Source organism: Halichoeres trimaculatus, unplaced genomic scaffold, assembly GCF_033239565.1.
Source record: "Halichoeres trimaculatus isolate MK-OKI-2021-1 unplaced genomic scaffold, fHalTri1.1 fHalTri1_scaffold_16, whole genome shotgun sequence".
In the NCBI taxonomy this organism is placed as follows: Eukaryota; Metazoa; Chordata; class Actinopteri; order Labriformes; family Labridae; genus Halichoeres; species Halichoeres trimaculatus.
The window spans coordinates 26880280-26950815 of record NW_027437194.1 but is presented as its reverse complement, the minus strand read 5'-3'; the positions used below and the strand labels follow the sequence as shown (position 1 = coordinate 26950815).

The 70536-nt window shown below is 40.3% G+C and overlaps 6 protein-coding genes across 6 annotated transcripts in view; 1 reads left to right on the top strand and 5 right to left on the bottom strand.

Annotated features, from left to right (window-relative positions):
* The window catches only part of LOC141805535 (protein AMBP-like), a 7041-nt gene extending 4539 nt beyond the window's left edge, over positions 1-2502 (bottom strand). Inside the window, exons 1-2 of the mRNA XM_074690637.1 lie at positions 2347-2502; positions 625-767 (exon numbers count right to left, since the gene is read on the bottom strand). Of these exons, the coding sequence (XP_074546738.1) occupies positions 625-767; positions 2347-2466 (263 nt within the window). The 5' untranslated portion in view covers positions 2467-2502. The remainder of the gene's footprint in view (positions 1-624; positions 768-2346) is intronic.
* A 3547-nt stretch (positions 2503-6049) lies between these two features.
* Positions 6050-7543, bottom strand: LOC141805536 (protein AMBP-like). The gene is made up of 6 exons (XM_074690638.1): positions 7094-7543; positions 6837-6982; positions 6687-6763; positions 6468-6587; positions 6261-6362; positions 6050-6169 (listed from the first exon to the last, which is right to left on the bottom strand). The coding sequence occupies exons 1-6, from the start codon at positions 7211-7213 to the stop codon at positions 6096-6098; spliced, it is 639 nt and encodes a 212-aa protein (XP_074546739.1). The 5' UTR covers positions 7214-7543; the 3' UTR covers positions 6050-6095.
* A 188-nt stretch (positions 7544-7731) lies between these two features.
* On the bottom strand, positions 7732-16394 carry ptgdsa (prostaglandin D2 synthase a). Its single transcript, XM_074690812.1, has 7 exons — positions 16349-16394; positions 16089-16221; positions 11234-11373; positions 11079-11155; positions 8409-8519; positions 8190-8291; positions 7732-8056 (listed from the first exon to the last, which is right to left on the bottom strand). Exons 2-7 carry the CDS (start codon positions 16179-16181, stop codon positions 8028-8030), a joined length of 552 nt encoding a protein of 183 aa, XP_074546913.1. The 5' UTR covers positions 16182-16221; positions 16349-16394; the 3' UTR covers positions 7732-8027.
* Positions 16395-25387: 8993 nt separating this feature from the next.
* Positions 25388-47595, bottom strand: slc27a4 (solute carrier family 27 member 4). The gene is made up of 14 exons (XM_074689719.1): positions 47130-47595; positions 45586-45747; positions 40307-40517; positions 40027-40210; positions 37007-37165; positions 35574-35643; positions 35300-35391; positions 34098-34207; positions 33722-33931; positions 33397-33523; positions 31907-32044; positions 30675-30839; positions 25810-25956; positions 25388-25675 (listed from the first exon to the last, which is right to left on the bottom strand). The coding sequence occupies exons 2-14, from the start codon at positions 45744-45746 to the stop codon at positions 25518-25520; spliced, it is 1932 nt and encodes a 643-aa protein (XP_074545820.1). The 5' UTR covers position 45747; positions 47130-47595; the 3' UTR covers positions 25388-25517.
* Positions 47596-52428: 4833 nt separating this feature from the next.
* Positions 52429-59428, bottom strand: swi5 (SWI5 homologous recombination repair protein). Its single transcript, XM_074690840.1, has 5 exons — positions 59192-59428; positions 58153-58201; positions 57964-58067; positions 57662-57756; positions 52429-52701 (listed from the first exon to the last, which is right to left on the bottom strand). The coding sequence occupies exons 1-5, from the start codon at positions 59287-59289 to the stop codon at positions 52637-52639; spliced, it is 411 nt and encodes a 136-aa protein (XP_074546941.1). The 5' UTR covers positions 59290-59428; the 3' UTR covers positions 52429-52636.
* Positions 59429-64381: 4953 nt separating this feature from the next.
* LOC141805794 (uncharacterized) lies at positions 64382-69784 on the top strand. The gene is made up of 5 exons (XM_074690984.1): positions 64382-64482; positions 64691-65466; positions 69128-69289; positions 69414-69591; positions 69681-69784. Exons 2-5 carry the CDS (start codon positions 64933-64935, stop codon positions 69782-69784), a joined length of 978 nt encoding a protein of 325 aa, XP_074547085.1. The 5' UTR covers positions 64382-64482; positions 64691-64932.
* Positions 69785-70536: the final 752 nt, after the last annotated feature.

Here is a 70536-nt window from a genome sequence, read left to right as displayed (position 1 = left end):
GCTTTATGTATAAAAAGTAACATTTTAAAAGGGGTAAAAAGTTTTTAACTCACTGGCTATCTGTAATAGCTGAGATAACAAAGGTTGTCATATGTTCTGCTGAATGATTTAGTGTAAAAACTATAGCTCCAAACTAACAGAGACACACTCTTGGTAAAGATGGTTAAAGGGATGTTATATTTTTGTCATGACCAATGCTGATCCTCCATTGTGTTGTCTAAGATGCTGATGATGTTTGTCCAAGTGATTGAAGGGGGCGTGGCTTAGCCATAGTTCCATTGTTGCCAATAGCCTGTGTCAGGACAACATAAACTGTAAATAAATTTTAAACGTGATTCTTTTTATGTCATTATAAAACCTGCCAACACTTATCAATGTTTGTCATTTTTCTCACTTTGGTAGAGTTGATATGAAAGTCTGATATCTGTTTGATGATAAACATATCTAAAATGTGTTTGTTGTGTCAGCTATTTATTTACCCCAACAAGTATTAAGCTGTATGCATTCTAATGTATTCAACTACTTCTTTATAATGGTATCTGGCTAAAAAGTGTCACAATAAAAAGAGATGCTGTGTTTGCGTACATCCTGTGTTTATCTGAGATGCTTGTCCTTCTAACAAACCTGAGAGCGGTGCGAGTGGCCTTTATTTTGCCCTCAGTGGTGCCACTCTCCAAAACCATTTTACCAATCGCTGCGTCTCCCCTGTGCTGCCTCATGTGGGGACATGTACTCGCTACAGCAACATCATGCCAGGTTCCCAAGAACTGCGAGAAAGACACAACATGAGATGGTTTATACAGCCAGCACAACAGGTGGACAGTGCATCCAGAAAGTTCTTACACCACTTCACTTTCTCCACATTTTGTTTTGTTTCAACCTCATTCTAAAATTGAATAAATTCATTGTTTCTCAAAATTCTGCACACAACGCCCCAACAACAGTTCATCTTTCAGCAGGACAACAGCCCTAAGACCACAGCTAGGATAGCAAAGGAGAGGCTTCAGGACGACTCTGTAAGGTCTTTGATACCCCTTTTCCACCAAGCTGGTGCTAGTTCAAGTGTGACCCGGTTAAGAACCGTTTGCTTTTCCACAAACTGGTGCCAGCTTATTAACCTATCTTCTTCTTCTGTTGTTTTGCTTACCCCAAACTCGTCTTTTTAAAAATGGCGCTCTTCCGTGTTTTTACTCTGCTTTGGTTGGTCAATAATCCCGCCCCCACCCCCTGAAGTAAGCCCATAGTCCCTGATGTAACGTGGTTCTTTCTGCTGGCCCAGCAAAGAGTTGGTGCTTGCCAAGCACCAATTTGAGAGCCAGCAACCGGTGCTTAGTCTGTGGAAAACCAAAGAACTGGTGCTAAGTCTGGCTCTAGCTCCAAACTAGCCCTGGAACCAGCTTGGTGGAAAAGGGGTCTGAGGGGCCCAGCCAGAGCCCAGACTTGAATCTGATCCAACATCTCTGGAGAGATTTGTAAATGGCTGTGCACCAACACTGTCCATCCAACCTGATGGAGCTGAGAGGCGCTGCAAAGGGGAATGGGCCAAACTGCCCAAAGAGAGGTGAGCCAAGCCTGAGGCATCATATTCAAACAAACTTGAGGCTGTAAATTCTGCTGACGGTGCATCAAGAAAGGATTGAGAAATGGCTGTGATTACTTATATACATGTGATGTTTTTCACATTGTCTTTATGGAGTGTTGTGTGTAGAATTCTCTCGGAAAAAAAAATCCATTTTGGAATAAGTCTTGCTAGAGCCCTTCTCATGAAACAACGACCCAAAATATAACAACTTGTTAGTTGTCACATTTTGGGTCATTGTTACAAATCTGGCTCCAACAAGACTGTAACATAACACAATGTGGAAAAAGTAAAGCACTGTGAGAACTTTCCGGATGCATTTTAAATCTGAAGTTTGACATTATAAGGTGTATTAAAGTAAGAAGCGTCAATCTTGCTGTAGAAAACCCTTTGGTATGGATTTTTAGAAAGAATAACAGCTTTACTGTACTTGTTAAAATATACTTGGAATCACTATCTTGAAAGGTTTGAATTATGTTTGTCATCACAGAGATGGAGATTAAAAACACACATCAGCTCTCATTCATTACATTAAGACATAAAGCTCACCACACAGTATAAAGTATATAATAATGTATATAATTATGTTGAAATGCCCAGCGTTTCAGCAAAAGAGCATGACGTGAAACAAAAGGTTGAAAACAACATTTTTTAAAGTACATTTTTTATGTCTCGACCTATTTGTTTTGTCCAGTCTCAAGTGTTACACAAAGTATTGAATGCAATGAAAGAAGAAATAATGCGTAGGACTGCAGTAATCCACCCACCTGGGTCAGATCAAAGTTCTCCTGCGAGGGGAAAAGGGGTTCTGGGAGTACAGGAAGCCCCTGAATGGTCCAAGTGACCCCCAGGACCAGCAGGACTACCAGAGCCACAGGTTTCTGCATCCTTTCAGCCCGTCCACTCGTCTGTGAGGAGGCTCGAGTCTGAGACACTGTAAATGAGGACAGGGTCATCTCTATGACTAATTTTTTTGACCATTCCTCTGGGCGGAGCATTGACCTGTTTTGTGAGCAGCAGCCCCCGCATTCATTTCATCTGCCAAGCTAAAAACAAACATGTGAGAGAGCAAAGTTCCTCCTCTCAGTGTCTCACTCTGAGCTCTCACAGGCCTGGGACACTGGACTTCAGACAAATCAATGAAAGTGATCATCTGAGAGGGGGCGAGCAAAAACTGTGAAGCATTGGTTGTGTTTAAAGTTGGCTTCATGTCCTTAAGGACCTTTTTTTGGAGTCAGATTTACATATACAGTATATCTAAATTAAGATGTCACCAAGACTCACGGCTTGGGGCTGTTTGATATACTGCCATGGAAAAATTATTAGACCACCTTTTTATCTTGAATTCCTTGTCCATTTTAATGTCTGGTACCACTTAAGGCATTTTACCTGAAGAAGACAATGAACTTGACAAAAATTCAGCTGATTAATATTTTATTCCCTATTTGACATGAATAAGCTTTATTGTATTCCCAGGGTATATAAGAGGTCATTTCATGTCAGTAGCTCTGTGACCTCTCACATAATGCCTAAAACAGAATGAAAAAAAAAAAATCCACATTTTGCAACTGTTGCTGGCCCATGACTCAAGATTCGAGAAGCTTTATTGTCATACTAGCACACTCTTGGACATGGCACAAAATTTCACTCTCAAGGTCCATATTTTGAGTCTGATAAATATCAAAGAAAAACAGTATAAAAGAAAGGGATAAAGAATTCATCTTAAGCGTAAGTAAACAAAAATATATAAACATCGACTTAGCACAAAATATGCAACACACACACACACACACACACACACACACACACATATATATATATATATATATATATATATATATATATATATATATATATATATATATATATATATAAGAAATATGAAATATATTTACAGAATACATTTGTTATATTTCATAGTGCAGATATTTTATCAAATTTTACACTATCATTTTTTCAATATTACACTAGATTTTAGAAAATCATGAGATAAAGTATCGCCTCACCCAGGAATCTCTTTGTTGCTGTGTTTAAAACAAGCAAATAATCCCACTCTCAGACATCTGAGGTCACACTTCGTCCCAGCATCCATGATTGGTCTTGCATTTTGGCAAATTACCAACTTTATCCACCACTTGTGGCTCATAAACAACTTATTGATCACTTACAGAGGACAAACAAACAGCAGTGACGCAGTGCTACCTCGTAGATGGCAGTAATGTAATTAGGCCTATTGCTATTTCAGGAAGTGTAATCCTTAATGCTACTAATTTCTGTGGACGATAAATATATTATGATTCGCAGACTGGCCTAGAAAGAAACTCTGGTTAGTGAGTTAATCCATTCACACAATTACTGAGTCTGAGCTCAGTAGAGCAGACAGGTGTCCTTATCACTAATCTTGTTTAGTTCACCTTTTGGTTGGGTCGATTGACTCAACCAAATCGTTCTTCTGAAACATTAGAATTGTTCAGTTGGACTCAGAGAGTACAGAGAGTCACTAAAGTAGGGTTTGTTTTTTAAATTCTGTTTACAATAGAAACAGGAGTGGCTGGCTGAGGCTGAGGTTTAGTTTCACAAACTAAAAAAGGAGCCGTTCATTCTGAGAGAATCGTCCACAAAACCAACACAACGGAGTGAGTCACAGGCAGACAGTCAGGACAGCTCATCAGACTAAACTTTTATCAGATGATGGTGGTTAGAAATTGGCCTGTGTTTGCCGTATACATAATAAGAATAATTAATTTTCAAAATCTAAATTAATGGGTTTTGGTTAAAAGCTAACCAGAAAACAACATGCGAAATCTCACTCTGCACCTGTGGGTTTGAGTTTTATAATTGTATTATTTTTATTTCGGTTAAGACAGATCTTATCCGTTCACTTAAAGAAAAATTCAACGTAATCTGAAGTAATTTCCTTATACTCAGTCTCAATAATCATCCATCCCGTGCTTTTTATCCTGTTCAGGGTCACCTGTCTTCGGGTGAGGGGCGGGGTACACTCTGGACTGGTCTCCACACAGGGACAGACAACCTTTCACGCGCACACTCACACCTGAGGGCAACCTGCTGAGCCTGTTTTTGGACCGTGGAACGGGAAGAACGAGCAACAATCAACTCGTCACCTTCATGTTATGTAGCGTCAGCGCTAACTACCACAGTGCAGCTCTATTATTACTTTCTTTAACCCAAATCTTCATCCCAGCCTGCTGTTCGCTCTGTAGACAATTAAAATCACAATAACTCCCAAAAAGTGTACAGTTCGTTCAGCTTCTAGTTCTCAAAAGGATTCACTCACCTGCTTCAGAGAGAAGAGAGGAAAGGAGAAGTGAACTGATCGATGAACTGCGTCACTTTGATAATCGGACAACACAGGTGAGGCTACAGCCAAGGAGCCAATAATTCCGTGAACAAATCTTTTAAATGGATCTTTTATTGAACGAATCCGAGTCATTAAGCACATTCTAGCATCAGCAACAGTTCATCTTACATATGAATGATGAACCGGGGTAGAGTTAATCAATTAACATCACAGAAAATACCGTTTGAGGTGTTTTGTGTGTGTGTGTGTGTGTGTGTGTGTGTGTGTGTGTGTGTGTGTGTGTGTGTGTGTGAGTGTGTGTGTGTGTGTGTGTGTGTGTGTTTTTAAATGGTGTGTTTGATAAAAAGTGAAATATTAAAAAGGTAAAAGCAGCATAAAAAAAAACATGAAAAAATATTTTACTGGCCCTTAAACTGTAATATAGTTTTACAATTTTGCTTCTTTGTTTCTCAAATAATAGTTGTAAAACTTAGAGGATTCTGGCACCAACCTCAAAGATAAAATTATATATATATATATATATATATATATATATATATATATATATATATATATATATATCTTTGAGGTTGGTGCCACAATCCTCTAAGTTTTACAACTATTATTTGAGAAACAAAGAAGCAAAATTGTAAAACTATATTACAGTTTAAGGGCCAGTAAAATATTTTTTCATGTTTTTTTTTATGCTGCTTTTACCTTTTTAATATTTCACTTTTATATATATTATTTCACATACAAACATTTCTGTAATGCATAAAAATAATTAAATAAAAATTTTCAGCATTGACTTAACAGTGTTATTTTATACTTTAAAAAAGTTTTATTCATTTATTTATTTTACAATACACAATTATTTGGATGACACAGTAATATTAAGATTTTTATAATGCTGTCCTCTTTTGTTGTTCCAAATTATCTCCAACCTGAAAAAGTAAAGAAGTCTTTATTATTGAGTCAATTTCTTAGAGTTTTTTTTCCCCCATGTTGATATTTACCTACACTTAACACCATGACTTAAAGCCTGTAAGAGCATCTGAAAAAAATGTGGCAGAAATGCCAAACTGCCAATATAGTGTGTCTTAAACAGGAGAAAAGGAAACACAAGAATGCAAAAGAGAATCATAATTCTACAACACTGTTATCATATACTCACTTTAACCACCATAATGTGAAAAAATCCCAGCATCCTCTTCTTCAACAGGAACCACAGGTGGTCTGAGGCTGAGTCATGATGGGTTTTGTCACCTTCTCAACTTGAACACACTCACCTTACGAGACATTTATATATTATTATTATTATTATTATTATTATTATTATTATTATTATTATACCAGCTTTACACCTGTAAGCGTTTGTACCTTTGCTTTGGTTCATGATGATATCCTCATCTCTCATCCCATATTGTCTGACCAGTGATTTGAAATTGTCCAACACAGCAGAACCAACCATCATGGCTCGACCTGGAGGCCAAAATACCAAATAATGGACGTGATTTCTTTATTGAAAGAAGAAAAAAAAGGGAGAGGTGAAATCAGGAATTATATAGAAGAATAACTGTCACTCACCATAAAGCTTGGCAATGATGGTTTTATTTCCTGATGGTTTCTCTATGCTCAGCTGAAGGATCATTGCAAAATCATCATAGTTGGTATGAACTACAAATGAATCCACATCTGCACCAAACCCTGTAGATAAGAAAGAGTTTACAATAAACTGCACATACCAGGCTAACAAATTTTTCATTCAACATTATATAAAAAAATAATAAATGTATATAGGCCTACTTGCAACATGGTGGAAGAATCGTCCGGGGGTGTCTGTCAGACTATAATCAGTGGCTGTCTGCTGACATGAACCGTTCCTACAGACACACATGAAAACCCATGTTACACTGAATACTAAAATCTGTGTGTTTACAAGAATGTAAGTCTGACCTGAAGCTGGTAGACTTCATTGTGAAGTTTCCCTCTGAGGAATTGTGCTGCAGCTCCACTGTGACCACAGCAGAGCTTCCCCTCTTGCGCTGCATGTAGTGAGGGCAGGAAGAGACCACAGCTACCTCATACCACCTCCCCATGAACTGAAAGGACAACAAAGAGTTAATGTACAGTACAGCAAGGTGTTTGGATCCTTTAAGGGTTTCTTACCCTTTAATGTTACAGTGAAGGTTTTACAGAGTCATATTTCTTACCTGGCCTACATCAAAGCTCTCTTGTGTTGCTACAAGAGGTTCTGACCGCACAGGGTCAGCCTCCAGAGTCCAGATTGACCCCAGAGTCAGTAAAGCCAACAAACTTAGTACTCTCTGCATCCTGTAAGCCACACTCAGGGTCAAACTGACACTTCTTCTTTCACAACACTACAGGAAAAAATCCCCACCAAACTCACAGAGCAAAGTTCTCAATGTCTTTTCCAGTGTGGTGTCCATGTGATTGCGTGTTTGTTTACAGTGTTTAGCAATGAATCATTGGACTTCAGAATCTGGAGCTAAAACAAACAAGAGGTCAAGTCATGTTAGAGCTGATAAATAAAGAGAGGAAGGTTGAGACTGTCTGAAACATTAAATTAGATCAGTGAAAATCTAAACCTGACGTAAAATCACATGCATATATAAAGGTAGTTTGCTTTAGCATTAGTTAGCACTAGCTGGACGTGAAGGCATCACTTTGTCAGAAATCACAGGTGAGTAGGCCCTGCCCTCTGCTGGTCAGATTGAGAAAAAACAATGATATGACAGCACAAGCTGGAAAAAGCTTTTTATCCAACTTTATTTCAATGACTTTGTAAACTGGAAACAAAACACAAGCCACCACAGTGAAAAGTGTTTATTGTTTGGTGATTGGGTAAAATAAGTGAAGATAATGTAAAGCACCACAGAAGACATGATAATTTGCAGATTATGATTGTTTTTAGCCACATGATGAAGTGTTCACAGTAACAGCTTAACAGCAAACACCCAGAGAACAGTTAAGAGGAGAGTACACAGCTGCAGCAGAACATCACAGTTCATTTCCACCTTTCTCCAGCTACACCAGATAGCCTATACCATGTAAAAATACAGATTTAAATCACCCCAAAGTAATCCATTTAATGTCACAATTTCAGCATGAAAAGAAGCTCACTGCTCATCCAGATCCTGAGGGTGGGCAATTCTCTGTTGGTCAGAAAATATAACAAGGATTGAGGGTCATTATGCACTCGCCATTATCAGCATGAACACAACACTTTAATACCACAAAGCAGAGACAGAGTGAAGGACTGATAAACATGCAGTACTGCTTCTTTACCTGCAGGAGGCGGAGTCAGAATAGACTCTGCCGGGAATCCTCTGCCCAAGGCGAAGGCTTTAAACTTCTGAATGATGTTATTTCTCACAGTCTGAGAACGACCTGCACACACACACATACACACACACACACACACACACACACTGCTGCAGCTCACATGCTTATTTGGTCATGCAAGAAAAAAAAAAAAAAGTAGGTAATCATGTTTCTGTGTCTTACCGTAAAGCGCCACCTGTGTGTACTCCCTGTTAAAGACTTTGTGTTTGAGAACCAGAGCGTAGTCGGTGTAGTTTGTGCCCACCACTGTGATGTCTTTCACCATGTTGTGGCCTGAAACAAAACACAACACCGTGGAAAGAAAAAATCTTTGGTGTCAACTCAACCAGAGTGAAAACTAACAGAACGAGTGAGAAGTCATGTACAGAACGCTTAAATTCTCAAATCTTAGAAAAAAAGTTTCTGCTTTGTTTTAAAACCAACTTTACTGAAGGTGAAATTGTAAAACAAAAAACATTTTACATAAAGGGATCAATACCAGATGGACATAGTTGTAAAAGGAGACAGTCATTTTTACAGTTAACCAAAATTAAAATTTATTGCATGTAATTGAAATGTATCACATTTTTAAAGCATAAATAAAACATGTTACATCATGACTACACCTGCCTGCAACTTTAAGCCCAATACAATACACTGAGACTTGATTCTCTAAGCTCACATCCCCTTCTCTCCATCGTTTCGGTGCAGTCCTCTTAGTGTCGATGCAAGAGCCCAAGTGAGGCCTGCGTGCACCCCTCAGTGTCTGTGCCCTTCCCAACACCCTTCCCTACATGTGCAAGTCTTTGAGTTTTGTTGTAATGGTTTATTATATGCTTAGGTTTTTTTTTCCCCTAAACCTACACTGTGCCCCACCCCACTCCCCAAACAGAAGCATAGTCTGGTATTAGCTTCTTCCTCCCTCTTGTACTCTTTGGGTTTGTTTCCACCAAGCAGTCCAGTTTAGATCAGTATGGGTTGGATCGGTTAAGCCTGGCCCTGTTCGCGTTTCCACAGCCAACTGTGCCCCCTTGTGGTAGGTGGCATGTAAGCTGGATGCCAGCAGTCGCATCAGTTAAATAATAGCGCAACGCTATAGCAGTGCGACACAGTGTCCCCTGCCAATAAATCCAACGAAGAAGAAAAAACAACACAGTAAACAAAAAGCAACAATGGGAGACATCAAGCATTTTGTCTTCTATGTGATTGGCATGTGGCTCAAAGGATAATCAAACTTTGTTTCAGAGAAGGCTGTGTGCTGCCAGGGGAAATACAGCAGCCACTGTCTCACAGGAAGTGACCATTCTTTCAACCAATCAGTGGTCTGCAGTGTTGTAGCTCCACCCCCCCTACCTACGGTAGGGTCCCAAAAAGTGGGACGGCTCATCTTGTTTATCTGAGGATCTGTCCCAGGATCAGTCAGTCATAAACAGTCTTGCTGTTTCTTAGGAGGGATGAAACTAAAAGGTAATTTTTCCTCAAGGATCAATAAAGTATTTGTGACTCGGATAGCATTTTCAATCAAAGCTGCAAGCAGCGATGAACGGGCCCTCGCCCTGTGCGCGCCAGTCGGAGCGTGTGCTAGCCGCCACATGCGTTCGCCCAAGGCTTGCCAACTGGAGCATGTCCTTCTGGGGCATTTATGTTAGTTCAAGCAGTAATAGAAATGCACTCAGGCTGTAACACTGACCCTTTGTGTGCATTTTGGCCCTGATCCAACACTGTACTAGAGAGCTATTAAGGGTTTCATGAACCAGTTAAAATGGTCAACTTTGGCAGTCATTAGTGGCCACGCCCACTGACGTAGCAAAAATCAGTTTGGAATATATAATTATCAGTGTGTGCAGTGTACACAAGGCAAGGTGGAAGTTGATCTGATAAAAAACCCAGGAATTGCTCCATTTAGTCTGAGGCTAAAAATCGTCAAAATCTGATGTTTGCATCCAAATAGCGAACTTCCTGTTCTGAATTGACTATGGTCACAATAGACTTTTTGGTAGGTCTAGGCATGCTTGTTATGCCTACCAAATTTCAGACCTGTAGCTCAAAGTAGTGGGGGTTGAAACATTTTTGAGCCCCTTGGTGGCGCTATGGAGCATTTATGTTAACGCAAATAATGATAGAAATGGAATCAGAATGTGACAGTGAACTTTGGGTCCTGAGCCAACTTTGTACAGTAGAGTTATTAAGATGTGAAAAAAACGGCAAAATGGTCAACTTTGGGGGTCATTTGTGGCCACACCCCCAAAAAATATAACAATCCAGTTATTATTATTAATCTTCAATGTCTGTAGTAAACACATGGAAAGTTTGGAGTTGATCTGAGAAAAAAACCTAGGACTAGTTCGTTCAAATACATACCCTATGAAGGCAATTTTTGGTAATAAAGTATTTGTGATTCGGACAGCATTTTCAATGAGCTAATGGAGAAGAAAAAAAAAATCCTCACCATGAATATAGGGGAGAACAGGGTTAGTTGGTTGCCTCACTTACTATATTTTGCCACCAGAGGGTACTGTCTCTCAAATTAGGGTATGGTAATCTGGAGAACAGGGATCAGAGCTCTGGAGTCTTGAATTTATTTCCACACACTTATTCATGGCCACTCAGAAACTGAGCAAGGCAGTAGTCGGGGGGTGTTCACAGTGCTTCTGTCTTACTTGGATGACTCAAGTAAGACCTGACTGCTAAACTTTATCACCTGGTGAAGTGTCACCTAAGAAACTTCAGGTCTAAAGGATATCTATGGATTCATGTTCTCCCAGGAAAATCTGACCTGGCCACAGAAACTGAGGACAGCATTCATTGTATGTGTGTTGTCACATGATCCAGGTCAAATATTTGTAGACTTACGTGTACTAAAGTAGGTGAACTGTCCAGGTGTGTTGGTCTTCTCATATTGATACAGCCGACTGATGCAGCCTACAGGTCTGAAGCACACAGAGGAAACACAGGCTGTATTCATCACGTCTGAACTTGCTTATTCTGCAGGATAGAAAAATACTCACGTGGCATCCCACATTGTGAGGTTGACATTGCCGTTGGGCAGAGGTGTGATCATGCCCATGGAGGCCTTCACTTGTGATCTGAAGGGGGCAAATTTGGGAGAATCGTAGGCCAGTCCCACCCGGTACCACCTCCCTGCAAACTGGATACACAAACAGGCAGTTAAAATGACAGAATGAGCCTTTATTTATCTACTAAACATTCTTTATGAAAGTGTTTCACCTGTTCTTTTAATCTGAAAATATCTCTCACACATTAAAATGCCATAAAAAAGTACAGCAAGCCAGTTTTTGTCCTTTACATGAGCATCAACCAGGGAAATACTTCGCCCAACCAGAGCCCAGTGGTTTATATTACACAAACACAAACAAAAAACAACAAACAAAAAAAAAACCTTTAGATGAATGCACAGGTGTACTTTCATGATCAATTACTTATTGATTATTTTTCTAAGAAATTTGGCAATGTTAACATAACATAGATAGTAGATCCCAACCATTAACCCCCCCACCACTACCCAGTCCCACCCACTACAGATGGTAGTGTGCATGGAGCGCAAAATATTAGCAGACAAGGGCACCGAGAAAAAAAGAACTTTCTTCTTTAATACTGTGAGATCCCAAGACGGGGGGGAATTGAGTTCATTGGTTTCCTTAAAAGTAGTGGTCAGATGTTACTTAGATTGCTCAAACTGAAACAGAAATTGGGAACTGTTCTCGGCTGCAGGTTTTGTGAGGACAGTTTTTAAAGACCTTTGTAAGGAGGATCTGTTTTTATCAGACTTTGGCACCACCTTTTGGCACAGAGTCTCCTGCACACTGTCGTGAAGATGTCACCTAACAAGGTGTGTGTTTGTTTTGGAAATGAATGAAGATTATATCTTGTTTTTCAGTCAAATTGTCTTCGTTTAAGACAACTTTTTTACCAGATACAACACAATAAGGTAAGGTATTTACAAGGGGCAACATCAGTAAAAATGAAGCCTATCAATCAATCAATCAATCAATCAATCTTTATTTGTATAGCGCCAAATCACAACAAACATTATCTCGAGACACTTTACAAAAACATTTACAGGTCTAGACCCGTAAATGTTAATAAAATTTCTTAGCAGAAACCCAACGTCAAGACAAGATAAAGAGTCTTATCTCATCTTAATCCACCATGAGTACAGGACTTTGCAGCATTTAGCAAGTTACAATGGCAAGGAACAACTTCCCTTTAATGGGCAGAAACCTCGGACAGAACCAGACTCATGTTAGACAGACCTCTGCTTCGACTGTGTTGAGGTTAGCCTATGCAGGAAGTTCTAAAAGTAGCTGTTCGTTGAGAATCCGCTTGAGGCTGGTTGCAAAACGACCTGAAGTCACATACACACCCAGCCATAAAAACAGACTTTACAGCAATAAAAAAAAAAACATATTTACAGCCTGGTTCAAAAAACAGCTTGGGTCTGAAATGCTGATTTCACTATTGGCACACACTATACAGGGAGTGATCTTTCTTTTCTATCTCTGCGGTTTAGAAGTTATAAGGGTTGTTTGACTTCCAATCAGAGGCACAGCTCAGTTCATGTGACCGCTGGGTGCCCTGTTGCTGCTCGAAGAAAAACTCACAGCTGGCGTCATATGGAATGTGGCTGTGTCCACAGATTGGCTTCATTTTCTGTTTCAGGAACATATGGGTGACGCTGCGGCTGCTTCGCCCAAGTTTTATACAGTCTATGGGGATTTATCAGTATAGTTACAGAGCGCTACAGTTTGAAATATGACAACGAGCAAACGTTATAAGTTTGTACCGTAGTTTAGTAGCCGGCTTTATTCAGTGCTGCTTACAGTCGTCTGGTGCTCTAAAATGTGTCCGTAACGTACGATTGTAAACAGCAAATCCTGGTTATGTCCTGCCAGTCATCTACCAATCAGAGCTATCGTAACCTCACTCTTCTTTTTATTGATAGACTCTCAAGTTTGAACAGACCACTGCAGAATAACTGCTGACTGTGGGTTGGAATCAACATTAGCACTAACAGTTTATGTCTTTTAGCCTTTAGCTTGTGCTCTATCTCTCTCCTGTTCATTTTTCTTCTGCTCTTCTGTCCTTTTTCTGTCTGACAGTTAGGCTCCAGTGTCCACCATCACTACAAAATTAATCACAGAAATAGTTTTCAGCAAAGAAAAACACAGATCTCTCTTCTCACTACTGAACTTCATCAGCTGGCGTGGTGTTGTCATAGAGACTTAGACGTGACGTAAATCAATCTGGTCCTGCTCGACCCTATCAGGAAGCTAAGACATAGCATTTTGAAATAACCTGTAACCTGAAATGTTAGCGCTGATAATCTCATTTTAAAGTGTGGATTACGGTCAGGCATATATCTAGAGGTGAAACTTGTTCAAAATCACTTTCAAACTCCTCACGGCCCCTTCAAGGTGGCGTTGAGGGTTACGTTGTTTTAAAATGTGCAGCTGAGTAATGGTTTGTAGCACTTAATAAAATAATAGTAGAGCTCAATGACACAACAGAATGATATTTTGTCCTTATGCCAGTGAATCTATTCCTAAACACTAATAAAATCGAGCCGGTTGTGGCTGTTGTGTGTGCTCAAATGTATTTTTGGCATCTACATTTTTAGCCTAAATGTCCAAAGTAGGGAAAACAAACATGCTGTATTTAAGCTATGATGTAAACATCTGGGTTGACCGCAGCACTCCCTCCTGTGTGTAATAAATATAAAGACTGTAAACAAGCTGACTTTATAAAAATGAGAGCATTTTCTTCATGTAAGCTTTAAACTGTTTTTTTCCTTTGAGCTGCTCCAGGATCTGTGGGTAAATGCAGAGAAAGAAGTGGAAATCTATGGTGGCCCACAGTGGACATACATCCATACATTTGATTACTCTGTAGTTTGAGTTCTCAATTTATCTTGGAACAACAAAACAGATTTACTACAAGAGATAAACTAATTGCATTATCTTGATAAAATGAGGCTGTTTTTTCATAATAACAGGATCATTTGTACGGTGGCTTAGAAGTGCAAACTGTAATGATAAAGCTTGAAATACATTTTACAAAACACTTTTGCAATTAAAATGAAATAATTTACAAGATGCAAAACACTTTTACAAAGGACAAAACAAATTTAGAAAGTCAGAATTTTGACATAAAGGGAATGTACTAATGAGCAATGAGTGATTACTTGAGGGGTCAGGTAGTTGGTGTTGATGGAAGGTGCTGAGGAAAGACAGGGCTGCGTCAGATTAACAGAGTTTATGAGAGTTTATCAAAAGTTTACTGTGACTGCATTATTTTTTGTTCATTCTATGAAACCCACCTCAGCCCAAAAAAACGATTTTGCTTTTTTTGTGTGGACGTTCTATGGAATGTTCCCTGGGCGCTTCGTCCCTCTGTTTCTTTCATGTCATTTAAAAATTCCAGAATGGAGCAAACATGATGCACTCACCATTAACTTTTTTCAACTCTTATAAACTTCATAAATCTCACACCTCCATGTCTTTCCTCAACACTCTCTGTCAACACAAACTAAGTGACCCCTCAAGGAATCACTTCGAGGTCACATCTGGCGCATAGCACATTGCCTTCTCTTCAAAACTCTGACCTCGTAGATTTTTTTCAGGACTTGTAAAAGTGTTTTGTATCTTGTAAATTTGTTTAGTCCTTTAGTAAAAATGTTTCGTAAAGTTTACATTTGTTTTAAAGTTTGTGAAGGTATCTCAGAGTTTGTAGTTTTGGTTTGCACTTCTTGGCCACCGTACATTTGTGACAATTTTGAAAAGAGAACATCAGACTGGCTTTTGTGACTCTGTGAATTTGAAGTAAGACTGTCTGATGTTGAGTTAAGGCTGATTTATGCTTGACGCATCTGCAGGGTCTGTGCGGCTTCGTGCGTGACTTGATTTTTGCACCTACGCCCCCCTTTCACGCTGAAAATTTCTGACCTGCAGGACAGAGACGTACGGACAAGATGGCGGTAGAACAGGATCTCCCAGTGGTTGAAGTGCAGAATACAGGCATCTGTATGACTCTTCACACAGAGATCACTGTGATAACCGAGTGGTAAGTGATTCATAATGTGAAATTACGGCCACTTTCGGCAGAAAGGAGGAATCAATTAAAAGAATCTGGAAAAACCTCTGGGACAGATATGTTATGATGTAGGCAAATGCAAACTTCTTCGACTCTCATTTAGTACTCTGGTAGACGTATGTTTGTGATACACTGCCCCCTGAAGTTCAGGAATGGAAACCAACGGACACCTCACGTATTCTCTCATGCCGATCTCATACGTCACATTCTGTACGTCACATTCTGTACGTCACATTCTGTACGTCACATTTGCACAGAAAACATTACACAGCCTTTAAGAGCTCAAGAAAAAAAATAAAATTCAATAGTAATCTCAGAAAAACACAACATTTAAAATATATTTATGTATGACTGCTTGAGGCTTCCATAGATGCCTGGAGGCTCTTGTTGAAGCTTTGCCTCTACAACCAAAAACAGGTGAGGACCATCCTCATTTTGGAGAGTTGTATTCAATCTGGGAATGTCAGAATGACCTCTCTTAACCCCTCGGGATGACTCAAGATTTGTTTGTTTCAAGTCACAAACTTGAAGCTGTCCTTGAACAGTGATAACACTCAGAAAATTTGGCCCCTGCACTGAGTCTCATTCATGATGACACACTCTCAAACACACAGTTTTTATCACATATCAAACACAGGGCTTCCCAAAATCTGACATCACCAGATGAACAATACAAAAATCTGAATGTGTGTGTGTGTGTGTGTGTGTGTGTGTGTGTGTGTGTGTGTGTGTGTGTGTGTGTGTGTGTGTTACCCTCTGCAAGTTGAAGTCTTTCTGCGGCTTCACGTCAGCGTGCACCATCATCCCGCACATCACCATGACAACAGTAACCACAGTGGTCCTCATGTCTGCCGTGGTCCTCAAAAAGGAAAAACCTGGTTGGACTCTAAAAAGCAAAGACAGAGAGACAGAGGGTATCCAACCTGCGCCTGAAGTGAACTGAAGGCTGCACACACACAGGTACAGAGTGGCAAAGCCTGTGGCAATGTTTGCTTTTCTGCTGACCCACCCACCTGGTCGTCAGCCAATCACTGCCAGGGAGCAGGGGAACAGTGGCCAAGTGTTGGAGATGTGTGGCTCCAAAACAAGCCCAACTCAGACTTCACCTTCCTCTACGTGCAGGATTATATACGTATCATGGGGCTTGTGGTTGCTCTGCATCAACTCAATCATGTGCAGAAGACACAAGCATGCACATTTTCACAACAGGTTATCACATGTCAGGAGAAAAATAAAGAAGCATTTTTTTTCTTCTTCTTTTCAAAGCTTCTCAGGCCTCCTCATGGGTAAAAACAAAATAAATCTATTTAAGTTACTGCATCAAAATCTAATGTAAACAATATTATGGTAAAATATTTCATATAGATATATTTAGCCAACACTCTAATCATACATGATAACTTTGAGTGAAATTTGGAACAGATTTATCAATCGGTTGCTGTTTTTGGTGAATTGTGCAAATTTAAGTGCCTACAACTTCAAAACCCTTTAACCTATGAACAAAAATGTTGATGAATTTCTCTCTTCTAGCTGTATTTCACATTTGACATGGTTTCAATAAATTATCTATAGATCATTAACTGATTGTTGAATTGATTAAATAAACTAATTTACTCAAATTAACAGAATTTTCTTTTTAGTTAGCCTAAAACTCAAAGAGAGCCCAATTTATTGACAAAAGAGGCACAGGCTGCAGAGATGTTTTGCCCGACTCGGCAAACTGGGTGGCTCCATATTAGACGTAAACTCCCACCAGGCCTCACAGACCCCCACAAATCAATTCAACAAGGAAAAATTAAGATGGACTTAAAACAGTAGGGTAATTGGTGCCACAGCCCTAAAAATTGCGTACTTCCATGTCCAAGTTCTGCATCCAGCTGATTTATGAGAGTCTCACTGTGAAAATGTTTTAAAAGTACGAGCATACTGGTAAATTGTAAGGTTTGCTAGGCGCTTCCCTGTTGGCTATAGCTGCCTTTTGCAGCAGCTCTCTCTTCTTTTTCCCTTTCTTGTAATTTTTTCCTCTCTTTTTCGTCATCTTTGTATTTGGAGTGGATCATTACTTTTTATGGCTCATTTGTTGGTCATGGACACCAAACTTTTTGTGTCTTCAGTGATATTTTTACTTCTTTTGCTCCTGTGTTTGTCTGGAGATCCTACATGTAACTATGGCTGCATAGTTTACATGTGAAATCAGCTTGTAGCATGTCAATGCTAACTGGTGCAAGGCCTGATGTCTTCCCACAAGGTGAGGAGAAGAAGGTGAGGACGAGTTGCTGGTTCTCAGGTGTGAGCTAAGAAGTGACGACATGGACCTGTCCTTCCATTCATCATTATTGGGAACGTAAGATCTATTTCCAATAAGATGGACGAGCTAGCTGTGCTAACCCAGCCACAGAGGGAATACCAGAGGGCAGAGTAGCATCATGCTATTCACAGACATGGCTAACAGAGCTAACATCAGACACCAACACCACATTGGAAGAGCTTTACCTGCTGTGAGCAGGCAGGATCAGGGAGACAGAGACTGAACAGACTGCTGAAGAAGCTCAGTCCTGGACCCTGTGGAGGTGGAGGCTGGCTGAACTGGACAATGATGGACAAGCTGTCATCATCTATTTTCTTATGGACCTTTTTGCACTTTCTATACACTTTCTTACTTTTGTTTTCTTGATTGCTGCTGTGTCTTCAATTTTGTTGTACTTGCTACAATGACAATTAAGTTCTATTCTATTCTATTCTATTCTATTCTATTCTATTCTATTCTATTCTATTCTATACTAAATTATAAATGAAATATACTCTCAACTGCTGTACATCATACTTTCAAAGGTAATTGCAGACTGTTTTTTTTTAACTGATATAAAAAGAAATAGGGGTCTTACACATTTAAAGTACAGTGATGTTGAAGAATGAACAAATAAAGGTTCAGATTAAAAAAAAAAACAAAACAAGGAAACCAACAAACAAACAAAAAACTTTGTATTGTTCTTCAGGGTTTTTCCACAACTTCTGGGAAGAGTAACATCATAAATCCTGGCTTGTATTAAGGTTTGAGAGGCATGTTTGTACAACTACTGCATGAAATGCTAATCACAATAATCTCAAGTTGGGACAGGATACATGAGTCATTCCTGTGGAAGAGGAGCCAAACAGAAACTTCTGAAAGTGAGAGGGAAACTCTTTACTCTGGGTTTCTGGGTCTAGAGATCCCATCATGGATTATTGTCCTTAAGCAAATGAATGGACTAATAAAAATCACACAAGTTTGATGGTTTAAGAAGCTAACTAAAAAATAAATCAGACAAAGAAAAATGATGCATTTAATGCTGTGTGAAGAGGAAAAAAAATCAGATTTAAAGTGTGATTTGGAAAATAAAAGTTTTTGTTAAACCTCTAAGAAGTGTAGTCCTTCTAATTCAGCTACGTTAAGTTGGCAACTGGCTACATTTAGAGTCAACGTCAATGATTAAATGCAGCTGTATTGACAAAGTTTAATGTACTTACCCTTCTTTTAGCCTGATTTGTAGTTGATCATTAACGTGTATTTGTAAATTTTGGAAACAAGTTGAAACAAGTTCAGACCTGCCTCCATGTGAATTTAAGTTAGTTTTTGTCATGACACTTCCACAAAAAGACCTTTCTCCTTTTATTTATTTATTTTTTTACAATGGGAGTTCAAAATGTATGAGTCCATTTTGATCAAAATCTAGCTATCATATGTGTAAAGCAATAGATTTCACCTAGTGACAGGGCAAACAGCACAGAGTGACCCAAATTGAACAGCTTGACCCATATATTTTGAGAAACGTTAAAAATACATGGAAACCAAGCGCAAACCTCTGGTCCTGCAACAAGAAGCCTATTCTGAAGTGTTAAAAATTGCAGTTCATCCAGCCTGAGGCCGGCTACAGGAGAGCCAGAAACTATATACACCTATTTAAAAAAGACCATATTTACATCAATACTATTGTTTTTACAGCCTGGGTTAAAACAGTTTTGTTTCTTCATTGGCACACACTGTGCAGAGATTAATGTTTCTCATAACTCCTTTTTTTAAGTTATTAAACTTCAAGTTTTGCCTACAGACTGTACATAGAGTGGAAAGCGTGCCCCAATCTTTTACCAGTCTATGGTTTATGAAGCCAAAACACGCCTAACAGAGGCACCGCCATCGTGCTGCCAGAGTCTGCGCAGTAGAGAATCTGAGCAGAGCCAAACAAAAGTTTTTTTTTCTTTTTTTTCTTTTGAGTTTAATCCCTTCTGCCACTCCCTCCTGACATACCTTGCTATTCCCGAACAGAATCTGGAAGAACAGCAGCTGTCAATCATCATTAAACTTAGTGGCCATTTACACGACAACGGTTTTAGGGTGAAACGCAAAAGATTTGTTGTGTTTCAGCCGACCTAAAACCCAAACTTTTGAAAACAGCCTCCAGAGTGAGATTTTTCTGAAACGCTCCCGGCACCGTTGCCGTGTAAAAAGTGAGCCGGCGTTTTCAGTGGAAACACTGATGTCACACTCCGCCTCACGCGCTGGCATACGACAGGACAACAGTACTGTTGTTACAGTCATCGTGAACTACCATGATGTGCTTGTGCTGCTCAATCTGCTGTATCTGCTGACTGTCTTTATACAAAATGTGCATCTGTTGCTCCACTTTTTAACTTAGTGTTCACCAATACACCAGATGACTGGCTCAACTCTAGTTCAGTAGAGATCTCCCAAAAGCGGCTTCTGGACAAGATAGTTATAGCACCACCTACAGGCCTGGCATGCTTACTACAGCATTTTCAGTCCATCAGCGTTTCCGTGTAAACGCAGATTTTTTTCACAGCGTTTTAACGTTTTCAGATGAAATGTTGTCGTGTAAACGGGGCCTTATATGTGATGTAAAACTCTGCTTTTAACTTCTACTAACTTATAAAGAAAAAACTTTTCAGGGAAAAGAGGACTTGAGCACAATACAGCCTTAGTATCACCATAGCATACGGGTGTGAGGAACATTTATACCAGGTGTATTTATTTTTTTGTTTCACCACAGTCTGTCTGAAATGGCTGGGGAGACTGAGTTTTTGACGTATATTGCAACCAGCCACCAGGGGGAGCAGTTTTTGTAGTGACCTTATTTTGAGCTTTTTTTTTTTATTTTCTTTTGATGGCCTATGGTGTTTAACCTTGCAGAGCAGATGGACCTTCGTGATTCAGTTTCTGAAATCTGTCATGACGTCTGGCATGTCAGGTTATATGGTGTTGCCCATATAAGGGCATGGCTGACTTGACCAACAGGCAGGTACCCTGTAGCAATCTGTATGAGGCTGAAGGCCTGCCTCTTTCCCTCATCCCAACTCCAACAAAGCAAGATCAAGTCAGACTTTTTCAACGTGATACTCATCAACGATGGGCTTCAGAACTCTGAGTTAGAAACAAACTGGTGAGGTTATGGTGGCCACTACCACTATTATACAGATTATGGTTCAAACTTATTTTGCCAGAGTATTTTAGATTTCTGAAGCTCCTGCGATGAGTTTTATCGGGCTATGAAATCAACTGGAATCATACTAGTTCCCTTTTGTAACTTAAAAAAGCAAACCTGACCTTTGGTAACAGGATTATCTGTTTCTTATGCTTCTTATTTTTATGCTCAAAGCTGCTGATACAGTGTAGGTGCCAGGCAGTGAGTGACTGCAATCTGCCAAAACTGCCTCCTTTGACAGCAGAGTGTCAATGAGTGACACGTCTGACTTTTAGAAATTAGCAGGGCCTTTTTGTGTAAATAATGATAACAAAGAATATAAAAGTAAAAAAATCATTACAATGACGAGACAAGCAATATGGCTTTGTCCAAAAGGGATCGCTGAAATTGACACAAACTCAACATTCTGCACCACAGTCAGGCTATTTCATCAGATCAATCCAAACTGAAGTCATACAACAATCAGAGCCCGAGTGAACAATTTAAATAGTTTTTATTAATAATGATTTTTCCATTTGCAGCACTGCTTTTTTCTCATTCATTTGAAATGCATGATGTATACAGCTAGCCTTTAGTGGACAAGAGGACATCAGTGTTTGTGTCACACGCACAGCACACCTCACAGACCTCCCCTAAACACTCTGCACAAGCCGAGAGCTGCCACCTGTGCAATTAAATAAAACAATAGTTTAAAAAAGACAAAACAACAACCTTTCACTCACATTGGTGGACTTGTACAAACTTGTTTCCTTCTCTAAGCACTGCTGGATGTTCCTGAGGAGCACGGCAGGGACAAACAGAAAAACAGAAGTATGAAAAAACAGAAATGATGATCTGAGGCATGACTCACATGCTGTTGTTTAACCAGGGTTTCTGATGTACACTGTGGCCTGCCTAGTGTGTGATGATCTCCACATTCTCTCATGCTCAGTGGTCCTTTAAGAAAACAGTTTTTGCAGAGCAAGCTGTGAAACATGTCAGAAAAGATCCCATTTCAATAACAAGTTTGTATCTACAGTTGATAAAATGTACAAGTTGATGTGTGTCTGATTGTTTGACTCCCTTCCTTCTGAGGGAGAATTGTTAGTGAGGACAAAGCGCCCTCTGGTGGTCAAAAACTAACAGCCCAACACCTTGACATGGCTTCAGCTGGTTTGGGTTGTCATTGGTGTACTGTCTACTTTGGGAAACTTTTTTTTTAAAGCAAAGATAAATTAAAAAACTGGCTCAATTTGATGTTATTCATGAAAAGTTGCAACCTGGTCTGTTCCTAGTGCCTGGTTTATCAGAGAGGAAATAAAACCCACTGCTATGAGATTGTCTTACACCCATTCATGCATCCCCTTTTTAAACCCAAATCAAAAAGCTATGATTTCATACAAAACAAAACAAACACCTTTTTTTATCAGTGACACAATCAAAGTGTAATTAACAGTTCTTTCAAAAATAATAATTTAAACTCATTAAAAAAGGGTAAAATGGAAACATCTTATTCAGAGTGCTCAGCTGTGAGGCTGTTCAGTCAGGAGTCGACAAAGTGCAACCCTCGGGCTCAAGCATCATAACAGCCAAACTATTCCCTTAGATAAACACACACGTTACTTCACGTCATCGTTGGTCACTCATTTCACGTTCACAGTCAGAACATTTCACACTCATCATTAAAGAATAAATACAGGTGGGAGAGATTCAGAGCTAAGACCACAGAGGAAGCAGCAACAAGCTTGATCTCTATCCAAAGCAAATGTTCTACCATCTGCAGTCGTCAGTGCAAAATATGAATCAAGTCAAGCTGTTTTTGAGCAACGTTCTGACGAAAACAAAGCAGCCTAAGCACTGCTGCAACAAAACTAAAGAAGAAGAGGAATCAGTCCTCCACGCGACAGCCGGTCTTCATGACTCGTTACGCTAACAGCGTTAGCAACAGTCAGACTGGCTGTGCTGAGGCGGTTTTCAAAGACAGAAGACGATGTCAGACTATATGAGACAACAAAGTGCATAAAAGATGGACGATACCCCAGCTCAACAATAGCGAAGCCAAAACATTTGGACCTCTAACCAGTTCAGGGTCTAAACCCCGCCTCCTTTATGTTAACGGATGGGACTTCAAAATCAAAAATCAGGTCCAAGATTTTCTTCTCTGAAAATGTGAGCTGTTTTTAATTTCATTTATCTCCAAGTTTATCTTCTTTTTTGGAAACTTTCCCTCTTTCTAAAAGTTAAACGTAAGGAGGAAGTTAGCATTACAACTCTGCACAGACTGGTCCCAAAAACGCCACCAGCAAACCTGTCAGCATTCGTGGCAGAGGATATTTTGTCTTCACTGTTGTACAGTGCAGGAGGAGGTGGAAACACATCGTCCATTTCTATGCACAGTCAATGCACAAAACACACACTGAAATAAAGACTTCTGGAGGACAGTGTTGGAGATCTGTGTCATTAAATGCACCATCCATCTATGACAGAAGAAACTCCAGGAGGGAAACGTCTAAAATATATTCAACTACTGTTTGTACCATGAGCGCAGTGGAATGAAGCAGACACAGAGACAGAGAGGACCAAACAGAGGTACCATTTTTGCGAGCAGAGAGAGCCACAGAATGGGAAAAGGGGCGAGAGATTATTAATAATTCATCAGGGAGGCATTTGCAGAACAATAAAGGCTTTGGGTAAAAGGTGCAGGGAAAACGGGAACCTGGGCAGCAAACACGTGACGAGAAAGATGGTGAAAGACAAATCAGGGTCATAGTGAGGAGCCAGTAAAGGGTCTGAACCAGGGACAGAGAGGACGATAGGACAAACAGCTCCCACTGCTTTGATTCTACGTCAGAGACATCAGCTCCAACTCCTCCTGCACCTGGCAGGATAAGGAGCTGGTTGCTGGAGTGCTGTGGATTCTTCAGAGGGTTTTTAGGATAAAACATGATTTTTAAGCAACAAGGCTTTGACTGGGAACTTGGGAATAAGATTTGATTACAGTAAAAAGAAAACGTCATACATAAGGGACGCATCAAGATACTGTGTGTGGACCAGGGCCGTGGATCTGGGAGGTGAACTCATAGTAAGGCACAGTGCTCTGCTTGTGGTTGTTGATGCTCATTCATGCTGCTACAATAACAGACTAACAACAATAACAAAGCACATTTTCTCTTCATACTCTGCTCTAATTCTTCACACACCTCTCCTTAATCAATGCCCCTACTCCCACATTTACATCTTTGGATCTTTCCGGCTCACTTAAAACCCCCTATAGCACCTGAAGACCGCTGAAAACACAGGTCCGTGAAGATCAGGCCATGCGGTGCATCTCTGTCTTCAGTCAGGTCTTCTTCACGTGTTTCAGAAGAAATCACAAGAATTGTGGGACGAAACCTGCACAACAAACGGATTGTAAACACATCCTGTCTGAGAAGAAAGCCTGATGTATTCAGACCAGGGTTGAAGCAGACGGATCACTCGTCTTTGTGTCCCAGCAGCTGATAAAAAAAAAGCCTACTGCAGCTTCACTTTGAAGACTTCCTGCTGGATCGATTTGGATCAACATAAAGCAAAGACAACCTGATATAGAACAAAAGAGAAAGCTTTCACAACATCAACCACTAAGAGTCACATATTTACTTAAATATGTAAACAGACACTACAACTTAAATATATTTGGTGTGGTGCAGACTTACTTAAATAAAAAGCTTGACTTTTATATCAGTGCTGCTGATTATTGCACTTCAGTGAATCTTGAAGCTTCAACCACTGGTCTAACACACCTCCTGTGAGTGTGGGCTACAGGTCAGAGGCTTTTTCAGAAATCCCTCACATCCTTATGTTGTTCCCTTTTGAAAAATGGACACAAAATAATCAAAACAACAAAACTTCAAATAGAGACAGGAGCGCCCCCCGCTGGCTAACTGTGCAGGTGAAGTCATCAGTGGTGGAGGCTGCAGTCTTTTCTGAAACAATCCTTCTGATGAACCAAAGCGAAAGTTTAGGTCCTCTGTTGTCCCAAATGTGCTGAATCCATGCTCGCTCTCAGCATCCTCGGAGTCCGTAGTTTTCTGTAAGTTCGAGTTTTTGCATTCTGGATCCGCTTTCCAGCTGTGCGCTCCAGCTGCAAGTCCGGTTTGGATGGTCCAGGGTGGACAGCTGTGGAATTTGAAGCCAAAGTGGGCGGGGATTGTGTGGCTATGTGAAGGGTGTGTTCAAGTTATCGAATAGACCTGGATGCGGTGTGTGAGTGTGTGTGTGTGTGAGACTCTCTCTATGTTTGCTGAGGTAGCGAGAGGAGTTACTGAGGGGGATGTCAGGAGGGATGGTCAGAGTGGTGTGCCGTGTGCGAGTGTGTGTAGCGTGCGCAAGTTTGATTTAGAGATTTTAAAGAGCAAAGTGGTTCAGGGAATATAATTTTTGTGTGTGTGTGTGTGTGTGTGTGTGTGTGTATATGTCAATGTGTTGGCATTTGAATGTGGGTACATGGAGTGGGTGTATGGCTATTATTTCAGATGCATTAATGTAGATGGAGGTCCTTTTCTGCTTTCCCAGTCAAACAAAACTGTCTTCGTTTTATGCATTTGTTTGTATCTGTGTGTGTGTGTGTGTGTGTGTGTGTGTGTGTGTGTGTGTGTGTGTGTGTGTGTGTGTTTGTGTGTTTGTGTGTGTGTGTGTGTGTGTGTGTGTGTGTGTGTGTGTGTGTGTGTAGTGTTCAGCCTGGTCATCACAATTTGTGTTTCCCTGTCAGTATGGAACGGTAAAGCTCCTCGTCCAGCTGTGTATAGCGCCCTCTGCTGGAATCCAGGAAGTACAGTTTGTCAGACACCGCAGTGGGGTCAAAGCTGTCCCGACGCAGGTCCGTCTTCTGAAACTTGAAGGTTCCTGAGAAATGAGATCAAAACATAGAGGATCTGAGGCTTTATTATACCCTGTATCCACACAACACACCAGGCAGGAAACAAAGCCATTTCGTTTTCTGCACTTTTTATTGCTTTAATTTAAAAAAGACACCTCACCTGTCTTGTTGACTTCAGGAAGGAAGCGGAGGAAAACAGGTCTGGCGTACGGTGGCAGAGCCTTTTCCATGTCCTTCACAAACTTCTCCAGGTCGGTGGAGTGCGTGGGATCAGCGATGGCTGCCATTCCAGCTTTTCCCTCTGCTCCTGTGAACGCAGAGAAGGAGCGGTCAGCAGGTTCATTTGGTGGACCGCTGACTTTGATGGTGCCAGTACCCTCCTTATGTCTTCGCACAGTACGTCACTTATATGCAGGGGTGGAAGGCAGTGGATGCTGCTGGTCAGTCAAGAAGGGGAAGCTAATGTTTTCCAGCCTACATCATAAATTCTAAAATTCTACCCTCCGTTCCTTTTCAAGAAAATGATCTGTGACCCTGTCGTAACAACCAGGTGTTTTTTCAGGGATTTTACCAGTGTTCTCTCAATGGCCAGCAGAGCTAGACTGCTCAAACGGCCTTGCCCCATTGTGTTGCGGGTGTAAGACTTGAGCCGCTTTAAACAGGAGAAGCTCCTCTCTACACCTGCAGGCTGTAAGTGTGAGTGACAGGGGGAGAAGCTCCACAGCTGTAGCTGCTTATTGATGAAAAGAGAGAGAACCTTTAAACACAACGCTCATTGTTTTTAAGAAAGGTGAACTCGCTGGGGATCGATAAAGCCTCTGGATCAGTCCAGAACAACTAAATGGTAGAACTCAGAAGATGCTCTGGTGGAGGGTCATACTTCAAGATCACTGACTGTCTCATTTCACTGTCAATCAAAAAGGGATTCAGCCTCAGACAGATCATCCAGTCATCATGCAGAAGCCCAGCGTCCAGGCCAGCCCACTGCCTCATAGACCCCCAGAGACGCTGAGTGTCTGATGGGCGGGACAAAGCCCAGCATTTATCCAATGACTGCCCAGTTTCCATAGTGGAACAACCCACTCTACGCTTCCCCGCTGAAATCACAAGACACTCAGCGACTGTGTTACAGTGCTGAGACGCTGTGGGTATGAATGAGAAGGAGGTGGAGCCAGTTACCTGTGATATGTAGCTGATTCTGAACAAAAGATGAAGGAATTCTAGCGCAGATTTTGTCACTGAAATGTACACACAGCAGAACATATCACCACTCTTTTGGGGACATTTTAGGGGAAGCTGAGCTTCCCTTGCAGTCTTAGAGCAATCGCCACTGGTGGAAAGAGTGCCAGCATATTCTTCTCAAGTACAGGTGCATATGTTTGAATGGAATTTTACTTCAGTAGAAGTAAAATAAAACCATTTTAAAATATATGTTTAGAAAGATGTCAGTAAAATCTACAGTTCTACAGTTTCATTTAGCTGATGCTTTTGTACTAAGGGACGTACAACACAAGCAAGAACTCAGACAGAAGGAAAACCTAGTTTGTGCGACAACACAGCTACAAGTTATTTAGCAGGTGCTGCCATTAAGTGCAGGTTTTTTTTTTTTTTTTCTGCGCTCAGATCATCTCTTCCTGTGCTGATAGTCGAAGTCTGACCTACAGGAGAGCAATAATGTGAGAACAACACAGATTTAGGTTGAAGTTCCTGAATATTTGAGTTTCCTCTTTGTTTTGATTTTGCACTTTGTAGACGCTCCCTACATCAAGTCACAGTCTGCTGTGCAAAGAGTTCACAATGAAGTGTCCGGATTGCAGGACGGCTTGTTTTGATCTTTAGGTTCACGTTTGCCCTGACTGTGGTTAGCAAGAGGTGACAGTTTTATCAAATCTATGTTCCTTTGAGCAGTTATTGACCTGAAGGAACAACCTGAGGAAGGATTTGTTGTCATTTCAGCATGAGCAGCTTCTTCTCCTCCTCTTCAGTTCACCTGATTACTGGACTGTAGACTTCAGCCAATCAGTCTCATTTACACTGTTAATGGACAGCTTGTGTGAACCCTTTCTGCTTTTCACTTCTTTTTTACTTAGTATATGCAACGTAAAATGTAGTCAAGTACAAAACGTCCCACAAAAACACAAATAAATGTTATTAAATGTTAGCTTGTTTGTGTCAGTCCCTGATTGTAATCTTTATGTTTTTCACGGCTTGTCAATCTGGACTCCAAAGCAGCATCAATGTCTACTTGATAAGCTTATCTGACCGTTACAACACATGCAACTTGTACAATTTCAAATTACAGTGACAAGGTTTTTGCCAAAGGATGGAGAGTGTGTTTTTACGATTTTGTGTGTTTGTGTTGTGGGGGAAGGCTGAAGGCTGAACATGACGTCACACGTGATTAATGTGTTGACTGAGTCAACTGAGATACGCTTTAAAATCTGAATCAAGGCTGTTGTAGGGGAGAAAGAAACACGTTCCCTGTGCTCTGAAAATGCAAATGGAGAGGGCAGAGGTGTCATATTACAGGGTTAAGGATTTATAAATAGGGGATATACAGTTTGTACATTGAGCCTTACTGTCCCTTAAGTTTCATGTACAGGTTACTTTATAAAGAAATAAAATAAAAATCCATGTACACTAACCAAAGTTTGTAAATACATTAATAAATGGTTTAAAGTCTCTGCTAACAGTTTTTGTCATGGCAGCAAAGCTTCTCACAACACAAGTCTCATGATAAAAACTTTATCACCCTACCCAGGAATGACAACAAGGCCAGGCAGGAAAATGACTCAGTAAAGTTGGGGATAATTTTTTAGCTGTTTGCATTCACACAAAAAGGCCTACTGGAAAATTTCAAGATTGTTTTCTTTTTAAAGATTTTTGACAATGTGAAAGTGTTTTATTTAGATTAACAAACCACAGCTGCTTGGACAACTGCTGCCTGAGTATTTTATCGACAAAAGCTCAGTTCAGTTGTGATGGAAATTCAAAACAAAACCACTTATTTTGCGTCTAAATACAAAAACAAGACAAAGTTTTCATCAGTGAGGTGGATTAAATATATAAACCACCAAAGTCAAAGCAGACGCAACACTTAGTCCTGTCAGTGTGGCTACTGTGGATCAATGCTAACTCTAATTTTTTTTTTCCCCATAGTGACCACATATCAGATCTAAAACAGTGACAGGCTGATGTTTCATTTAAGATTTGTCTCAACATAAAAATTTTCAAAATCCATTTAAAACATGTCACAAGCTCAGATAAACATCCACATTAGATTCTGAATAATGTTGTCAGTGTTATTACCTTCAAGCAGGTGTAGTTTATCGAAAGCAGAAAAGCAACCTGATGCTGGATTTAAATATTAGCCAACCTGCTCATTTAACATCGTCAAAAATCATGTTGGTAATCCAATATTAAATATTTGTGTTATAAAGAGGCTACACAACTTGTTTTGACTTGATTTGACGCCTGGTCAGGGCGTGGCAGCTCTCAGTGACAGTTGGTTCCTCCAACAGTCTGAGGTCTGAGCTAAGCCAGTCACTGAACCAAACCTCCAGGCTATGTTTGTGTTGTTGGTGCCTCATGGGGTAGTCATGCAAATATAAGACAACCGTTTCTGTAATGAGTCACTTATTGTTCTAACGGAGCTCTTTTTGTGTATAAAGAGTAGAAGTTTGAGTTGTCGCATTTGTCCTTTGGTCCCAGTAAGCAGATTATGACGTCTTTGTCAACACATCCAGCATATGGATGTGACTTCATTCACTTTCTCAAACAGCAAAACCCTTTCTTTTTTATCTTGTCTAGTTTGTTGTAGTTTGTCATTCATCTGCTGCTTGGAGTCTTAAAGGTCCCATATCATGCAAAAATCCCTTAATGGAGTGTTTTAGTGAAATTTGTGGGTCTTTGGCTTTCCTCCCAGCCCACAAAATGTGATATTTAATGACAGAACCTGTACTTAGTAGTGCTTGTGAATGTAAAATCCTGACCTAAAACCAGCTGTTTGGAATTTGGGCAAGTCTGCTGTTCAGAATGCCAAAGTTGATGAGCCATCACTGCTCTGTTTTTGGCTGTAAACAGCCACAAAGTTCCATGCACAAACTTCCCATCTCAGAAGAAGACAAGACTAAGTGGCTAGAGTTCATTTATCAAGTAAATGTTCCAGCTACACTCAGTAAAACTGTGCATATGTGTGCTAGTCACTTCACAGCCGACTGCTTTTCCAACTTTGGACAGTACAACAGAGGGCTAGCGAATAGACTGGTCCTGAATCCAGGTACATTACCAACCATCCACCAACAAACCTCGGACCCTGGAAATGTGAGTATTTTAAATGCTGTGTGCTGTGGAGCAGATGTAAGAGCTTTTCCTCAGTGTTCCCCTGTCTCTGTGTTAGCTTCAGGATGCTAACTTTAGCTGCGGTTAGCCTGTTGTTTTAGCCTGTAATGTTACGTTAAACGAGCTTCGCTGTTTTCTAAACATTGTGCACTCGGAGCTTGTGGCGCTGCTCTCAGTGACGCGGAAGAGCGGGGCGGTATCAGCGGTGGCTCATTTACATATGAAGGCCACGCCCACTAAATCAGAGCGTTCTGAACAGAGGGGCTATGAGCGCCTGGAAACAATGCTGCTGTGCTTGATTTATTGGCTTTTTGGACCAAAACATGTTACTACCATTTCATGAAGACATCAATGATCCATATTAAACTACAGAAAAGAGCAGAATATGGGACCTTTGATGAATACGTGAGCAACAGTGAACATCAAGGCTGCTATTTTTGACCAACTTTTTGGTTTTGTCAGTCTGGTTCCTCAGGATTCATCAGCACAAAAAGGATCTCAATCAGTTTTAACTTGTGCATATCGACTTTGCAGCTTTCTGAACTTGGCTTTTGTTGAACTTTCTGTCTCCGTCAGCATCACCATCAAGTCATGCCACTCCTGGCTTCCAGAGAACAACATGGCAACCATTCTGTGGGAATATCACTTTGATCTCAAGTAAGAGCAGTACACTGAAAGTTTTACCTGGCACTTCTACTCCATAGACCACCACATCCTTCATGTCCAGCAGCCTGCTGAGAGTCCCCTCCACCTCGGTTGTTGAGACGTTCTCTCCTTTCCAGCGGAACGTGTCTCCTGTGCGGTCTTTGAAGTACATGTGTCCGCACTCATCCATAATCAACACGTCACCTGGAGGGAGTGAGATCAACCAGTCATCAGCCAGCATGTAATACACAATATTACCCCACATCACTTTACTTTCCTTTTATCCAGTGATTAAAGTACAGTTTGTGGGCTTGTAGCCTGCTCAGATATCTTTTTTAATTATGATACTTTATATGAAATATAATAAAAAATGAATGCTAAGAAAATTAGAATATAATTCAGAATAACATAAGGTCAAACTATTTACTATTTACTACACTGGATGCCAGCTTCACTGTTGAAACCTGGTCTTCAGTATCATAACTTTATGACAACACGACCTGAAGGCCACGGGTGTCCAGATACAACCTTTTCTCTTCTGATACGATACTGTTATTGCAGCTTTGAGCACTGGCTGATACTGATATTTATCTGATACGATGTCAGCACGAATGGTCTGATGTTCAGCTCCATCTTGAAAGCTTGAATAAACCTTGGGAAAATGTTTGAAGTTGAAAACTTTCAAACTTCCTCTGTTTGATGCCACCACGGGAAACTTGTACGAGACAAGTTTTGCACTCAGCTGTAACATCTTTTTCGGACTTCTGTGAAAAATTCTGCCACTCCCACTCCTTGCTCCTTAATTAGCACCTTGGCATGCACTGTTGTTGTGATCATGAGGGGTCTGCATGCCGTATATGAGCTTATATTTTGCTAATATCAGATCGATATCAGATCGGGACACCCTCTATTAAAGACCCATTTCTATTTTCTATAAACCTGATGTGTGTCTTTGCCCAAGAGATGATCTATACTCAATAAATAAGCCCATTCTTAGCTTGCTCTGCCGCCCCTGTAATGAATAACCTGACAATCACATGTAAACACTGTTTGAGTTCACAGCACAAATCTGATTACAAGTAAAAACAATTTAAACTCAGTGTATTTTGAGCTGATCAGCTGAGGAGTCACTGTATTCAAACTAATGTGAACCCAATCAGTAGCCTACATGCTGGTCTCTACACCCTCATGTTTTCCTGTCAGTGTGGGGACCCTGGATGTGAACTAGCTTTACATCTGCACACACAGACACATGTGCCAGTGACACTTACCGGAGAGATAGGCACTGTCCCCTTTCTTGAAGACACTCTGAGCGATTTTCTTACTGGTTGCTGATTGGTTCACGTAACCATCAAACCTCCGGAGAGGGTCGTTCTGGATGATTCTGCCGACTAGTTGGCCAGGCTCACCTGGAAAGAAAAGAAACAGAAGAATTTAGCACCCATGTGAAAAACATATTCACATAGAGGTGAGTTTGTTTCAGCCACCACAGTTTGAGTAGAGACTCCAGCTCCTTTTTACGTTGCCTGGTGATATTTATGGCCTTGTAATGTGAATGTCATGGAGGCATAATGGTAAGATAAAGTCCTCCAATCACAGTGCCAGCAGCACCTGCTATGACTGAGGTCGTAATGTGTTTTTTTTTCTGGTATGTCAATATAAATATGTTAATTTGTAGAGTGGTTATGGTGCTTTCTGTGAGTGTGTGTAAATGTGTGCTTGGTGCTTTCTGTGTGAGTGAATTTTATGCATCCCAGAATGAAGACTGGTGGACCCTTTCTCCACGTCTGTGAGTGACAGGCTGCTGTGGAGGGTGACCTGCTGTCTAAACAGTGCTGTGATGTCAGCACCCTCCATCTCCCCCACCTTTCAGTAACACCACATGCGCCTTGTTTAAAGATTTAAAGACATCTGGATTAGTTTGGGTTCTGGTAGAGGGTGAATTCTAAATTGGTTTAATATAACCTGAGTACAACTTGTTACTTGTTTTCACTGGATTATCTGGGTAGAGCAGTTTTTTCAGTTCATTAAGTTTTATGACTTTGCACCCTGAGGTATTTTTCAGTTGGCTTCTGTTATTGTGATTTTTAGTTGCTTTTTTTTGGGAAATAAATTACCACTTGTTTGTCAACGAAACTCCTTTTGTTTTGTTTCCTCGTGGCTGCTCGGGACCTGGGGGAATTGGGCTTCATCGTGTTGTATCATTGCCACCCCAAGGCAGGGCATAACACACCCAAGCTTACAACCCCAGCTACTTCAAATTTCAGCCTAACAAGAGAGGCTGGAGAAACTAGCCTCTTTAGGATATTGCTAGTCTGAGCCAATGAGCAACTTCTTTAACCAACACATTTAAAGTGGTGAGTGTTACGCCGTGAACACACCAGCACCGTGGCCGTCCCAATGAGTTCCCACTTCTACTTTCCATGACAATGATGAGCCTCTCTTCATTCATGGTGGGTATAAAAACTTCCGACCTGTTGACTCCTGTTCTGGCTGCGCTCATTATGTTGGTTTGTTGTTGTAGTTAAGCTAAACACAAACTAGTTTTGACACAGTTTGTTTTATTTTGAAAGTCACTAAGCATTTTTATATAGTTTCCGTGCACGACTTCCTGTCCTGATGTAGTAGAGATTGACTAGAGCTGCATCTGGTGTATTTTAGCCGTTATATTCACTACATTTTATGACTGAGCAGCTGTGTACTCAACTCAGGTGGTCTTTTTCTTAAAAGTATGTGTGTAAGGTGTTATCATAAAACCTACCAGGTTTACAGGGAATACAGACACCATCGGGTCCCCGAATAAGCTCCATGGTCTCTTCGTCAACCCTCACCAGTCTGATGGGGTAGATGAAAGGCAGAATCTGACTGTTGAAGCCACACGCTCCGATCTAGACAAAAAAGACATCAACAACACAAAAGCTAGTGTTAATATGTAAATTTTAAGACAGAGGAAACAGACTTTTTGGAGTAACACATTGTTGTTCATTTCAGCACACAGGCTGACAGAAGTAGTGGAGCCTAAATGAGGAATCTTGAAAGCTCTGAGTATCATCACCATTTCGCCATGGGACACACCCCATTCCCACCTTGTTGTCAAAATTGCCCAGGCTGCAGTTGCACTCTGTGGCTCCGTAGAACTCTGCAATCTGTGGGATATTGAAGCGGTTCATGAACTCTTCCCATATGGACTGACGCAGGCCGTTGCCAAGCGCCATGCGAACCCGGTGTTGTCTCTCTGTGTCTCGAACTGGCTGATTCAGCAGGTATCGGCAGATCTCCCCGATGTACTGCACAATCTAGAGGAGAGCAGAGCAGCACAGAAGGGGTAGAGAGGTGAGAAGGGAGTAATTACTGTGAGAATATTAAACTCACAATAAGAAAAGAGATTCAAAGAGATTAGCTGGTAGATAGCAATAATCCTGACATAGACTTGAGAGATTGTAATAAGCTACTCATGCTTACAGTGCAGTTGTATTTGGCACAGTCATCCCAGAAACGGGAAGCTGAGAACTTCTTTCTGATGACAACAGTCATGCCGTGGATTATACACTGGCCCACTCCCACAATGTTACCTGCAGACAAAGAAACATGAGCTATCAGAGCCATTGCAATTATTGTACAAGTCTCTACATGGAGCAAAATAATCTGATCCATGTCTGAATGTTGATGTAAACCAGGGGTCTGCAACTTTTTCTTTCAGAAGAGCCATTTGGCCCCAGTTCACCTGGATTTAAGTCACTCAGGAGCCACAAAATGAACGTTATCTTCGCAATAAAGACCAAAAGTATAGAAACATAATATTAATCTAGTGAATAATTACTATGGAACTTATTGTGTTTATAAAATTGTAAATGTGATGTCCAAGTTTTTTTTATTTTTTATAAAACATGCACATATTTTTTTAAATGAAAAAATGTAATGTCATATTGAATTTTCATAAATGTACACATTAATTAAGTTATGACATTTTATAAATTTATGAAATTTAAATGAGTTGGAAGATTTTCAAATATTTTAAAATTGGGAAAAATTGTACAAGAATTCCAAAATTTTCTAAATTTTCTAAATTTTGAAAATAAAAAAAATTTCAAGGAATGTTAAAATGTCAAAAATGTGCAAGTTCTTGAAAAAAATGAATTTGATTATTCACAAAAATGAAAAATAAAGTTTGCAAAATTTGCAAAATCTTCAAAAAATTGTTTTTTTTTTTTCGAAATTGGAAAAGTATGAAAAAATTAAAATTCAAAGGCATGCAAAAAATCCCCAAAAATTTGCTAACATCTTTAAAAAAAATTCAAAAATATATGTATAAAAAATTGAAAGCTTAATTGCAAGATGTGATGCATATCTCATTGAACAAAATGTTTATGCATATTTATATTTAGTGTCAATGTCTGTAATCATCCATACCCTTTGTAAGAAAACAAAAATATTAATTTCAATGATATTTATTTAAAGCTACATGAGCCACCGCAAAGGAATCAAAGAGCCGCATGAGGCTCCAGAGCCACAGGTTGAAGACCCTTGATTTAAACATACAAACTTAATCATGATTAAGAATGAAAACAACTTATAAGAGTTTAGAGAACAGGTGGACTTCCTCACAGGTGAATCATTTTCATTAAGTATCTATAAATTATAATTTTACAAGTGCAAATTTTTACCTGCAGAGTGGTAGAGAGGAAGACAGTCATACAAGACATCTTCTGGTGTCATTCTAAAGCCGTAGTACACCAAAGCTGCCATGCGGTAGTACCTGAAAAGCAGGTAGGAGGTGAGGCAAGACAACAGAGTGAGGTAAAAGTAGTAAACAACTTTGCACTCTGGTCCAGATTTCTCACAATAGATTTAAAGAGCAGATGAAAGCTTCATGGAATAACAAAGCCAGCAGTGGTGTATCCTGTGTGTCTGTCTGTTAGCTGCACGGCTCCTTCCTACCTGCTGTGCACAACAATAGCAGCTTTAGGCATCCCAGTGGTTCCTGATGTGTAGATGTAGAACAGGCGGTCTGAAACACAGCAGAGTAAGAGTCAGATATAAACAAATACTGTGTGTGAGATGACCAGCTTCAGAATGTATCTGAAATTAAGTGTTTTGATGTACTGTTTGCTCGTTTATCCACACTTCCAACCCCTGTGTAGCAAAATAAAAACATTTCTGAGCTCAAATATTCAGCTAAAGAACTCAAGTACTGTCATCTTGAACTTTCTCTGTTTATGAACAAATTTCAGATCCTCCACTCGCTAACTGGAATCAAAACATCAGCTGTGTGGGCATCGTGTTTGCTGAATAGCACCTCAGTGAATCAATCAAGGATACACTACTACCAAATAAGACCTCACAGGTGACTGTACAAATCCATGGTTATTGATATTTTAGATATTGGATCTCCTTGACCTGTGTGGTGTGTTAAGACGACAAGCTTTGAGAGATGAGTCATCAGTATGACAAAAATGTGTGCCTGTGTTAGAGCAGAGGCATGTGGATAAATTTATCAAGCTCATCAGCACCAAGTCCCTACTCCATAAAAAGATGGTTTACAGTATTACCAGTACAGCTTTGTTATTTGTAATTATTCAGATACAAAACTCCAAAATAAAGTGGATCTGTACAAATTACGCTGAAAAAGCTAAATTAACTGTTAGAAAAGGGAAAACAAACACATGAAGGAAAACTCATCTCACAGTTATGACTTGACAATGTTGAGTGATGTGATTTAGCTGCCAGTCAGCGCTGTCTCTACACGTATCACTCACCACGTGTCAGTGGGTTTATGGCGCCAGGCAGACAGTCAATGCAAACAAATCAGATTTTTAAAATTGTTGTTATTCTTGAGCCTCTGATTCTCATTGTTTAGGGACTATGTGGAGGTGCAGTGGTTGGCACTGTGGCCTCTCAGCAAGAAGGTTTGTGGTTTGATTCCCTGGCAAGACGAGTGTCTATCTGTGTGGAGTTTGCATGTTCTCCTCATGCATGTGTGGGTTCTCTCTGGGTTGTCCACAGTCCAAAAGCATGCTCATCAGATCAATTGGTCACCTTAAATTGTCCTGTGTAATGTGATAGACATCCTGTGATGTCTGGTGTGAGTATGTGTACGAATGGTTGTCTGTCTCTTTACGAGCCCTGTGATCTGACCACTGTCTAGTTATATTACTTTCTTTTTAAATTTTGTATTTTAATTTAAGTTTAAGCTTTAAGTTGTATCTGAGGTAAATTGAAACATTATATTTAGGTTTAAAATATTATTTCTTGACGCTATTCTTGAATTAAAATGATATACTGGTAACCCATCCAGGGTGTACCCCTCCTTGTCCCAAAGGATGGATGGATGATTCTCATTAACATAAACTGTTAGATGAACTGATTCTCACCGGTGAAGCAGCGTTGTGGCCGTTTTGGCAGATGAGACGGGGCACTCTCGAGCAGGGGCTCCAGGCACTCAGTTCCCTGTGGGGCTCGTAGGGGGTCAAAGTCTCCACAGCAAAACATCTGCACTTTCTGCCCCATTGAGCTGTGAACCTCTGACACCGCTATGAGAGGAAGAAAGACACATTTAATACAAAACATCAAACTTAACATCGCATTGGTTAAACTACAGCTAGTGTTAGCATTCAGGTACGTGTTGCCTTTATCACTCTTTGCTAATGACAGGCTAAATGCTAAAAATGTTAGCTGAAAGTGTTACACAGTGCAATCTTAACAGGCTAATTTCCAGCGTTAGTTAACATCATGTTAGCTTGGACTTACTTTTTGTGGTAACACAACATTAGCTGGCAAATGAAGCCATTCCTATTGTGTTAAGTGATAGCATTAGCATTGTGGTATCATTTTAGCAGAACGTAATTTACATCAACCTTTCTGTTGGAATTTCTCTTCCTGGTTAGCTATGAATTCACTTCCTACTTACCATTATAATACACTTGCTCAGAGTGTACTTATAAGTTAGCGTAAGGTTTGTTGAGGATTCATTACATCACTAATATTACACTAGCCAAGAATGTATTTTTAATCTAATGTCATGCTAACTGGGAATGAACTTCTTTGCTAACATTACGTTAGCTCAAGTTTACAGTGTGCTGTTAATTGGAATTAACTTCCTCATTGATGTATTTTAAGCTGTGTTAGGGTAGCTAATGGGTTGACATATGCTGATTGGTTAAAGATATGGATATTCTTTATCATTAGTACTTAAACAGCAGCAGAACAAGTTGCAGCATTTGAGCTTTCATCTTTTCTTGAGGAAAAGTTGATTCTCCGTGAATATGGTCACCATTCACAGAGGACCAATCAACGTGGGGGGGGGGTTATGAAAGACAGTGTGGTTAAAAAAAGGTAAAAAAGGCGAAGAAAGAAGCAGTAATTGAGTCAGACTGCCAGAAAGGAGAAGAGTCTCATAGATTCTCTTTAAAGAAAAAAAAAGAGTTTATCCTAATCTGTGTCTTCCCGATTCATACTTCTAGTTGACTCAGTCTTGCTTAGTGGCAAAGAGGCTGCGTTTCCAATTACTTAAAAGGCAGAAAGCTCATGAAGAGTGCAGGCTCAGATTCACAGGCTATTCCATTAACTCCAAATGAATAGTTTCACTTATTCACTCTTTATAGCTGTAAAGATCATGTCCTTTTTGGATTGGGCACAGACTGAAAAAGAGTCATGAGGAGATTGAATTAGATCCCTGAAATAAGTCTGACCACTACATCATAAATTCTTTTTAGGTCTGAGCAACAAAAGGTGGATTTAATAAAACTCTGCAGGTTAGTAGGTTCAACAAAACAGGTTATCAGTTCTATTTAGACCTCAGAATCCACATATTACTTTTTGTATATGTATTCAGTATAATCAGTGTTGTCACAGTTACCTTGAAAAAGTAATCTGATTACTCCTTTAAAAAAGTAATGTAATTACTTTACAGATTCCTTGATTTAAAAAGTAACTAAGTTAGATTACAAGTTACTTTTTTAGTTACATTCAGCAGCTGCTGACAACACCTCCCACTGTCTCATAGAGCAAAACTGTGGGATGGTGATTGTAATGAATAATAATGAGTGTAGATGTTTTGTTATAAGGGAACATACAGAGATTATTGGTAGCTGTGAAATATGTACTTCACAATTACAATTCAAAACAAAAAGTATTAATTTGATACATCTTAAAATACAACTACAGAAAGTTTGTACTGGGCTAGTTTTGTTTGCTTAGTTTTAGTCTAGTTTTTTTTATTTATTTTTTTTAATATCAGTTTCAATTATTTTTTTAAGCTGTAGCCTGTTGATCCTGCTTCTGTAATACAAATAAGCAAAAATGGGCTGGGCACCCAAGTCTGTAAAATCTGGACACGCCCCTGCTTGTCAGCACGTGCCTCGTTGCAAGTAGCCTTAGTGATGCTGCTCTGCTCATCATCGGATGGATTTAAGCTTAACAAAGGGTTCAGCTCATTAAATAAGTTACAGTGAAAGACAGAACCTAATTTTCCACCAGGTAAAAGTCGAACAACGTCTCAAGCATTTATGGCCAAATGTTTTATGCGTAAGTTGTCCTCGTGCTGAGTACGTGACTATTCCCTGAGATGCCAGAAGAAAACAAGTATATGTTTTAACTAAGGAAAACTAAAAAAGAATAGTGACGCACAGTGACCTACAAAAGTAACTTTAATATGATTACTTGGTTATAAATATCAATAGGTTGGATTACTGAAATACTGAAAAAAGTGGTCAGATCAGAGTGAAGTGTAACTGGCATCACTGAGTATAACTGCCAAATAAAAATCAGAAATTACTGAATGATGATGACCTGCCATTAAATAAATTTTCTGTATTTGTAAATAAAATTACAACATCTGTAAGTGGGTGGAAAAAAACAGATTTCTGAGTTTAAATACATATTCTAACACTGTGATTTTTATCCATTAGAAACAAGCCACTCATTCAGTGTTTTTGAAAAACCAACAATCATACTAAGTGATGTATCAAACCTGGTTTAACATGCTGTGGTAGCGACTGTTATTTGTTTCAGCGTGTTTTCCTCTCTGACCAGCTCAGTGCTTTAACTCTGAGCTGCAGATTGATGATGAAGACATTTCTCACTTCACTCTTCATTTACTTCTCCTTCTCTTTCCATCCATCAACCACTAGAGCGCCCTTCTCTGATAACGCACAGACACCTCCTCCATCCCATCTATCTTTCATGACCTCTGTAGCTTTCTCCCTGCACCACTTGCCTATCTGAGGAGCATATCAGGACTCATCACTTTTCCTGGCTGTAAAGCCTTATGAGACCATTTCAGATTTCTGGCTCTCAACCTGCCTGTGTTACTAGTATAAAAAGTAATCCTGTAAGGTATCCAGACTCTTCTCCAGCTTTTAACTCCTCTTTCGTCTTTCCTCTTTGCTCTTACCGTCCATCAGCTCCGTGCCAAACACCACAGCTTTAGCGTTGGAGATGGTGACGCAGTGGACCAAGGCCTCCAGTCTCAAATTGAAGTTGATGAGAGCAGCTTCTACTCCGATCTTGGCCATGCCCAGCCAGAGGCCCACGTACTGAGACCTGTTCTCCATGAAAAGAGCCACTACATCGCCCTCCTGAGGAGAGAAACAAAAACAGGAGACCAACGTGAGTTAAATTTACAACAGAAGTCCCCAATTCTCTAGTTTGGGCTTTTCGTTTTGCCAGCCTACCCTGAACCCTCGTTCCAGCAGCATGTTGGCCACCCTGTTGGAGTACTCGTCCAGCTGTCTGAAGGTCCATCTCTCCCCGGTGCCCTCGAAGATCAGCGCTGTTTTGTCCCCATAGCGACGCACTGTTTCAGCAAAGATCTTGGGGATAGTGTTCTTCTCTTTGAGGTGGCGTCTGACATTCATTTTGACCCGCAACAACACATATGCCGCGCTGAAGGGACAGAAAAACAGTATTTTTTATAAGGGCACCTTAATCAAATTAACCAAAAAAGACTGGTGGTTAGACACACTTGAGCCTGTTAACTATAAACTCACTAAACTCTTGTCACTAAGAGCCATTTTTCAAGAAACACAAAGTTAGATTGATGTTCAGGATCTTGTCCGTTTGGAAACAAGGTTTAACTGTTATCATGTCACAATGACATGATCTCATTAAATAAAGAAGTGATAATGTGGGCTAGGGGTGAATCCCAAAGCTCCAAAGTTTCATCCTTGCATCCTCAGAAGACCACTTGGGTTGTTCACTTTAGGGAGCAATTATTGGCTGGGCCGATTATCAGGGTCAATATTTGGCATTTTGGGGCATATCGGCATCGGCTTTTTTTTTAATCCGACAGCCGAATTAAAACCAATTCAAAACTGTGTTGTTTCAGCTCTGATACAGCTGCACCACTCTCTACTCTCTAACTCTATTCTTCCCTCCCTGAACGTAAGGGCTCAGCTCGGCAGATTGCTGAACAGTTCCAGTGAAATGAGAGACAGTTGTTGATTTGGTCATTTATTTAGACTCAACACAGAAAAGCACAGTAAAACAGATAGAAAACTATATACGCAGCCTAACTGAGCAAAGGAAAGTGATTCTTAACTATCTAGCGGTTAGCGAAAGTCAGCTAACTTAATGCTAATGTCAATGGGAAATCCTACTGACGGGCTAACCCAATTAGCATTGTGACTATCTTACTGTCTATGAGCTTATTTTAACTTCCACAGACACAAATATCACTCCTCTTATCAATACCCACAGGAATACGTTTTTCTACATCTTAAAAATGATAAGAAATGTTGTAAACTGCAGACATGTCAGGAGCTGCTTGTTGATGCTTCTCTGCACACAGTTTAACAATTTCTCCTTGTCTACACTATGGAAGCCCTAGATGATCATTTAAAATCAGTCATGTAAAACATAACAGAAAATGAATTCAACTGCATTACATGCCTGTGCCAGGCAGCACATACTCAATTCTGTACTGTTTTATTGGAGTTATATTGAAATTTTGGAAAACTTTATTTACAGCAGAAAACTTAAGCCATTTATTTTTTTATGTTTCCATTTAACTTTATAAAAAATATACGTAAAACATAAAGCTTATAAGCCTGGGAGCTGTTTAATAAACATATGCTTGAGGGCATTTGAATGCAGTTAAGTGTTTTTTTAGCTAATATTTTCACTTTGACTGCAAATGAATATCGGCTTCAAATATCGGTTATCAGCCTCCTTGACTACTAATAATCAGTATTGGCCCCACAAAATCCATATCAGTCTATCACTAGTTCACTTGCATCTGGGTTCCTCCCACCAAACATGCATGCGAAAGATGAAACGGAAGAGAGGAGAACGAAACAAGGAGAATTTTTTAAGAAAAACGGGACGTCCTTTCTTCCAGAGCGTCACATGAAGGGACGTCTTTAAGTGATGTCAGCTGATCAACTCTGGATCATCAGCTCTAATCGTCAGCTCTAACAGCTGTTTGTGTGTCTGCACATGTGCGCTGTAATAACTCTGATCAAACATAAACAGTAACAGAGATCTGTCTGTGTGTAACCTGTTTAACATGTTACCATGAAGAAAACCTGCTCTCTGTTTATTCTGTGTGCTGTTTAGAAGCACATGCATCACATTACTATTAGATTATTTATGAATTATTTAGTCTTTATCTAGTGTGTATCTGGTCGTAGACTCTGGATCCTATTAACATACCCTGGTTTATGATGTCTCAGGAACACTGGATATTTGTTTTTTTATTAGATCTTAAGAAAAATAGAAATGGTGTTACTCTTTACTAACCCCATGCTTATGAATGAAACTGTATAAACTCTAAGGTAAATATAACAAGTGTTTTATTCTGACAGATTTTTCTCTCAGACTTAAATTATCTTCATAAATAAAAAAATAATAAGAAAGAAAGATGAATGAGAGGAATGACTGATAGTGAATATTTATATATTCTATTAAGATATATACATTTTATTGTTAAATGATGAATTTGACCAAAACATTTGCAAAAACTCAGTAATGATCCTCTGTTATATTGATTTTACAACCGTTGCACTCAGTACTTTGAGCCTCAAGCTGACATGTTATTTTTTTTTAAAATCCCAGCTTTATGACCTGTTTCAGAAAGATCCTTCGTGACTGTTTTCACTCTCATTCACTCTCATCCATTGATGTGAAGTTTCAGAGCAGCATGTGCCGCTGCAGCATCCATCAGTGGGTGATAAGTCACATGGGGGCGTGTCTGTCAGTGAAAAGACTTCAGCGAAGCCGGCTCTCGTGTCTCCTCATTCATTCATTCTCCTCTGATCTGTCTCCTCTCTCCTCTGAATATGAGGAGCACTTTAGGATGCCTCACAATAATAGTTAGTACTACCGGTGAAGTGCAGGAGAGAGGAGACTGCAGTTTAGCGTTTAGGGTCATAACGACTGACTGAGGCAGAAACACTTCACCTGCACAGTGAATGCTACAACAGTATGAAATCAAAAACTAAAATCTGAGAAAACTTTTTTTGTTAAACTGTTTCATGTGCTGAAGTTCATTTTTAACCGACTAACTGAGGCCATCTATATTGAGTGAAAAATAAGTAACCATAATCCATCAATAAACATTATGACAGATGGTGTGACAATCCAAAGGGCAAAGTCGACCTAAAGGGCAGGATCATTTACATTTACAGTGCAAAGGTACAGATAGCAGGCACTGTCCTGAGCTGTGTATCATTACTGAAGAGTCATAAAAGCCTCTAGGACACACCACATTAAGGCTAGTTTGTGGTGCTGATGATATTTTATCATCACACCAGGGATTAGTTTCCTGCAGATGCTGATAAGCAGAATCTGCTGTTGTCATTTTATGGTTGGATACAATAAAGCTTAAATAGTTTTATTTTTATTCAGTCTGATCTGTTTTTACATTATGATACAGAATACCACTGATGTAATAAACTTCTGTGATTTAAAATGCTGGTTTCTTCATGATATTCATAAGAGGAGTTTTATATAGAAAAAACTTTGCACTGTAGAAGAAAAAATGCACTATTAACCAAAGCTCAGTGACAATCACTGGCATTTGAAGGGAAAGAAGTGTTTACACACCAGGGTGACTTAGATCACAGACGCAATAAGATATGAACCATGGTGTGCAAATACCTGAGTGTAGTCTCAGTAAATCACACAAAAGAAATTTTATGACTCAGTGTGGAAGGAATTCAATGACAGGGTCAGATATGAGGAATTTTGAACCCTGAGGCTTTGATAACTACAGGGAACAACTAAAATTAGCAGTACATGCTCCTTTGTTTGTTCAATATCTACCAACTACAGCCAAGGAAAACTTGGACCTCTGACCCAGTGACTGACTGAAGAACCGTGATGACAACGAGTTAGGTCACCCCAGGGGCATATTTATAGAGAGGTCATGCAGGCTTGGGGTTTACCATTTCCTGTTTAACCACTTTTGGAGCTCTTGAGAAAAAAAAGGAAGTTAAACACATACCAATTACCATGGTAACTCGACACCGTCAATATTGGCTTTAGGTGAGACGGTTAAAAGCACCTGCTCCTCCCCCATCCCCTCTGTTGTCCTTTGTCTGAAATATTTCAGGTTTTTAAGCATGCACAACAGGAATAAGGAGTCTGTTTGAACCCGGGCTACATAATGAGTCTGTGAGGGCTCCAGGTTTTGTGGTACCTTGTTTTCAAAGTGATGGACTATAACCAGAAAGGCTGATGCTTAAAACTGTCAGTAGCTGGATCAAATAGCTGATGCATCATTGAAACAAACTTCTGTTCTCCTTAAAAGTAATAAATTTGTAATTAAAGTTTGGGTTTATGCTGATTTTGTCAGACATGTGTCTCCTTTTATATTTTCTCCAATGCCCAACCCTGCTTTTTGTATCTTATGGTAAATCTTTGCTGTGGAAAATGGAAGTAGAGGGCTACTTTTGCCATTTTAGAGTTAATCACACAGTCCTACGCCCACAACATGCACCCCCGTCAGCAGTGTTAGACATTAAAATAACAAGATATTAATAAACAGTGTCATGAAATTTCAAAACAGTGAATCTTGATGGAAGATTGAGGGAAATTTGCCTCTAATAATTTATGAAAGACGACATTAGAAAGTACTACAATGGGCCACAATCAATGTAAGGTTATTTATCACCTGTCTATCACCCGTTTATCACCTGACTATGAGTTCGAGCTCTGCACAGGTCTTTGATCAGTGTCAAAGAGCTTGGATACCATAATTCTTTGCTTTTTAGATTTAACCCTTTGATCCCTGAGGCCTCACTTGGGACTTAGAGGCTGCTCTGCCACAAAAGGCACAAAACAAACACTTATTATCCTCTGAGCCAGTAGCATGAATACCAATACTGACACCTCTGAACAAATTACACAAGTTTAAATATTTGGTTTGACACCAGAATGATTCAAACAGACCATGAATTTCCACAGATACATTCTTTTCAATTTAGGTATGTCATTTTTCTAGCGGAGACCCAAAAAGAGGCCTAGGTTTGAAGGGTTGAGCTGAAATTTGAACGTCTAAACGTGCTAATGTGTTGTTTACATTTGATTTAATGGAACTTAGACCTAATCAGTTTTTGAATAGTGCGCAAAAATAGTTATTTTGAGGCGTTTTCTGCACTGTTTCACTAAATGTGGATGATAACAGACTCTAAAGATGAAAGAAAGAACTTTCCTTAATTGTTTCACGTTAGGTTTGCATTTGTGGGTGAAAAGCCAAAACATCAAATTTGTTAGATGATGGCTGAAAAATGGCAGAGGGGAAATTAAAAGGAGTAATAATCCTGGGGCAGTGAGGCGTAGCAGCTTGAGCATGCATCCTTTATATGGAGGCCATAGTCTGTGTCATAGGTCAACTTCAGATCATGGCTCCCCACATTTCCTGTCTCTTTCTTTCAGCAATATTAAAACTCTATGTCTCTCTGGCTCTCACAAACACCAGGACTACACACATACACAACATCTCTCTACTTACTGTAAGTCTCTGCCGACTGTTTTGACAAAAATCCGCAGGAAGTTCCACCCTCCACTTCCCAGGTAGAATATCAGGATGGCTGGGAGAACCTGGTACCATGGCAAACCCACCAGCAGCCTCAGCACAAACAGCAGGGCTGTGCAACACGCAAGACGCATCATCCTGAAAGAATGTACAAACACAGAAATAGACACAGATAAAGACAGCAGACCGTGAACCGATCACAAATATTGCAAACATCTATTCAGCAGAAGAGAGGTTAGAAAACATCATGAGTCAACATCTTTATAACAGTCAGCAAGCACACCACCTGGAGGGTCGTGTTAGCATCTTAACTCCTGACTTCCTCTGGCTTTCTGTGATATTAACATAAAGATCTAAGGCTGTTTGCGTCAGTCGTTAGAAACTGCATGTGTGAAATCCGTTAAATGGTCAGCAGAACCATTTCTCCTCACACGGGCAGAATGGGTAAAACAGAGATTCCTTGTTTCTCCTTCTTGTGATTACAACAAGACTTAAGGCTATGGAAGACCTTGGAGAAACTCATGCAAAACAAATCCTCTATTGTGACAGCTGAGAGCAGCAGAGGACAGCTTGTGTTGACACTGGTGTTTAGTTGCCACTAGATAGCTGGGAAGATGATCCAGGAGCAGTAAAAGATATATCACTGCCTATTATCTATTCATAAGTCTATCTAGAATAACACTGCAGGGCTTTCTTTATTACTGTTATCAGTTAGAATATATGTTTGATGTGAGATCAGCACATTTTGTACAGACTGTGAGAAGAAGAGTCATGCAGGCCTGTTACTGGAGCTGCCTCTACTGTTTGCTGTGATATTATTGTAAGTCAGTAAGTCTGCTGTAATTTAATACGTTGACTGGCGATCTGTGTTACCAAACAGCTGGTTTGAATTGCCAGAATGGTCGGATAAAAATACACCGTGAACGCTCGAGTCATTCACAGCAATGAAAAAAAAGGCTCCATCATTCACTGCTGCTACACCCGGAAATTTAAGAGGCGCGTAGCATCATATTGCGGTAGTGAAGGGGAAACGGTAGACAGGCTCAACCCACTGGTGGTGAGACTCTGCCTCACTAACCGAGCCATGTGCGCCTTCAGACAGGGCCTTCGCCCGGTAGGAGCTTCCATTGTGGAGCTAACCTGGTGTCGGTTATCATTGTAACAGACGCGCCTGGGAAGCAGGATGCGCAGTGCATTGCGCGCATCGGCTTAAGCGAGGAAACGGATGGACAATGTGACAGCAACAGCAGCAGCCTCTTTCGGGATGAAGAGGCATGGTGCTGAACATGCAGACCACGTTCACATAAATCACCTTTCATGGACTGAGGGGCTGGCTGATATTAAAGTGTCCTGCCACCTCATGGGTCTTCACTGCGGGGCGATCGCTCACAAGGTTGAAAGAGGACAATCGAGTGTTGCTGGGCTATATCCCTTTCTCCTGACCAGTAATGTCTGAGGAGATGTGCACCGCGGCGGCGCAGTCAGCTAAGGCTACATATGATCCGCTTCTGCGTACATACCTTGCACCTGGCTCACACCGTTATAGCATCTAGATGCGCAGGATCACCAGATTTGAAGCTCGTTGTGCGTTATTCCGCCTTGATCGGCTTAAAAGCCAGCCTGGTCCACCTCTCCGCTCCTCGCTGCCGCTGGCTTGGCTTGACAGAGGCTCACAGAAACGCTCACTGGGACGGACACACGCACCGGGATCCCCTCCTGTTGTTAATACCACACCGAGCTGCTGCTCCTTTCCTCTCCTCTCCTGCGGCTCAGGCGTCAAATCCGCCGGGCTGCGCGCGTCGACTTCGACCCCGTTATCATCATCCGTCCATTGTCACAATCATTGATATAATTTCTGGGTTCATTGTAGCCGATAAGCTCGCTAGCAAGCGTAATTCAAATGACCTTATAATTTTCTTAGCTGCGCCCGCCTACTGTCGTCAGCGCCCATCAGTGTAGCAGGAATAAGCGCTGACGGACAGGGGTCTGCGCCAATCAGAGAGGGCGCCTTCTCAAAACATCCCATCCGGCATGGGCGGGGTTTGCGGCAACACTGAAGAGGAAATGCGGTGTGTCTGTGACTCCTCGCCAACAGACTGTAAGGCCAGTACGCACAGCAGTTTCCACCCGGCTACGGTAGGAGCCTGATGCTGACATGCATACCACCTCAACTCAAGCCCTCATTGCCACAGGATGGGCTCGAAACGCGGAGCTTTAAATGACGGAGCGCGCAAAGAGAGGAGAAAGGGTGCTAAAAAATCAGCTGGGACACAGGCACCGTGCTGTGATCATCAACCTATTAAACAGCAGTCTACAGGCCGTCAGTGCAAACAAACAACTAGGCAGCGGAAACATTTATTTAATGATATTTTAAGTGTGTATTGATGTGAGATGATGAAACATAGTGCATCCAGAAAGTATTCATTGCGCTTTACTTTGTCCACCTTTTCTTTGTTAGTGCGTCATTCCAAAATGTAATAAGTTCTTTTTTCTTATAATTCTAAACACAGCACCCCTGAATGACAACTTGAATAAAAATTTTGAAATTTTGGCAAATTCATTAAAAAATCAAAAACCGAGTCATCACATACACAAGTATTTACAGCCTTTGCCAGGTATCCTGTTTCCACTGATGATCCTAGAGCTTTAATGACATCTACCTGTGGTAAGTTCAGCTGATTGGACATGATTTGGAAAGACACCTGTCTATGGAAGGTCCCACTGGTGTCAGAGCATGTCAGAGCACAAACCAAGCATGAAGTCAAAGGATCTGTCTGTAGACCTAAGAGACAGGGTTGTCTCAGCAAACATTTCTGCTGCTTTGAAGGTCCCAATGAGCTCAGTGGACTCCATCATCTGTAAATGGAATTTCAGAACCAACAGGACTCTTCCTAGAGCTGACAGCCCATCTTAACAGAGCCATCAGAGGAGAAAAGCCTGAGTCAGGGAGGAGACCAAGAACTTGATGGTCGCTATGTCAGAGCTCCAGCGTCCAGTGGTCCTCAATGGAGGGATGAGAACCTGAACCACAAGAACAGCCATCTCTGCAGCAATCCACCAATCAGACCTGTATGTTAGAGAGACCAGATGGAAGCCATTATTTGAAAGGCAGCACCACTGAAGTTTGCCGAGAGGCTCCTGAAGGACTCAGACCACAAGGAAGAAAACTCTTTGATTGGACAAAGATTGAACTCTTTGGTGTGAACACCAGGCGTCATGTTTGGAGGAAACCAGGCCCCGCTCATCACCTGGACCATATCTCCCGTACAGTGAAGCATGGTGGTGTCAGCATCATGGTGTGGGGATGTTTTTCAGCAGCAGGAACTGGAGACCAGTCAGGATTGAGGTAAAGATGAATGCAGCAATGTACAGAGACATCCTGGAGGAAAACCTGCTCCACAGCACTTTAGACCTCAGACTGGGGCCACAGTTCAACTTTTAGCAGGACTACGACCCTAAGACCACAGACAAGATATCAAAGGAGGGGCTTCAGGATGACTCTGTGAAGGCCCTTGAGGGGCTCAACCAGAGCACAACGTATCATTTTCTTTCTTAAGAAAGTGCAGTTTTGTTGTTTGAAAATCACACATTGTCCATGTTCTATAGTGAAAAAAAGTGTTTATTTAATTTGCAAATAATTGTTTTATGTGCTTTTTTCCACATTTCACACAATGTTCCAACTTTTTTGGAATTGGGGAATAAGCTGCATGTGGTTATTGTAATGAAGCTTGTACACATTTCTGATGGATTACACTGCTGCAGACTACATTAATTACTTACAAAGCTCTTAATGGTACTGAAACATCTCTACCCATCTCTACTTTTAGGAGAATACTTAAAACTTCAAACATTTCTTTTTGATAAAGGTCATAGTTAGACCTGGCTCAGGTCTAAACTTGCTCTTCGTCATGCTGCTATAGGCTTAAATTTATAATCTTAATGTCCCACCAAAGTTATGAACCATGGATCTTTCCGTCAGTCTCTGAGTTTGTCTTTTAGGTTCCTCTGAACTGCTGCTGTGGACCTGTCAGTCTCCAGCTGCTATGACTATTACCAGTCTAACCTTCATCATTTCTACAACGTTGAACTCTGGACTCTGTCTCCCTCTCTCTGTCTCTCTAGCAACTAGTGTTAAACACTACCACTGTATATATGACCTTTGACCTCACTATTGGTTGGAGGAAAAAACAAACAAACAGTTATACCTACATTCGCTGGCCACTTTATTAGGTACACCTTGCTAGTACCGGGTTGGACCCCCTTTTGTCTTCAGAACTGCCTTAATCCTTGGTGGCATAGATTCAACAAGGTACTGGAAACATTCCTCAGAGAGTTTGCTCCATATTGACATGATAGCTTCACACAGTTGCTGCAGATTTGTCGGCTGAACATCCATGATGAGAATCTCCCGTTCCACCACATCCCAAAGGTGCTCTATTGGATTGAGATCTGGAGACTGAGGAGGCCATTTGAGTACAGGGAACTCATTGTCATGTTGAAGAAAGCAGTCTGAGATGATTCCAGCTTTATGACATGGAGCGTTATCCTGCTGGAAGTAGCCATCAGAAGATGGGTACACTGTGCTCATAAAGGGATGGACATGGTCAGCAACAATACTCAGGTAGGCTGTGGACTTTAAACCATGCTCAGTTGGTACTAAGGGGCCCAAAGTGAGCCAAGAAAATATCCCCCACACCATTACACCAGCAGCAGCAGCCTGAACCGTTGATACAAGGCAGGATGGATCCATGCTTTCATGTTGTTGAGGCCAAATTCTGACCCTACCATCTGAATGTGGAGCAGAAATCCAGACTCATCAGACCAGGCAACGGTTTTCCAATCTTCTATTGTCCAGTTTTGGTGTTGCTGTGTGAATTGTAGCCTCAGTTTCCTGTTCTTAGCTGACAGGAGGGTCACCCGGTGTGGTCTTCTGCTGCTGTAGCCCATCTGCCTCAAGGTTGGACGTGTTGTGCGTTCAGAGATGCTCTTCTACAGACCTCGGTTTTAACCAGTGATTATTTGAGTTACTGTTGCCTTTCTATCAGCTCCAACCAGTCTGTCCATTCTCCTCTGACCTCTGGCATCAACAAGACATTTTGGCCCACAGAACTGCTGCTCACTGGATATTTCCTCTCTTTAGGACCATGCAGGTATGCACATAATGTTTAGTTTAAGGGGATCATTAATTAGAGAAACCATTAATAGTAGATACGTATATTTTTCATTCTATCAAATATATATATGGCTGGAGCCAGCACTTGTAGGACTGAACTCTACGCTAGCCTTGGCTTCCTGTTTGGACATCACAGCCCATGCTTATAACCAATTTTAGCCATTTATTGTTCCTTTATTTTATTTCTCTTTTTTGTGCCTTTTAATTGTGTTCTATGTTTTGAATTGTTTAGTATTTAACATGTAGTGTTTTTTTTGTCTCATATTAGCTGCTATGTATTTTTTTTTTATTTGAATTTTCTGCTCAGCACAGGAACTGCTTTTAAAGTGCTAAACAAATAAAGTTGGATTGGATGGATTATCAGGTTACTTCCTGCTTTTTACTGTCTTTATGGGTATTAGGTACAAAACTGGCCTTCACCATCCAAAAAGGCTTAAACCTTGTAACCGTGGCTGTAACTATAACTGTAAACCCATGGCAAAATGTGAAATAAAGTTTGATAGTTCCAAATGAGAAAAGTCATAGCACCCTTGTCATGTAAGTGAATAGTTGAGAAGTTGAACAATTAAAATCAATGACTCAGGATTTCAACATAATTTTAAAAATGTCAGTATTGGTCCTTAGTGGCAATAATTTCCTTTTTTTAATTTGTATAAATTGCTGCAGGCTCAAAGAAAAGTGCTGTAGCCCATGATACCAGCTCAGAGGACTTGTTTGAATGACATGCAGAGGTTGACATTTTACACACTGGCCATCACAGCAGTGTGTCATGTCATGAAGTTCATTGCATAATTGGCGGAGATTACAAAAGACCCACTGTAAACATCAGAGCAGAGCAGGGTTAAGAAAGGTTGTTTCCCCAGAAGCCTGGTGAGCTCAAACCCAAGAATACACACTTAGTGCAAGAGAGTTTACAACTGTTTTTGTGAAAAGTCAAAAAACATTAAAACCTTTAACTTGTAAACACTTTGATCAGCATTTATCATCTACAGTCTTGGACTTAATGTACAGCCCACACTGTATGTGAGATAATATAGAGGCAAAGTTCAGGATAAGGGCAGAGGATGAGCTTTGGCTTGTCAAAGACCGATAACAGTGCCCATGCCTGAACTTGATCAAACACCTTTACATGTGAGTAAAAGATGCCCACTAACTAACACAGTTAAACGCCACAGAATGAGGGCTGTGAAGCTCCGCTGCAGTTATCAAAGAAGACACCTTATCAGAGGCTCTCAGGCAGATAAGGACACACCCAGGGTATTATGTCACCACTCTGTGTTTTCTGCTCAGCTAGTGACTTTATTTATGTCTTCAGAGGACACAAACTACATGAAAGACCCACAGCTAGTTTTTTTTTTCATTTTTTGTTGCCATTTAAAGTATTTCTTTGGTTGAATTTTGAAATGGCTCAGTGGAAACAATGAAACAGACAGGAAACTGTACATGAGTGTTTCCATTGCTTAACATCCTTTAACCCTCCACAAAGATTTTTTTAAGAAGAGGCTGGGTCAAATACAAGCTAGCATGGATCTTTCACCCTATTAAATATATTTACTTGTGCTGTAAGTGACAACGAGTGACATGAAAAGCAAACCTGTCAGTGATCTGCAACTTTTTTGAGTTTCTAAAGTGAAATTACACGTAACAAAAAAAGAGGAAAGACTTGTGCTCTGAGTGCTTTATTTATTAAATAAAGGTGTGACTGCATAGAGGGTATTCTTTACATTGCAGCATTCTCTTTTTGTCTTTCAGACCCCATTTGCATACCCCCTCCTCCTTTAAAAACATCTAAACATCAAAACAGAGCGGGACCATCCTCTTTAGCTTTGTAAATTCATCCCCACTGCTCCATTTTCAGTCATCAAGTTCCAGACCAAAGTGGCTGTAGAGATCTCTCGTTGTGGTTCCCCTCAGAGCAGCTGCAAGAAATAGCGAAGAGGGGGGTTAGAGACCTCTCCCAGATTACAGGGTCAGCTCCCTCCAGTCTACTTTTCAAACAACGATCCCCAAAACACTGAGCAGACCAAGACTGCATAGCCAAACTAATTAATCACTTTGAACAGAAAAGCATGTACACACTGAAAAGATCCCACACTGTGGCTTTAAAATGCTGCTGTACTGCTCTTCACGCATATCTTCAGTTAGTTTGGGGCTCAAAATATCAGGATATGTGATGAGCTTTTTAGAAATGCACTACCCTTAGCGCAATAACACCATTGTTTTATCATCATAAACAACCAGGCTGTGACTATCTGTGCTGATTTCAGCCTGATGAAAAAGGACCAGTTCATTGTTGTGATATTGATTCCTCAATCACCCAAGCAGCTACCTCGAAGTCAAAGCTGGAGTTTCTTTAACAGGTAATTGAGGCTGGCTCCAAGTAAGTCAACCTGCAGCAAGCCCATGTCAATGTGCACCTTTACAGCCAAATGAAACATGTTTACAGTCTTTTCACTTTGAAATATTATGTTTAAAAACTCACTTGGGGAAGTATATGTTGATGTTTGTGCATGTGGGTTGGAATCATAGACTGTATATAGAGTGGGCAGCGTGGCTCCGCAATTTATTATTGGACGGTTTTGAAGCCAAAATACAGCTGCCTCAGGCGCCACCATTGTAGCAGTTTGCAGCCAGATTCTGCGCAGTAGAGACTGTGAGGGATTCTGGGGGAATCTTAGTGGAGCTGGGTGACAAAAATAATATATATTTTTTTTCTTTCGAGAGTCCAATCACTTCCTGACTCTACCTCCCGACATATTTTACAATCCCTGAAAAAAATACACTAGAATGGCAGCTGTCAATCATCGTTAAACGTTACATAAAGTCTCATTTTTAACCTCGTATAACTAATTAAAACAAAACTTTTCCGAAAAAAGAGGACTTGGATACAAGACAGCCAAATTATATCTTCAAATCACCACAACAATCGGACGTGAGAAACATTTCTACGAGGTGTAATAATTTTTTAAAGTTTGACGACAGCCCATATGGAATGACTGGAAAGCTGGATTTTTAAACCTATACTGCAGCCAGCCACCAGGGGGAGCAGTTTTTGTGGAGAACTCACTTCGAGCCGAACAAGCAGACGTCCACTTTTTTTTACAGTCTATGGTTGGAATGAACATTAGCACAAACAGTTTAGCTCCTGTGTTAGCCTTTAGCTTGTGCTCTATCTCTCTCCTGTTTATCTTTCTTATGCTCTTCTTTCTGACAGTTAGGCTCCTGTGTCCACCACCATTATGAAATTAATCACAGAAATTGTTTTAAGCAGAGAAAAACACAGATGTCTCTTCTCCAAACTTTGTCATAGAGACTCACATGTGCTGTAAAACAACCCGCCCCACCATGACCCAATTTGAAAGCTAAGAACTAGCACTTAGAAACCTAAATTGGCGCTGATGGTCTCATTTTAAAGTGTGGATTATGATCAGACATATCTAGAAGGGAGACTTTTTCAAGATCAATGTTGAACTCCTCACAGGGACCCTAATATGAGCCCTTTTAAGTCTAATAAGAATTTTTACCAATAAATCAGCAATTACTACACTTAGATTTTTTTTCTTCTGTGTAAAGAACACTAATAATCAGCTCACTCAGTCACTGGTAATGAATTAGCCACTGGTAGAGACAGTATGGCTTTGAAGAACATTTGCTACACCCTCACTCTTTCTTGATGCCACCCTCTCCTACAAATATGTGCACTTCTGGCTACAGAAAACAAACAATATGGTGAACTCTTGGTTTTAAAAAGGCAGTGACCAAACGGTTGTTATTATCATGGGTGGCTAAGTGCATTATTTTTACAGTTTACGGACTTAGTAATAAGAGACTATCTACCAGCACAAGGTTTTAAGAGGCGTTTGAGGCAATGATTACATCACTCAGATTGAAACTAATTTAAAGGGAAAACGTTTCAAAGTGAACTTGGTCTACGGGGGACACTTTTAATAAATGTGACAATGACCTGAACAGAGACAGATTGGCTCATTGAGAGACAAAGGGACAGTTGTCTTAAGAGGGTACTGCAGGGCATCTCCTCTCGTCTGCTCTCACTCCACTGTCTGACCACCCATCTCCTCCCTCTCAGAATAGGAGCTTACAGTCCAGCAGCAACTCAGTGTTTAAGTGTAGCCTCTGTGGAAAAGTGTGTGTGTGTGTGTGTGTGTGTGTGTGTGTGTGTGTGTGTGTGTGTGTGTGTGTGTGTGTGTGTGTGTGTGTGTGTGTGAGAGAGAGTGAATATGAGAGCACGTGTATGTATATGAGACCTGTGTTTGTGTGAGTGTAAGCATGCGTCTGCATGACAGTCAAGACATTGTACTTGTGTGTGCGCCTCTGTGTGTGAGTGATGTGAAAGACGGCTATTGTGTCAGAGGGGAAACGCCAGCTCCATTCACTAAGAGGCCATTATCATCCTGACTGTCCACTGTACTGAGGTGGGGGAGAAGTTAAAGAGATAGGAAGCTTTAAACCCCTGAAAGATTAAAGACAACAAACCGAAAAAAGCTGAGTGACATCTGAGCTTTTCAGGAATTTATCTACAGCATCGTCAACACCTCAAACAGCATGTGAGTAATAAAGTAGGTGAAAAGTCTTGTTTGTTATGACACTCAGGGACCACAATGTGACTTGGCTGTGATTCACCAAAACCCCACTATCAGAGAGAAAAATGTGAACTTCTCCAGATTTACTTAACCTCAAGGACATAAAACTCCTCCACTCATGACCAACTAACATTTTGGGCATCATGTGATGGATGGAAAAAACACTGATCAATAATAAGCTGGGACAAACACAGAACCTGTAGCTTAAATTATATCTAAACTGGCTCCTTCATTTACGGTGATTTGGGTCCAAGAGTTAATCCAACATAGGGTGTAATCTGTTTTAGGCTCATCAGTGTAATCTACAGGCAGATATAATCAGTGATGGGTGAAAACTTCTCATGCTGATAAGGTCTGGCCTTGGATGTTGATTCAGCAGTTTGTAAGTAAAGTGAACATTGCTTTGCTGCCCTCTGGTGGCCTGCTGTTGAATTTCAACCAATCCCATTATATGGGACTAAGCACAATTGTAATTTCAGTTTTTGTTTTCTTACAATCTTAGAGAAGAAAACATGAAATTGGCTTACATATTAATCAGCAAAAACTTTAACTCAGTTAGTGTTTCTGTTTGATTACTCAAAAAAGAATAATACATATGCACTCCCCTGAAAAGTTGCTCTTATTTTGAGATACCATGAGTCCAAAATAAGACCTGCTTGTAATTAACTTGTTAATCTTTTGAATTAAGAGTTAAGCTCCTTGAAAAAGAGAGAAACATTTCAAGTTTGTGAAATTGTCTTAGAAGCAGCTCAGGTCCCATTTTTGGCTCATTATCTCTTAAATCAAGACATTGCTACAGAATTATGAGGTAAATGTGGCTCATATTAAGTCTAATATATAATCTTAAGTAGAAAAAAAATAAATAAATAAAAAAAAACTTGCATAGTTTTGACTTTCCCTAGAGCAGTTCATTAAGAATTAACTTTTATTCACATCTCAACCAAAGAAACACTGCAAACAATTTAAAACTTAGCACATTCTTTTGTCTTTTGCCAAGAAAAAATCAGTCATACTTAATAAAAACCACATTCAACTGAGAAGCTGGGATAAATGTCTAATTTCGTTGTATTAAAAGTGACAAGATAAGAAACAAATAGCTTTTAGTGGCAAAATAAATATTGTCCATTAATATAACAAAGCATTTAAACAAGTACATGTTTCTTATTCTACTGGCAGATTACCTTTTTTACTCATTATAAGCAATCTAATTCTTAGCTTGTAATATCCTGAAATTTATTTGAACTTCCTAAGCCGTGCTTTAATTAAGTTTAATAAGACACTTTCACTAGAAATAAGACAAACAAACTTGTTATTTATGAGTTTCTGTCAGTCTAATGACAGCTATAATATTCATGTGTTTTTTTCTGTGCTATGTTGCACTTTTGGTTTTGTTTCTCTTTCCTCTGCTGCTCAACCCAGTCATGCATGCTTTATTTTAGTAGTCATATGCTTTTATATAGATCTGTCCAGTGTTGACAATACCTTAGTATACCTTGTGTCTTACTTGCATGGTCTTGTATTTTGTGTTTTTCTGTTGTTTCTTTATATGCTTTGCATGATTTGGAAATTTACTTTATGCAGCTTCCTCTCGCATATGTTTCACACATGTGGTTATTTACCCTTATGTATTATAATTATTTTATTTTATTTTTCTTTCTCTCTCCCTGTCTCTCTCCTTCTCTCTCAGATCTTAGTACTGTTTAACTTTAGGGTGTTATTTGTTTTTTTTTAATAACTAACTCTGCATTCTTTTATTCTGCTCTGTTTTATTTCATCTTGTGCTTTTTAAGTTGCCCATTTTAACATCTGGCCAGGGACTACAGATGAAAATTAGCCTTTTGGCTAACTCTGGCATATTTACTGTAAATGTCCATTAATATGCATTGTCCCTGTAAATCAAACAAATTAAATTAAATTAAATATTCAAATGAACACAATCAACTTTGAACAACTGTGTCAAATCACTGAAAAAGACATAATTATGGAGGACATATTATTTATCTCATCTATTCTGATTTATACAACTGGTTCACGCAAGAGCTTCATAACTAAGCAAAGAAGAGTGAACATGTTTCATATGAACAGACTGGAAACTCATTCAACAGACAGTTTTTGTAAGCAGCCCTGGTTTTTTTTGGAGTGTATGATTTCTGCACCCACCAGAGAAATTATCAAAAAAATATTCAAATGGTAAAAATAAAACTTAATTGAATGGTTGGTTTTTACATGCTGGTACAAAAGAAGTTGATTTTGGTGTTCAAACAAGTGTTTGTCTTACCAATACGGCCAAGCAGTGACTGTCCAATGTCTTTGATGTCATTGTATTCATGCAGCATATCGATATGATGCTCCAGCTCTTCTATTCTGTATCCCCTGGAGAAACAAGCACATAAAAGAAAATCCATAAAAAGTCCTCATCCCATGGTGCAACACGTGCCATCCAGGTTGGACCCGAAAGACAGAAATACTGAAAAACAAACACACGCACACACACACACACACACACACACACACACACACACACACACACACACACACACACACACACACACACACACACACACACACAGCTGTACTCACTCATCCTCTAGCTGAGCTATCTCAGTGTCCAGCTGCTCTTTTCTCCTCTCAAGCTCTGCCACCTCCTCTGTGAGGCTAACTTTAGCACTCAACGAAACTTGAAGCTGTAAGTTGATGTAAAAATATACACGTCATGATGAAAAACAAGTGAGTTTTAAATGAGAGTTGCATATAGAGCTGGGTACTCACAGGTGATTTGAAGTTGGAACTGACTCTCCTCAGATTTGAGAATGGCGTTCTAGGAAGAGAGGGGAGCAAAGAGAGCCACAAGTTCAAAGGCACAGTCACATTTAGTTTTTGGTCCAACACTGGGCACAGCAAGTCTACCCTGGTCGGAGATCTACTGGTGAGGTAAGGATGGAGCAGCAGACCCAAGATCAACACAGGTCTTTGATCGGGGATGGCTTTTTCAGGATATAAAAAAGGTCTCACAATGTATTCTGAGTTTGAGTGATAAAAAATGAAAGGAAAATAAAATGGATGATGTTAGTTTTTATGCTGGACTTAATGATCAGTGTTGCTGCTGCAGTTTGGATTGTAAACAGTCAAGGGGGATTTATTGGGGCTGATGAAAAGGGAATCATAATCGTCAAGTTGAGAGAAAATAAATATACACACATAATACATAATACCATGGACATGAATTTTGAAATGTGTTTTAAACAGAAGAAACACAAACAGGTTCATGACTTGATGATCAAAAAGTATTCTGTTATTGACATTAGGGGCTTTGACAGATAACTGAGACGGTAAGACAGCTTTTCAGTATTATCTGGCAGAAAAGAAACATATTAAAATTAACTTATAAACGATCCAGTTCACTAAAACTATGTTACAAGTAATCCTAGAGACACATTTGGATCACTAACTGGAAAAGAGGGACAAGAAGACCCACTTTTGATTTTATTTTTAACAGGGGAAACATTAGTAGCCGGTTTGTGCTCACACAGGTGTTTGTTGTGAGTTGGCTTAAATAAACGCAGTCACCCACGTACATGTCAGTAAGTGAAAACGTGATCATCATCAAATATAACCGTGTGTATTGGGTCACTTCTGGGAGGAATTAATGTTTTCAGAGGGCTTCCTGAGTTTATTAGCTTCCGTCGATATGAGCATCACAGAAGCAACAAAAGCTAAGTAACAAAACGTGTCCTCTAATACTAAAGATGAGGTGGAGCTCAGTGGAAAATGTAGCAGCTAGTTAACCTCTGGAGCTGAATCTACAGACCTTCGTAGCGCTCCTGTCTTTACGTTGCTCCCTTCTGGCGTCGAAACTTGAAAATTATTTGTACTGTTCTGAGTTTCTCCGGGAGGCTCTGTGTTCATAGTGATTTAAATTCTGTAAAATAAATGCGTAGATATCAATTTAAATTATCCTGAAGACTGCCGCGTGAGAAACTAATTTGCAACTCGCGGCAAATGGTAAACAGAGACAGAATGCTGCAACCTGATTGGTTGGGACCTCTTCTTCTTCTGCTTTAAGGTTTATTGTCGGTTGGTGAACAACGAATTGGTACGTTACCGCCATCTACTGGTAAATGGCGTAGATTGGAATAGCTAATGTGTGTGCGCACAGCTTTTGTGAGTCAGAAGAGAAACCCTCTTGGATTTTACGGAGACAAATGTATCCTCGTCAACAGCAAAGATGAGTGGAAATACTGTAAAGAAGTCTGGAGAACAACGAGGAGGAGAGAAATTAACCAACCTGGACAGGCAGCAAAAAATAAATCAAAACGCAGAATAAAAGCACTTTCTGTGGTGTAAGGTTTACTCTGAGATTCTTTGGTTTTCCTACTGCTAAGCTAGTGTGGCAGGCAGCACTGTAAGTTCAGTGCTGCTCCTGAAGGTAGATCTGTTTGGCCACTTTATTTAGGGCAGCTGGAGCCTTTGGTAGGCCTCTTGCCTCTCCTGGTTTGGTCTCTGCTGCAAGGTGGTGAGTAGGTTGGCTTGTAGATTTTAGGTAACCATTACCCCTTGGTTGTAGCAGATTTTAATTGCATTGATTTTGTTTGTTTTATAGATAATCTGCTGCTGTTTTTGCCTCCTCGTTTGTTTGTTTTTGTTCCTTCTTTTGGTTGTTTTTGGTCTGTTACACCCTCAGTTTGGTATTCTTCCAGTAGCTTCTTGGTCTGCTTTTTTGTGTTTTCTTGGTTATTATATACCCCATTTTTAGCTTATTTATACAGTATATTTAGGTTCCTTTTCCTTTCACCTCTCAGTTTAGTATAATTTATCCAACTGGGTTTTGCCTGTTTGGTTTTGCTTTCTCATTTAGCTATTCTTTTCTTTCTTTCAAGAGCTGGGCCTACTAGTTGGGTGGTCAGGCGCCCTAGGTGAGGGACCCTTTCACCTTTTTGTTTGCACTTAAGTTTGACACGGGGTCACAGTAGGTGAGCGACTGTGTAGCACCCCCTGCACCTTCCTCTGTGTAGTCTGCCTCCCTTCTGGTGGCCTCAACCTGTTTTAAGTTGATTTTCATTACTTTGATTTCTTCTTGTTTAATGTTGTTAATTTATGTTGGGGGGAATTCACTGTAGTTTTAATGTTCTTTGTCAAAGTTGTGATAGGCCTATTTGTAACACTGAGAAAATAAAACATTCTTTGTCGCTGTAATTTTTTGGTTGGTAGTTTTGATTGTTTAACTTTATCCTTATTTTCCCTCAGGTAGTTATCCAGTGTGTTTTTTTTCACTCATTTCTTTGATTAAATACAATCTTTGAATTTATTTAAACCCCTGACTCTGCCTTTCTTAGTGCTTACTTGTGCAAGCTGTGGGAATTACTGTTGCCTTTAAATTCTTAGGGTGTGAGTCCCCAGGTGGCGCTGCTGGTATTATAACTGATACAAAATCGTAAAATTTACTCTGCCCCCCTTCTTGCCATAATAGCAAAAAAAAAAAAAAAAAAAAAAAAAAAGGTTTCTGTCATGGAAGGTTCCTCCAAACATGAAGCAGGTTCAGGTAAGTGACTCAGTGTTGCTGTGACGTAGATTCTGTGAGACGGAAGATTCAGACTAGGTGTGCGTATTCATTCATTCATCCTTTAACATTCACTGATCTAAACCTAATCTGCCCAAAGTAGTTAATATCCCAACAGGGACACTCTGGAGGACAACGAGGAGGATTTATCCAAGGCGAGGAGACCACACAATGAGGACTCATCAGAAGCTAACTAACCTTCAGGTAACAACTTAACCAATGTTCTTTTCTCCACAGGAGAGAAGTTAAGCAGCCTGGACAGACAGCCCTGGCAGAAAATAATAAAAAATAAAGAAAAACCCACAATAAAAGCACTTGTTCCATCCCTCAATTCTTATCCTTTCCTTCCCTTCCTCTCCTCTTGCTCCCTCCCTCACTCCTTCCACCCTTCCTTACTTCTCCTCTACTCACTCCCTCTCTCTGATTCTCTCCTTTTTTCTTCCTGCTCCCTTTCTTCCTTAATTCAAGTCCATGAATATACGATTCATCTTCAGCAGAAGCTGGTTTTCACAGCTGTGAGAGTTCAGTCGTGCTCTTTGTGGGCTGAAAACAAGTCCAGCAATGCTGAACAGTGGCTCACAGGCTGCAGATGCAGCTAAAGGTGTGTTCAGCTTCACAGACAACCTGCAGATAGCAGGGGACGGTTTCAGAAGGTCCATATGATCTGCTGAACAGGCCAGGTAGGCATCTTGTTGCTTGGAGTGGCCTGGATCTTGTGTATGAGATGAATTCAGGGTAGAGAAAAATCCTCTTCATTGGATGAACTAGATTTGGAAGCATTTCCTGACCACAAAGAAGGATCCTCCATGTGTTCTTTGATATAGTCCATCCCTGAAGAACAGAGAAGGTTGAAGTAGCATTAGCACAGCTAAAATACCATCATCCTTGTGTAGGGATGGAAACCTTTCACATTTGAAACGATACGGTACCGATGCCCGGTACCTGGTTATCGATACCGGTACTCAACAGTACCAATTTTCAGTACTTTTGTGTGTTAATGATTGTAAAAAATATATATAATATATAATATATTTGTTTATCAATATATTTTTTTTTCAATTTAACATATTTATTCTTTAATATATAAAATTGTAAAACTGTGTTCATGTCCAGCATGGAAAATCGCTTACTGTTCCACTCCCTCACAGTAACAAGGATGCATTTAGGTACGTAAACATAGTGCCTTTTGATTTTACATGAATCGGTACCCGGTACTTTTGCCAGAATTCGGTTGGTACCTATAAAAGTACCTGATTCGGTACCCATCCCTACCCTTATGGGAGGCTAATGTACATTTCCTTCAATTTCATTCTCAGTGTAAAGATTCTGTATATGTTTTAAAATGTATGTGTGTATTTGTTTTTATGTATGAATACAAAGCTGAATGCATAAATAGTTGAGTTTAATAAACATAAATTTAAATATTGCCATGTTGTCTAACCAATTCTGATTGTAGCATCATCTTGTGTCCACGTAGTTTATAATTTTGGGAGAATTGCTGCAGCAACCAACTCAGGGTCTGTCATCATCTGGCCAAAGCGGCTCTTCATGCCCTCTTGTAATGCTTCAACCAAAGACTTGCAATACTCAGTGACAGTTTGTCCAGCTGTCCAACTTTGAAGTCAACAAGCTGATCATCAGAAGCAGCCATCCCATCTGGGAATGTGTCTCTGCTTGTAAGATATTTATTGTTCAGCTGGATTAAACCTTTAAGGAAAAAAACACATTACTTTGTTTAACTATTCTGCATTAACATTTCATCCGGTAGCTTTGTACAGTACTTTAATATTTTTTGTTATCCATAAGTTTTGACAATTCTTGGTCTGTATGTTTTGTGGACCACGCTGACTATTCACAGACAAAATATCAAGCAATTTACGGTAGAATAACAGAGAATTTCAAAGTAAAAGTCTTACACTTTAAAATGAAGGAGTAGTATCTCTGATGTTTTGGTGGCTTTCAATTTTTCTGTTATCCATAAGTTCTGCCAAAAAACTTCGGGGTATGTTTCTCCACCTTGACTGTTTGCGTCCTGAAGCAGCTCTCTGACTGAACTCCATGTTTGATGGTTGCTACAGGGCATTACACAAACAGCGGTGCAGTCACGTGCCTTCAGAGTGACGTGCTTACTTAACTTTTCTGTGGACTCAGAGTTGTTTGGTGTGTCGACACGGAGGAGCACTGTTCTTATGAGAATATTTTATAACAGACATAAAAACGATACAATACCTTCACTACCCCATCATTTCCTAATCAAAAACACATATTAAAAAATATTTAAAATATTTCTATCAAATAACGAATACTCATAAATAATGATAAAAAAATAAACGACAATTACCAAAAAGAATAATGAAAAAAAAGAAAAAAATGTTGTTGGAAATTTACCTAAAAAGATCACTGGCGCCCCCTGTGGATTACTGTAGGTTAGGTCTACAATCCATATCTTTTAACATTCAATAATATTTATTGTTATCAAAATGTGAGAGGACTACTGTGAATGTCAGAATGTAGAAAAATAAAGTTAGAAATGTAATTTATTTTTATAATTTTTCATTATTTTGTCTTTAAAGGGACCAGGTACAATTTTTTTGTTCTTTATTATGTTTCAATGTATTTATTTATTTTCATATAGACACCCAATAAACAAACGATAACAAATGAGATTCAATGCACCTTTTCATATGGCCAAAATATGACAAAATATAACAAAACAAAGGATTAATGGCAGGAAAAAACAGCCCTTTCCACCTCCATCAACCATCAAACCAGTTCCTTACCCCAGTTCCACATTTCACACTGCTTTTTGATTACATAGTCGAGAGGAATGGTTTTTATAATAACCAGCCAAATCAAAATAACCAAACACCTCTTCAATAAAAAACAAACAAACCCTGCATTAAATACCAACCAGGGAAAGACCAGAACACTATTTCTAAAGCCTTTTTCAAAGCATTAGGATCAAAATTTAACACATTTTCCCCCCTTTTCGAAAAACTGTCTCCTGTGACTACAGTAGTTGAAGTCTAACTAACAAGAAAGCAATGATGTGAGAACAACACAGATTTAGGTTGAAGTTTATGAATTTTTACATTTTTTTCTTTGTTTTTAATTTGCACTTTGTAGACGCTCCCTACATCAAGAGTTAACTATGATGTGTCTGGATTGCAGGACGGCTTGTTCTGATCAGAATCAGGTTTAGGCTCACATTAGATCTGACTGTGGTTGGAAAGAGGTGTCAGCTTTGTAAAATCTATGTTTCTTTGAGCAGTTATCGATGTCAGCCAATCAGCTGCAGTCACACTGCTGATGGTCATCTGGGATCTGCTGTACTCACATGACATTAAACTTCATGGATATTACATGCTTAGGAAGTATATGACATCTGTTTTTTCTTCTCCTCAGGATTGTGACTGAGCTTTTGTGTTTTGATCAGATGACCCATTCACCTGGGGAATGTAGATCAGATCAGCAGATGGATTCATTCTCCGCATTCCTCCACTCACAGATAAACGTTGGATTGTTGAGATGACGAAACAGAGGTTAGTGTTCCAGTTTCTTTTTCCTCTGAGAAATGTGATCACATTGTGTTACTGTGTCATGTTTGACTTGAGTCTTTGAGGGCAGCTCTGAGATTTGTTGCTTCATCTCCGGTTATCAATAATCCTCTGTTTGACTCCCTCAGCACCTTCGTATCTGCACCGCCCATGAATCAATGTTCACTCTTTGTTTGTCTTTGATTTCTTACAGGTGTAAGGAAAAATCCAACAAATGAGTCACTCTCTTTCCAGTATTCAGTGACAGGAATGAACGGGTGTCAACATGCCGCCGTGAGCCGTGAGAGGACAGCTGCTGCTGACGGAGGCGGGGGAAAGGAGCAGAGGCGGATCAGAGACATGTTTTGAATTCTGTGCAGCCAGTTTACCTCAGCTAATGACTGTGTGGGACGTCTAAACTGCTGCTCTTTCTCCTGCTGAAGCAGAGGTGTGAGGATGAATCTCTACAGGAGTTTTGGGAACCTCATGGAGGCCTGGGTGACTGAAGGAGCTCAGGGTCTGGACTCAGAGTGGCTTGGAGTTAATGAGGACTCATCTTCACCTTCCTCAAACCCACGATCAGAATCAGTGGACTCTGGAGTGGAGACAGCGAGCTCTGAGACATCTTTCCCTGCGCTCGATGCGTCAACATCTCCTGTCCTCTCCTCTCCTGTGCTCTCTTCTTCCTCCTCTTCCTCCCCTCACCTCCGTCCCAGCAGGACTCAGGACATCTTATCCCAAAAACTGGAGCGAGCATTACAAAGAGCTGACTCCAAACGCCTCAAGGAAATCTCGGAACTCCCCACAGTGGATGAGGTGCCAAGGCTGCGACCGAAACGACACACATCACATGTAGTGAGAGGTCAAAGGTCAGAGAGTTTAGGCCCGAGGACACTCGACCAATCAGCTCCTAAGAGGCAGATGTCGGAAATGTGCAAACGACCGATGTCCACGAGTTATGACATGAGGCGAGCTGAGACGAGCTCAGAGGTGAGATAATGTTTCTGTCGCAAACTTTGTTCAAATATTTAGCTGAGATACAAACATTTACGTCTGATTTCTGATTGTGAGTAGCTGGGATCCCGTCCAGGGCTGGAACATGTGAGGTCTTGCACAACATCGACTTGTGAACGTAAAAAGGGAAGCCTGAAAGAAAGTCTCACAGGAGGAACAAGGCCTCTACTTTTACTGTAGTTAAAGAGTTGCAACACAAGCTGTTGTTTCATATTTAAAGCAGGACAGGCATGTCATTACTCATACAGTATCTCTTTCACGCTCACAACCCGTCAAAGGTCTGTCTGTGGGGTGAGGGATCGTAAACCAGTCTGCCCAGGTGACTGAACGCCCACAGGTATGACAGGAATGGGTGGAGAGATGTGGGGGAGGCCGAGCAGTCAGCGGGGCTTTGGATGAAAGCGGCAGACGTGTTATTAAACAGAGACAAACACAGATCTGATGTTTGCCTTGAGCTGGTCTGCTTTCCTGATTATAGTGCTCAGTGTGAAAACAGCTCACTGTCAAGTTTACCTCAAGTTTATTTCATTTACAGAGCAATATTCATTCTGCATTCTGCACCAAGCTGCTTCACACGTTTCTGAAACTAATCCAACGTCTCACACTGCTTTTCAGACACGCAGACTAATTATACCAGATGTATCAAGGTCAAAGTTAAGAGCTGGGTGTGTTTGACTACAGTTAAGCCCAGGGTTTAAAAGACTCATAGGAAAGCATCACTAAAAGAAACACAATGATCATACCAGCTGTAAGTACTCAGACATGTGTCTTTGTGCTTTAATGATCCAGTTTCCTCAAAGTGGAACAATCAGAAAATCTGAAAGAAATACGTTCATCACGATCAATAAAGGATGTCATATATCTTCTTTTTCTTAAATGATCATTTATGATTTTCCAAAAACACAAACTGAGAATTTACCCTTCATAACCTCCTTATTACAGTTTGTTCTCAGTGAGTTTGGGAGTTATTTGTTTTTCTTTACTAGTTTAGGTTGTTGAGTGGTAACTCGGCACTTGTGGTCTGGCTTTTAGAGGGTGCAGGCAAGCAAAAAAAGGATTTTTTCCCATGTGCTTTATAATTCTTCTAATATATTGCATCTTTAACCTCTTAAGGCCCAGCGTCCACATATGTGGACATTACATTTCTGCCTCTCAGACCCATGATACTTAAGAAATTTTAACCTGTTAGCCACATTTAGCGGGCATTAAATGTGGCTAATAGGTAGGAGACCCACATCATCTTTGGTGAAATCACAACATTATACCTATTTTAGTGAAAAAAAAGAAAAAAAAAAAGAAGCACGACTTATTTAAAGGTATAGTTAGTTAGATTTAAATACACTTTTGTTATACTGGTTAAAATGATCTATATGTCCCGATGGCAAGAAATACATGATGTGTTCTTAAATGAGAGCAAATAATATCTGCTATCTACATCAGGAGAAAACCCAGGAAAACATCAGCCAATCACATCAATTAGGATCCAATCTGTTAAACCAATCAAATCCAGTCCTGCCGTTTTGCCCTTCTCCTGCGCGTACATTTCACCAGCGCTCACTGCCCCTGACTCAATGTGTGTTCCTGAGTTTAGCAGTGTACAGGTTCACACTCAGCAGAAGAATGGCAGAGAAACTATCAATACCCGATTACTGGTAACTGCTCCTCCAGCCAAATCCCTCTGACTTGATGAGGTACTTGGCTCTGGGCTGTAGTCTGGATCAGAGTCTTATAAACTCTCACCACAGGGGCTCTGACAAGCAAAGCGAGCACTAACAAAAGTCACGTTTGTTTATTTGTTTTTTAGCTTTACGTTTTAACGTTCTGGTGATTCCTTACCTCTAAATGAGACATGACTCGACGTAGTGCAAAAATAAAGTGATGTGCTGAGTCTGTCTGTCAGTCAGTCACAGTCATAGTCTCGAATTAGCGGTGCTCGTGCATGTGAGCGGGGGCGTTGCTTTGGAGGAGCTCCAAGGGGAGGGGGAGGAGGGGCTAGGCGGAGTGACGAGATGCTCCATTCGCATTCATGCTTATTTTTCAGGACTGCCAACCCTGCCTTTAAGAACAATAACACTATTAGCAAATAACTTATAGAGAACTCATGAGACAAATAATCAAACTTCCTGTACAAAGACCAAGTTTAGTTATTATACTTACTCGGTCTTACTTATCCCAAATACCAAGATTGATTAAAAAAAATAAAATCAAAAATAAAAAATGAAAACATAAAAAAATAAAACATCTGTTTTTCTCTCTGTTTTTTCAGCCTCTGTCTTTGTTTTGGCTGCTGTCTCTTTAAGGGGGTGGTTACACTGGCCATCTGTATGATGCCCAAGTGTGCTGCCACCTCAAAGTCCAGTTTGTTCGGCCAGTGTGACTGCTCCGTACTGTGTTTAGGCATGATACACTTCCTTGGCTTAGGCGCACTTTAGAGAGGTGTGCTTCAAAGTGGTTCACTTTATGCATGAGCTCAATCGATTACATACCATATTCTGTGGTGTATAATCCCTGTGACTGCTCTTTTCCGACCATCATTTTAAACAATGATGCTCTTGGGGTCTTAAAGGGTTGTGTTGGACCAAAACAACTAAACATAAGCAAAAAAGTCACTTGAGAAGTCGTAGTCATGTTCTCTGTTCTTCATTGTGCTGACTCTGATGAGACTTCACTTCTTGTAAGCAGATGCCTCATTATGAGGTAGGTGGGGAATGTGTCTGTTGCATAACATGATGACATATGCACAAGAGGCAATCGTGAAAGAACGAAAGTTTAGTTCGTATTGGAGTAAAGTGAGGGGGAATGGCGCTGTGGCTGGTGCTAGGGCACGGTGCAGTACAAATGGCCAGTGTGACCGCCCCATAAGGTTTCCTCAGTCTGCAAACCCCTTTCACTCAGGTTAGTCAGCTCTTTGGAGGCTTTTTGGAGCCATGGACAGGCCTTGGTGTTTAAGGCCTGCCCCTCCGAAGTGTCATGAAGTAGTTAGGATATCCATATGTGATGACATCATCATGTCAGTAAGTCTTGTGAAGATCTCGTGAAGATCTCATTCAGAGATTTCTATGACACATGAATATGTAGCACTCATCTCTGGCACTTCTCAAACTTCTTTTAGTAGCTGATCAATTTTAGACAGTATTTGACTTTTATTTAAAAATCTTCAGACTTTGGACTGTTTGTTTGACACAACAAGTCTTTGAAAAACATCTGAATTTGTATTCCCCCCCCCCTTCTTTTTTTAGACAGTAGGATTGAAATGATCTATAGTTAAGTAGTGATCTTCACATATTCTTTTCATCAGTGACACAGAGTGAGTGATGATGCTAACAGCTCTGTGAGGCTGTAGTTTTAGGCCCTAAAGATTCATCTATTATTTGCCACACGGCTAAACTTGACACAGAAAAGTCCTCTGGTCTGGTTTTGAACCAGGAACCATCTTGCTCTTGGGCATCTGCGTGTAGCCCAACCTCGAGTGTAAATGTCTCCAATGTCACAATGTGATGTTGTACATGCTTTGTTTGCAGTGTTTCCCAACACTCCTCAAACACTTCCTGACTAGACTTTTCATTTGACTTAAAAACATGACGTTTTGAGTAATTTCCTTCCTGGTAACCTTTTTCTCGCCTCCTGACGTGTGCAGGTCCCAGGTGATGAGAAAAGGAAAGATCTGAGTCCTGGTCTGTGCTACCTGGAGCAGGTGTGCCAAATGCTGGAGGAAATTGCCAGACAGCAGATGCACAGCCAAGCGTTACAGATGGAGATGGATGCCCTGAGGGAGCATGGAGACATGGAGGTGAGCCAGGTGAGCACATCCTCATCACACCTCTCGAAACGAAAGCTTGTCAAGCCGGTGGTGACGAGATGTTTCCTCACAGCCTGAAGGTTGATTTGAATGTTGTCGTTCTCACCACCTGGCTCTCTTTCAGCCCCTCGACGTCAGTCAGAGTGACTCCGGAGCTGCTGCTGGGGAGGAGCCCTTGTGTCGGCAAAAGCCTGGAAATACAAACAGAGCAGACTGCAGCCCCCAGCAAAGGAAAGAAAACCCTTACAGGCATTTCAGGCAAAGATCAGCCTCAGATCCAACGATTGCATTACTGCATTTAAGTGAGTCACAGCCTGCCTTTGATTTACCTTATGAGGTGTGTTTGCATTGCCTGTTTAATAAATGTGTGTGGATGTGTTTATGTGCACAGGGATGTTAAATACAGACAGCAGAGGGCAGCACCTGAACAGAACAGATGGCCTGCAGGAGGACGAAGATGAAGATGATAAAAAACAGGTAGAATACTCTCACTAAAAAGCAAATCATCCAGATTTATCTCAAACAAATGAAACAGTAGCCTTAAAAACATTTTGCAATTCACACATTACAAAGGAAATAAATGCATTGAAGATAAATCCAAACTAAAATGTCATTTAATTGAAATTTTCTGTTAAAATTTTCTTACAATCTTTGTTTTGGATACAGAAATTCACACAGCCCAATGTTCCCCACAAGAACTGGAAGCTCAAATTCTCGTCTCTGAGAAGAGAGGAGCCTGCAGTGAGAGATACCAAAGGGTGAGATGTTATATTTATAACCATAAGCTCAAAGGGGGCAGTAATATCAAGCTCCTGTGAAGCATGATGCTCAGAGGAAATGTGTGTGTGCTGCTCCAACATGGCAGCAGGCCACGCTGACGCAGTGGTCCAGAACTAATGCACAGAAGATGCAGAGGCTTTACCCGGGGTTCATTTTAAGTCAGCGCTTCTCTGCTCCTCTCGAACATTTTGTCCCCTTTTCTCCAAACTTAGCACACATCACTTTGCCCAGCTTTGTCTTACCTCGGCTCCAACTGATGAATTTTTTATCTGCACAGCCAACAGATGCAGCCATCTGAGAGGAACTGGGCCCGACGACGGTTCAGCCAGCTGTTCAGGAGGGGAAGGAAAACTCTGCCTGTGGAAATGGGGCACAGTGTGTCTGCATGAACATTTGAGTGACTGGTGTGAGGAGGAGGAGGATGTACTTAAAGTCTGAGCACTGTGTGCTTCAGAGGACTTATTCAG

Bases quoted from the DNA above. Each gene is read 5' to 3' on its own strand.
- LOC141805536 (XM_074690638.1), bottom strand. From the start codon at position 7,213: ATGCAGAGAGTACTAAGTTTGTTGGCTTTACTGACTCTGGGGTCAATC. The intron at 6,983-7,093 runs GTAAGAAATATG...TTGTCCTTTCAG, and splicing joins AGAGCTTTGATGTAGGCCAG to TTCATGGGGAGGTGGTATGA. The intron at 6,170-6,260 runs GTACAAACGCTT...ATGTCTCGTAAG, and splicing joins CATCATGAACCAAAGCAAAG to GTGAGTGTGTTCAAGTTGAG.
- ptgdsa (XM_074690812.1), bottom strand. From the start codon at position 16,181: ATGAGGACCACTGTGGTTACTGTTGTCATGGTGATGTGCGGGATGATG. The intron at 8,520-11,078 runs GTAAGTCTACAA...GTTTTGTTTCAG, and splicing joins GTTCACCTACTTTAGTACAC to GCCACAACATGGTGAAAGAC. The intron at 8,057-8,189 runs GTAAAGAAGCAG...TCTGACCAACAG, and splicing joins TCTGACTCCGCCTCCTGCAG to AGAATTGCCCACCCTCAGGA.
- slc27a4 (XM_074689719.1), bottom strand. From the start codon at position 45,746: ATGATGCGTCTTGCGTGTTGCACAGCCCTGCTGTTTGTGCTGAGGCTG. The intron at 35,644-37,006 runs GTGAGAATCAGT...GCTGTGTTTCAG, and splicing joins GCCACAACGCTGCTTCACCG to ACCGCCTGTTCTACATCTAC. The intron at 30,840-31,906 runs GTAAGTGTCACT...CACTCCCTCCAG, and splicing joins GGACAGTGCCTATCTCTCCG to GTGACGTGTTGATTATGGAT.
- swi5 (XM_074690840.1), bottom strand. From the start codon at position 59,289: ATGAACACAGAGCCTCCCGGAGAAACTCAGAACAGTACAAATAATTTT. The intron at 58,068-58,152 runs GTGAGTACCCAG...ATCAACTTACAG, and splicing joins GTTCCAACTTCAAATCACCT to CTTCAAGTTTCGTTGAGTGC. The intron at 52,702-57,661 runs GTAAGACAAACA...TATTTCTTGCAG, and splicing joins GTCACTGCTTGGCCGTATTG to CTGCTCTGAGGGGAACCACA.
- LOC141805794 (XM_074690984.1), top strand. From the start codon at position 64,933: ATGAATCTCTACAGGAGTTTTGGGAACCTCATGGAGGCCTGGGTGACT. The intron at 65,467-69,127 runs GTGAGATAATGT...TGACGTGTGCAG, and splicing joins GAGCTGAGACGAGCTCAGAG to GTCCCAGGTGATGAGAAAAG. The intron at 69,592-69,680 runs GTGAGTCACAGC...TTATGTGCACAG, and splicing joins GATTGCATTACTGCATTTAA to GGATGTTAAATACAGACAGC.